We start from the raw sequence: 72,089 nt of genomic DNA on the forward strand, positions 1-72,089 counted from the left end.
GGTGGTCATACGTTCAGTATTTTCTGCTGAACTGAGTGTTGGATTTATTCATTTTAAATGTACTTTTTGCTTGGTTACATTTTGCTCAGGTAACAGCTCGCATTTGCGGTAATTGGTGCCATAAATCAATGTCTTGTCTGGCATTAGACACGTCTGTACGAACAGTGTTTTCATTAGCCTCCATTTATCAGTTAGGGGAACAACTAAGCTCGAAGGGGCAGTACGTGTCGTTCTGGTCACTCAACACGACGTGTACTGTTCACGGACCACTGAGAAAACGCGTTGCAACAACAACATGCATAAATACAAACTGACAATTTCAGCCAGTGCAGCAGCTTTATATAGCATGACCACATCGATTCAAGTTTCACAAACCTCTTATTCGTATGTGCAGACGTGTAGCAACTACAATAATGTTTATTTGAGGTGGTAGAGCCGGATGACTGCGTCAGCTGTAGCAGATTGTATCACTGTAATGCCTCCATTATGTTTGTGAATCGGGCATTGAATTGTTATATGTTCCATGGTTCTGGGTGAGCCCAGTCGCACACTGGAGAGTTTTTTCTGTTTTCCTTTTTTGTGCATCGACCGGATGTTGTTTAGGGTAGCCCGTAAGCTTTACGGAAGATCGAAGCCAGGTACCTTTTACATCGGGTCTTTCATGAGGTGTTTGTGTCTTGTGGACTTCATTCGGATTTCCAAGAATCACGTTTGAATGTTGACTTAAAGCTTTCGTGACTGCAGGAATTCACATTCTTGGGTCTTTCGGTAAAGTCACGTAGATAGGTTCAAAGAAAATAACAAAAAAACTACGACGTTTCGATCACAGCACAAGCAATCGTCATCAGGAGAGCAATCTTATTATCCCTGAGATCAGGGCTAGGCCAGCCCTGAACAAGATCCGTTTACCATTGGGAGAAGTGACAACAGCAGATGTCAGTGTGAAGGCGATCGGTATTACCTTAGTGTCGCGGCATCTCTTCAGAAATGTGAGTGACTTGATCGAGTCGACGGATCTTGTTCAGGGCTGGCCTAGCCCTGATCTCAGAGATAATAAGATTGCTCTCCTGATGACGATTGCTTGTGTTGTGATCGAAACGTTGCAGTTTTTTTTGTTATTTTTGTTATTTTCTTTGAACCTATCTACGTGACTTTACCGAAAGACCCAAGAATATCACGTTTGAAGTTACATTGTTGAAGGTTAAGCGCGTGGGTCCAAAAAGGCTTGCGCGACTCGAGTGCTGGCGAGGGACTGTATTGAGATCCGAATGGATGGGGAGACGTTCGTTTTTCCACGATTTGCTGTGCTTCCCGGACAGTTGCAGTATTGAGGCAAATGGATGGGGAAGTGATGCGTGGCAACTCGAGAAGCCAGGATTTTGGATCCTGCTTTAAGGTTCCAGTGCCACCGCATTGCATCGTTCAATTGGACATCAACAAGCCGGGTGTGTGCCGAGCTATTTATGGTCCATGCCGTTGCACAGAATACACAAGCACCATGGCTTATACCATAGCACCGGTGATAAATAAGAATTATCAAACAAGAACATGGAACAAAAGCTGAAAAGTATTTAGGAAAAAAGCGTGGAGCGGTGCATGCTGAGAGTTACTCTGGGATGGAAAGAGGAATGCAGATGTACTGACGTCGCAGACGTCGCTGTGTAATGCCGGCACTAGAGGGGCACGGTGTGCGATGTACTCACATCGTGGACACCACTTGTATGCGGGTGTCGTGCTGGCCCTAGAGGGGCTCTGTGAGCGCTGAGTCATAGCGCTGAGTGACACCACGCTCAGGTGTGCATTGCCGACCCCTACAGGATGGGGTGTGAGAGTGTCAGCCATGGAATCGGGTTACTTTAGGCCATGGCACTCGGATTGACCCCGGAGAACACGTGACTGGTAAAGTCTACACAGGGTCCCCAAGTGGGGGGGCTAGGGGTGGTCACGTGTCGGGGCGAGATCCTGCTCGTGGATTCTAGAAGGTGGTCGTGGCCAAGGGTGGGGCCAGCCACGGCCACGGAGGATATAAGCTGGGTTCCCCAGAGTTGCTGTTGTCATCCTGAAGATCTACATTCGACGTCCGTGAAGAGTCACCAACACGTGGACTTGGACCCAAGCTGGGGTCCTGTCCGTTGTAGCTACTCCCAGTGTAGTTAGTGTAGTTAGCCTGGTGGTCACGTAGCTAGTTACAGTGTAATTAGTGTAGTTAGCCTGGTGGTTACGTAGCTAGTTACGGTGTAATTAGTGTAGTTAGCCTGGTGGTTACGCAGCTAGTTACGGTGTAATTAGTGTAGTTAGCCTGGTGGTGACATAGCTAGTTATGGTGTAATTAGTGTAGTTAGCCTGGGGGTTACGTAGCTGGTTACGGTGTAATTAGTGTAGTTAGCCTGGTGGTTACGTAGCTAGTTACGGTGTAATTCGTGTAGTTAGCCTGGTGGTTACGGAGCTAGTTACGGTGTAATTAGTGTAGTTAGCCTGGTGGTGACGTAGCTAGTTACGGTGTAATTAGTGTAGTTAGCCTGGTGGTGACGTAGCCAGTTAGGGTGTAATTAGTGTAGTTAGCCTGGTGGTTACGTAGCTAGTTACGGTGTAATTTGTGTAGTTAGCCTGTTGGTTACGGAGCTAGTTACGGTGTAATTAGTGTAGTTAGCCTGGTGGTGACGTAGCTAGTTACGGTGTAATTAGTGTAGTTAACCTGGTGGTGACATAGCTAGTTATGGTGTAATTAGTGTAGTTAGCCTGGTGGTTACGTAGCTAGTTACGGTGTAATTGGTGTAGTTAGCCTGGTGGTTACGGAGCTAGTTACGGTGTAATTAGTGTAGTTAGCCTGGTGGTGACGTAGCTAGTTACGGTGTAATTAGTGTAGTTAGCCTGGTGGTGACGTAGCTAGTTAGGGTGTAATTAGTGTAGTTAGCCTGGTGGTTACGTAGCTAGTTACGGTGTAATTTGTGTAGTTAGCCTGTTGGTTACGGAGCTAGTTACGGTGTAATTAGTGTAGTTAGCCTGGTGGTGACGTAGCTAGTTACGGTGTAATTAGTGTAGTTAGCCTGGTGGTCACGTAGCTAGTTACGGTGTAATTAGTGTAGTTAGCCTGGCGGTCACGTAGCTAGTTACGGTGTAATTAGCGTAGTTAGCCTGGTGGTTACGTAGCTAGTTACGGTGTAGTTAGTGTAGTTAGCCTGGTGGTCACGTAGCTAGTTACGGTGTAATTAGTGTAGTTAGCCTGGTGGTTATGTAGCTAGTTATGGTGTAATTAGTGTCATTAGCCTGGTGGTCACGTAGCTAGTTACGGTGTAATTAGTGTAGTTAGCCTGGTGGTTACGTAGCTAGTTACGGTGTAATTAGTGTAGTTAGCCTGGTGGTCACGTAGCTAGTTACGGTGTAATTATTGTAGTTAGCCTGGTGGTTCCGTAGCTAGGTACGGTGTAATTAGTGTAGTTAGCCTGGTGGTTATGTAGCTAATTACGGTGTAATTAGTGTAGTTAGCCTGGTGGACACGTAGCTAGTTATGGTGTAATTAGTGTCGTGATTCATAATAAAGGTTTTTGGGTTAGATCGCGTTATTTATAAATGTGTCGTAACCCTCCACCACCCGACACGGCCAATCAGCAAAAAAAGTGTCACGTTGACAAAAGACAAAAGAGTTCACTACATCAGCCCACCACTGTGTTGAAGGGTGAATCAACAACATTTACAGTTTGAATACGACGTTTCGCTGGTAATTACATACAGCATCATCGGGCAATTCGCCAGAATGGTAAAGCCCTCACTTGCTCCCGGTCTTAAATAGAGCAGCAGCAGGGTGACGTCTTCATTTAACTCATTCAGGTGCAGTAATTATATAATCGATTGGTGATCAGTGACAGCGCCGTGACTACACGGGATGTCGCGCTTGGCCTGAGCAAAAGGCAGACGGCACAAAGAATGAAGACGCACAATGTGACACTGTGAACTTGCGAGACGATTTCGTTTTGCGCGTGCGATAATCACCGCCATTCTGCTGGGTAAAATGTGTAGTACTCTTTGGTTCTATTGGGTAAAGTCACGTAGGTGAAAATAACATAACAAAAAATCACTACGTTTCGGCCACAACACAAGCGGCCTTCATCAGGTGAAGGGACAAGACTGTCTGGAGGACAGCGCTGACTTTACCCAATAGAACCAAAGAGTATGGATCCTAGCAGTCACGAAAGCTTTAAATCTAGAATTAAAATGTGTAGTCCAATCGCTTGGCACTAAACATTTTATTTAAATGTGAAGACCTTTGTCGATCCACTGCTGGATAAATTCCTCCACCACGATGTTTCTGCCATGGGGGTTGTTTGACCATCATTCACCACATTGGTCAGTGTGGATTGGTGAAGGACAGGTAGGTGCCCAGAATTAGTTCAGATATCACTCGCTACTGATGTCATCCGTGATCAGTAACTTGAGTCGCTGCTGGGTTCATAGTGCATTGCGCTAACAATTGCACCGCTACTACACCTTAAACATTGAATGTCATCATTGACCACGATCAATCCACAGCTGGATGAAGACCTCCCGGTGCTATCCGTGTACCTGCTTGAGTCCCGAGTGGTTGGGGTCATCTGAGTGCAAGTGGTGTGTGGTTATCCACGTCGGGTGAGTTTCCTCACCAACCTGCATTGACCAGGGTATAATGACTAACGGTCACATATCTTCCCCACAATTTTAACGCATCTTGATACATTAACCTGAATCTGAAAATTTGAAATATTCATCATTACGAGGAAATAAAACAGGAAGGAGACAGACTTCTAAACATGGATTTCTCTGTTAGATGCAGTCATTTGATGCCACTATTTGTGATATCTCAGGGAACACGATGTGACAAATCAAGCATACCAGCTTATATGGAAGAATGTCTCGATTCCAGCTCTCAAATCAACAGATAGACACGATGCTTATATAAATAACCACATTGTACAGCTTACCGACCTACCAAGGAGTTGACCCGTTCTTTCGATGTCCTCTAGTACACAGGTAACTATAGGCTACAACAGGTGTTTCGTAAAGCCAGTAGATACACCTTTCTGCGGCCCACTTTTCACTTCCCACAAAATCAGCAGCCTGCAATACAATGCAGCGATACGGTCCAATTTACACTTCAATGGCGACTAATGGGAGATGCGAATGGACCGTGGAAGACTGGCCCACAAACTTCAGTTTGAGAATGCAGAGGACTGGATGGAAAAATGCCAAGGAAATCCCGATCGGATACCCCCCCCCCCCCCCCAATCTCTCTCTACGAAGAGTTGACGGCGGGGATTTGAGAGGCGGCAGCAGCAGCAGCAGATGGTGGCCGTACGCTTGTGGCAACGAAGCCCCGAGTAGCCGTCCCTGCAGGTGCACACGCCAGGGAGCCGCGCAGCGCCCGCCGTTGACGCAGCCATCTCGGCACAGCGCTGTTCGGGGGGCATCGCCAGAGGCGCACGGGAGGAGGAGCCTTTAGCCGTCGGCAGAATCCTTGCATCGGGTAGAGCGGCCCCAGACATCGTCGTCGTCGTTGTCGTCGGCCGCTAAGTGATCGGAGTGGCGATGATGACGCATTGGCGAATGTTCGTGCGTGTGTATGTGGTCACAACGGTGACTTCCTGGGCCTCAATTATGTCGGCTCAGACTTAAATGAGTACCTGGTGTGCTGTGGATTACGTCAGCATTGGGGCGACAAAAGCGGCTTTGGGGCCGTCCATAAATGACGTCACGCGATTTTGGACGATTTTTGACCCACCCCTCGTCATTGTCACAAATGTCTGACCCCCCCCAAAAAAAAAGATAAAACATGCTTCAAATCGCTTTAAACTATTGTCATTGTAGTGCGTATTTATTGTGCCGCTGCACTCTGATGTTGTAGGAGAAAACATTTATTAACAAGTCTATTTAATTAAGTGGAGCGTGTTGTCTATATTTATTTAAAGTTGCGCATTTTGATGTGACGTCACATTTCTCACCCCCCCCCCCTCGTCACGCATCGTCACAAATGTCTGACCCCCCCCCCCCCCAGGTGCGTGACGTCATTTATGGACGACCCCTTTGGCGTGGTGTTGGCCACACCACCTACTCGATACAAGACGTACACAAGCTGAAGAATCAGACTGGCGAACGAGAGGCACAATTGAAATAAATATATCGTGACACGGTTGGCATAGATGAGGTGAGAAGGAAAGGAGAGCACCCCATACCTCTGAAGAGTGGCATAACCTTTCCTATCATAGGGGCACAGCTGACAGTAATTCTAGAGGAATGGGATTATATTATTGCTGTCTCTGAGAATCGCACATTGTGTTTGATCGCTCTCATCGGATAGGGCGACCTGAAAAACTGGCGGTGTACTTTCTCACTCTCGCTTGTGTACAATTACGGGTTACCAGAGCACAGAATGCAAGCTCACATTCACTCGGGTAAGATGGGCTGCAAGCACAGTGGCCAGATGTTAACTACCTCGCCTGGTATACAGGAGGTCATTGGTTCGATCTCGACTGATGCCTGCTGCTGTATATTTGGATGTTCTCCCCTTGATCGTGTGGCTTTTTCTCCGAGTCCTCCGGTTTTTCCCTCCCAATTCAGAAGCATGTGTTTGGAGTATTTGGCTGCTAGAAATTTTCACACGATAAGCCACTTCGTTGAGCTATCATTTGTGGCCAGGTCGCTTCTAAAAAAAAGAGCTTTACAGCTCAGTGGGCCCTGGTAAAATAAAAAAGTTTTAATTTAGTATGAGAGGGCAACATTCTCGTCGGTAATGGCATAAGACAGGAGGCGGCAGTGTATACGTGGTGCATCTGCGTTCGAGGCTTAGCCAATTTTCACAGCCTCAGATCAATCCACTGCTGGATGATGCCTTTCCCCATATTATATGGGTTACTTGACCATACTGCACCACACTGGTCAATGCGGTTTGTTTGAAGGGGTCCAGATATCACTTTCAATTCATGTTATAGTCATTCCCTGTAATCGAACTTACAGTGAGGGAAAAAAGTATTTGATCCCCTGCTGATTTTGTACGTTTGCCCACTGACAAAGAAATGATCAGTCTATAATTTTCATGGTAGGTTTATTTGAACAGTGAGAGACAGAATAACAACAACAAAAATCCAGAAAAACGCATGTCAAAAATTTCATAAATTGATTTGCATTTTAATGAGGGAAATAAGTATTTGACCCCTCTGCAAAACATGACTTAGTACTTGGTGGCAAAACCCAGGAGTGTCCCACTTTTGTAGAGGAAACCTTTACAGCAAAATCATCAAACACCCACCACCCCCACCCCACTACCGTTCCCAAAGTCCGCCGAGTGGAAGGTCATGGCAACGCAAGAAAGTCGACTGATCTTTCACGAGGCCAGGACTCCCCACGCCCATGTCTGAGGGTTCTAAGGTCAACTGTAGTTTAGATAAAAAAAATATCTGAATGCAACTGCAACTCACAAAATAACAAAATTAACCCAGAATGCACCAAATCTCGTCAGATCTTTGAAGCTCAACCGGGGAAGAGCCTGGGTTGAGTGCTTAATTTGAAGACTGTCTGGGAAAAGCAGACGTTTTAGGCCTTGCGCTGCAAGTTGGCCAACAGATGTCGGTGTACGGTGACGCTTTTTATATTCTTGGTTCTTTCGGTAAAGTCACGTAGCAGGGAAACAATAAAATAATAAAAATATAAAACATCTATGCAGTTGTCGAGTGTTACCCCCCCCCACCACCTTTCGTATGCACAGGTAATCTCCGAGTTACTCCGGTTTCCTCTCACGAGCCAAACAAGCTACAAAGGAATTGGTCGAACATCTGAACGCTGGAACTTCATGAATACAAAATCTCAGAAACAGTCAGGATTTCCTGAGTAAATGAACGGGAAACAAATATTCTGACAGTACTATTATTATTATTATCACCCACGGATGCGCATGTGAACGCCGTTTTGTCAACAGCGCTGGATGCAGCAACAATACGTTCCTAACCTGAAGCCACGAAAAACCTCCCCTATGCATTAAGTGCCTGGCATGAGCAATTCACATTTTTCAGATTCCGTATTCAAAGATCGCACGTGTCCAAAACCAACGGCGCCACGTTCAATTTGAAACCGGTTCCTTGCGAAGCCTCGGGAGGTACCGGTGGGGCGAGTGGGAGGACGTGTCTCACGGTGGGCCCCCCCCCACCCCAAACTCCCCCTTCTCTCTCCTCGCCGTCCGTCTCGATCTCCACCGCGGTTCTAGTTTCTGTACCGTGCCGCAACATCGGACCACAGCCTCTGCATGTCCTCCAGGCCCCTGGTCCAGAGCTCGCGTAGCTTCACCCAGCCGGTGCGCGCCGTTATCAGCAGGTAGTCGGCGTTCTGCGGGTATCGCAGGATCGTGTAGCGGGCCATGACCAGCGACTGGCAGAACCTGCGGGGAAAAGTAGACCATGTTGTTGTTGTCGCCGTTGCTGTCGTGACGGTTAATATCGTTTGTTATTCAAGAGGGTTTTTGCTGCCGACTTGTTGATCGGCTGGGATTTTAGCGTCCAGGAATCGCAGCCATAGTTGGATCAAGTCTCGTGGTCAGCAGCAGAAGTGCCAGCAGAAGGAAAGTCGCCGTCTTCATCTTCCTCGTCTCCAGCAGCAGCAGCAGCAGCGTGATCAGCAACATGATCGTAAACAACATTGCTATGAGTGTCTTTTCTATAATCATCATCACCGTCATCAGCAGCATCCGTAGAAGTGCTGTTAGCAACATCATGGTAATCAGCATTATTATGTCTAAACTGTTACTGATCCCCCCCGTTCATCAATACACATTAACCAGCATGGTGAAGTATGGTCAACCACCGCGACGATCGACATGGCATTGGCAAGACCTTCATTCATCATTGGTCTGATGAAGAGCTTTAAATAAATAATAAAGCACGTGTTTTTTTTTTTTGCCGCACAATCATCGAGTTTATCGGATTCTCGCCAGACCTGGATTAATTCTCGTTACGCAACCGCCACAGGTTTTTGAAGCCAACGTTTCCCGATGCGGCCAACGGCGATCCGGGCAGACCCGACCCGACCTGCCCCGGCCCCCCTCCCCACCTCCGCTCTCACCTGCACGCCACCAGGAAGTAAACGGCCCTCCTCTCGTCCTCGGTGAGGGCCTGCACGCTCTCGTAGCGGCCAGGACGTGACCCCCGGCCTCCATCGCCTCTCCGCTCTCCACCATCATGTACATGATGGCCATGGCCAGGTCGTACACGTGGTAGCCGAACATCATCGAGTTGAGGTCCACAATGCCGGAGACGCGGTGCCGCGGCGCTCCCTCCGCCGACTTGGGCCCCTGCTGCTGCTGCTCGCTTCCCGCGGCCACCTCCTGCACCAGGATGTTGTCGTCATTGAAGTCACCGTGGATTATGCCTGCGGCGAGGGGGAAACGTCGAATTTGATTTCGTCCGTTGTCTTTTATTGTTGACCGTCCTCCCCTCGTCGCCGTCGTCATCGTTCGTGCCCGTGCCGTTTTTATTCCCTCCGCACGATTGGTGTTGCGCAAGCCGCGTGTGCGAGTCTAAGAACGGCCCCCGCAGAGTCTCAGTGAATCACCGACTTCTTCTCCTGCCTTCAAAGGCACAGAATTACAATAACCCACCAGCGTCGTACAACCCTGCACGGGGGCAAGATATGGAGCGGTGTGTAGTGGTATGCACACCGCATCACGAGCCCTTGATTCCCGGCCATGGAGAACATCACTGATATCTGAACCAGTCCTGGGATCCTACCTACCTCCTCACCGACCAGCATGGTGAAGGAGGCAAAACAACCCCCATGACCCTACACAGCCTGGGAATGCCTTCGTCCAGATAGTGCATTGACAAAGGGCTGTACATTATTATTATGAGGATATGTGTAACAAAAACTGTTGAACACGATTTAGCATCCATTGAAAAATGATTTGGTAGAAATTACAATTATGATTTATATACAGTAGCGTCTGAATGTAATAACCCTGTCATTTGATTTCACCTGTGATCAGTGTCTGTGCGAGTGTCCCCCATTACATGCATGCCTTGTAATGCATCTGTGTATGCTGGGTAAAAGTAATCACGTAAAGCACATTGCAAAGAAAATGCTTGCCACAAATGAATCACAATACCTTGCTGATCTCGTCAAGCAGCATAAACCATCACGCGAATTCGGGTGATCCTCGCAGCGGCTTTTGGCTAACCATCGAACAAACAAAGACGGTCACCGCATCGCGCGCTTTCAGATGCACTTCTGCGGCCGTCTGAAAAGCTCTTCTTTCCGATATTAGGAAGCACTGGAGCTATGCACTTTTAAACCTAGATTGAACACTAATTTATTTTTGAACTGATTTTTTGTGTTTAGTTTGTTGTCCTTCCCCCGCACCTCCGATTAGCACGGTTGGCTATGTACGGTGCGAAAGAAGTTCAACGTACACACGTACGCGGCACCCGTCGTGGCTTCAAGGCCTCGTCGGTGGCCTGAAGCGCCCCTCGCCCCCTGAGGCATGGAGCTACGTCCCGGGTGAAGCTGCGAGGCGAGCGTACATCTGGTAAACTTGTGCAGGTTGGGTTGGATCTCCTCGCGGAACTTGGCGATGACCTCCCTGACCAGACCCTGGTTGGGGTCGCCGTCCAGAGTGAAGAGGTAGGGCTCGAGCAGGTGGGTGTTTGACAGGTTCCAGATGAAATCGTCTAGTTGCAGGGAGTGCAGGAACGGGTGCTCAAACTATGCAGATGTTTAAAAACGAAGGCGGTAAGATGACAAAAAATGCAATACGAGATTAACATCGCATTGGCCAGTTGAGTACACATGTAAGTTAAAGGCAGCAAAACGTCAAGCTAGCAAAGGATAGTCTTCGTTTCAAAAAAGATGTTCTCCTTGACTTATTATTTTCTCTTTGTTTTTTTTTCCGGTAAAGTCACGTAGGTAAAACTATAAAATAAAAGAATAAATGAAAAAACAACTACATTTTTAAAAATTCTATCATTTTATAGTTTTACCTACGTGACTTTACCGAAAAAACCAAAGAGTATGAATCCTTGCAGTCACGAAAGCTAAAAATCTAGACTTATTATGCAGCTGAGGGTGGGGCTGCCCAAGTCCTGCGTGCGGCTGGCAAATGTTTGATTGGTATTTGTGAGTAACAGGACACTTGAATGGATCTGAGAAGTAGTTTTGTGAGATCACCTTCTGCGGGCCATTCTCTAACCAGAGGTGATGCACAGAATGAGATGTTTTTTTCCATCTCATGACATGGCACCAATTAGCACAACTCATACAGCCCTTATCAAGGCACTGCCGTATTCAGTGTTGGTCATGTAGGGTGTTTGACCATACTTCGCCAAACTGGTCAGTGTAGGTTGGTGAAGGATAGAGGACAAGGGGGGGTGGGCAGGACTGGTTCAGATATCACTTGCCACGAATGTTAGGCGTGGCCGGAAATAAAACTCAGGTGGCCGGGTTCGTAGCGCAGTGTGCGCACAACTGCGCCACCGCTCCACCCCGACGCTTGGAATAAAATTTGGGGGGGGGGGAAACAAAAATACGTTGCTTGAAAACCAGCCATTCGATCACTTGAAAGGACTCTCACATTGCTAATTATGAACAGCTGCGTACGTTCTGAGCGAGTGGGCTCGTTACGTCACATTACACTTGCTTACCGAGAGAAAAGGCTCGCCGAGACTCAAGACTTTTTTTTTAAGATTGTCGCAGTAAGGGGTTGGGGAAACTATCGCTCCGCATTTCCCAATGAAGTAATTTGCGAGTTATTTCTTTTTTGCCTCTTTACTTTGTCGAATATTCTCATATTCTTGTTTCTTTCGGTAAAGTCACGTAGAAGGGAAACAATAAAATAATAAAAATATAAAACAATAGAATTTTCACGACGTTTCGACTGCAACACAAGCAATCATCATCAGGTGTGAAAACCACAACAAGATTTTTTTATTTATTTCCTTGTTGTGGTTTTCACACCTCATGACGATTGCTTGTGTTGCAGTCGAAACGTCGTGAGAATGTTATTGTTTTATATTTTTTATTATTTTATTGTTTCCCTTCTACGTGGTGACTTTACCGAAAGCAACAAGAATATGAATCCCTGCAGTCTCACGTCACCTGTCAAGAGGCGCTCGTGCGCTCGTACCTGCTGCAGGGCTTGGTGGATGCTCGCTGCCAGCTTGCCCACCTGGTAGTACAGGCTGCCATCCGCCAGCACCCTGGACAGCGGCACGCCGGGCAGGTACGTGAGCAGCCGCACGTTGAACTCCTTCTCTCCTTCGCCGCAGTCTGAGAATTCACAGCAGGAGTCGCCACCGAGGTCAAGAGGTCACCACGGTTAGTGAAATCTCACCGTCGCTTCCTTTTGCTGGAACATAAAAAGCTGTTTGGAAGCTGATATCGGAACCTCCAAGGTCTGGCCAAAGTGTCAACTCACCACTTTGCGCCCTGTGTTCATTACCCACGTGCTATACTACACAGGGTCTCTGATGAATTGCTCAACTGATAGCCAAGGCTACTATTCTTTTTTTAGGAAATTAAGCGGCAATTTGCTGCTCAGCATTAAATGGTTAATAACAATAATGAACGTGCTAAGTCCCATATATAACGCACATAAAATTCGTGTAGTCTTTAAAACGCCAATCTCTCAAGCAACTTGAATCGAGTATTTCTGTTCCCCCCCCCCAACAATAGTAAATTGGAGTGATTTTTTCCTCATGACTTTCTTTCACGATACTATTAACGCAGAAATTAATAACAAGAACGCATTCCGAAATTTGCATTCCTATATGGCCTTGTTGTCTAAACCGCTGTAGCTAAATAAAGCATTTGAGAGGAATAATACCTCACCACACCCATGCGTAAGGCATCCGCCAAAGTTGCAACGTGGCACGCAACCCTCACGCCTTAGCGCACGCTGGCCGGAACCGGGGGCAATTCGCCCAGGTTCGGGCCAGAATGGATACGTCAGCACCACGAGTCTAGCTGAATTCCCTGGGTTCAGCTTGAGCAAATTACTTAGGAGCAGGGTGAATGGGGGCCCCATCTGCATCAGGAGGCGACTTTTATCGCTCGTTCCATCACGTAAATATAAGGGTCAGCGGCATTCCGTGATCTTCGCATTCCAAACACGGCGTTGGGCGGCGATGTCAGCTCACGCGATGAACCCCGAGCCTGGGTTTAAAGGAGCGCTGCTAGCCCTGGCATTATAATCAGAATATGTACTTTTACTGGAGGAATCCGATGAGCTATGAAGCACTTTGCTTTACAAATGTTTAGCAGCCCAGTGTTGTCCCAACTACAGCCCGTGGGCCAAGCCCGAACCACCAAAATTAATTCATTCTGGTCTACAGGACAACTATCCCGCCACGCCTTACAAGAACTAATTAAGTACATGTCTCAGTCAGCAATACTCACTTGAAATTACACACGACAACCGTCGCCCCCGCGCCCTCCCCCCAACTGAAAAGTTTGACAAGACCCTCCCGATACTCAGTGAGGCTCTGCTGTGAAAACAAGTGTAACGATGATGATTACAATAATAATATTAATAGAAGTGATGCGATGCAGGAGGCCGGAGTGGGTGTGGGGGAGAGATAAGCTCTGTATCGACATGTTTGCATTTCTCTAAATCTCTCCTCTTGCGGATAGATCTTTCTCCTATCTCTTCCATATAAATATCATATTTCTGATTAAATCTCTCTCTGAATGAGTTAAATGATGACATCACCCTGCTGCTCTATTTAAGACGGGGAGCAAGTGAGGGCTTCACCATTCTGGCGAATTGCCCGATGATGCTGGATGTAATTACCAGCGAAACGTCGTATTCAAATATTGTAAATGTTATGGATTCACTCTTCATCACACCGGTGGGCTAAAGTAGTGAACTATTTTATGTGTTGTCAACGTGACACATTTTTTACTGTTTGGCTGTGTCGGGTGGTGGAGGGTTATGACACATTTATAAATAACGTGATCTCACCCAAAAACCTTTATCATGAATAAATCTCTCTCATATCTCTACAATATATCACTTGTGACATATCTTTCCCGTCTATGCTTGTTCATGTAATACATGGTTTTGGTTTGACGTGTTCCCCTTGTCAGCCAATCCGGAACTCGATGCAAAGAGTTTGACGTTTGCTTCTCAGGGTCTCGTGGGAAGATAAGCAGAAACAAAAATTACGATTTAGGTTTTGTAAGTATGTTGAAATTCTTTCGCACCATACGTACGTAGCCAACCGTGCTCATCGGAGGTGTGGGGAGGTGGAACACACTGTGCAGTTGGCGAATGGCGGCGTCGGTGAACTGTACAAACATTATATCTACCAACTTGCAGGTCAGTAGATGAGAAAACAGCAAGTGTGCTTCTGATCTCTCACCACAGATGTTATCGTCTCGTCCGTGTGGCTTTGCTGTGAGCAGTCATTCCAGTTTCATCCCACACACCAAACATTGTTTTTTTTTATATATATATGAAGAATTTACAAAATATCACAATGTGGACCTTGGGCCAGTACCAACAAGCAGTGCGTTACATCCACCAACCTCACAAAAACTAAAAAGTACGATCCTTTTACATCACTTATCGTCAGTGGAGTGAGACCCAGTATTATACCACCGCCTCATGCTCGGATATTGATCGTTGTCTTTGCAAGTATAAACCAATGCTGTGTTCGTATGATTACTATCAGCCTATGACTAAATCACCTGGAATGTGCCCTATCATAAGATCTGAAAGCTAAGCAGGTTGAGCCTGGATTAGGGCTTCTATGGGTTACAATCGTGCATTAAACAGGCATCACAGGCTGCTGCGTGGTGCTATGTTGTGGGGGCCAGAGTTCAGTTGCAGCAAAATCAATTGTACTGCACTGTACATCTATTAAACTTGATTTGTCACTTTCGTGACTGCAGGAATGACTCTTTGGTTTTTTCGGTAAAGTCACGTAGAAATAAGAAATAATAATAATAATAATAATAAAATTACATAATAGCATACGACGTTTCGATTGCAACGCAAGCAATCATCATCAGGCATAGAAGAGCTAAATTTAAGAGAGAGGAAACACAGAACCGCAGATATATATATACAGACACCTAAGTAGAAGGGAGTTCACACAGAGACACAAAGAGAGACACAACGTACGGAGCACAGAGAGATAGGGTCTCTGTGCCGAGGCCTTAGCATGTAGGGGGAGACAAAGGGAGATGGAGACGCACATCAAGTAGAACAAGATTTAGTATTACGTACATCTCTTCTCCAATGTCTCTGCTCCCGGGACCCACGCGGGCGCAGCTCACCGATGTTCTCGAGCGACATGATCTTCCCGCTGACGTTGTCCACCACCTCCTGCATGGGGAAGCCCCTCTCCCGCAGGAAACTCATCATGGCCATCTGCACCTCGAGCATCTGCGGCCGCTGGCTGTCCCGCATGTTGGTGACCTTGAGCACGAACTGGCGACCGTCGCGCGCCAGCACACGGTAGTTCTGGTCGACGTAGCTCGCCAGCGGGCTCACCCCCGCCACGCTCACCCCGTAGAGGCGCTCCACCAGCTCCGCCGCGCGGGACTCGCTGAGGCACGGCTTCTCGTGCTCGCTGCCATCGTCCTGCGGCGCGGCTTGCATCGTCTTCAACGGACAAAACGAGGGCAATCAAAAAGCTTTTGGGTTTTGCAAGTGCACGTTGGCATCCGCTCCATTCGTGCAGCGCAAGGCGCCTCCGATGAGCACGGTTGGCTACGTACGGTGCGAAACAAGCTCAGCGTACACACGAGGCTACACCCTGGAGGCGCTACGCTTCACGGACAGCCCACAGTAGTTGTCGCATTTACAGAATTGTGCCGACACACGTGGCATACTACTGATTTAAATTACATCTCCGAGATCTTTAGCATCCGACTGTGAAGCAGACAGTCCGCAATATTTACAGTTCATACACCCACAGCGTTAACCGGGGTGGTCGTGGGGCTCGTACCACAAACATCTGCAACGCGCTACCGCTCGGCCATGAAGTCAATCGATCGATCAGCGATCAATAAACAAGTCTCTTTGCTCGCATCACATTTAATAGCAACACATTTCACCGAACAGAAAAGCACCACTTAAACATGTCAGATATAAGATTCGTAATAACAGAGAATTATCCTTGTGTATTTCAGTGGAAATACAGCCAGTGCCTGATAAAGTAGCATTACTGTAACTGGAATTATAACAAGAACCGTGGGTTTATGCAGCATTGGGGAGCTGCAGCTATGGCCCACCGAGTAAACACCTTGTCCCGTAAGCACGAAATCACGTGTTCAAATTCCACTGGATGTGTAATTGTGTGAATAATAATCAGGGCTTAATCTGTCACTGAATATTTTCCGGGTCGCTGGTGCGGAGTGGAGTGGGCAGCACAGCCCCGGTAGCCACGGCGATAGCGAAAGGTACACACTGGACGTGGTGTGCCGGGTGTCAGCAGATTTTTCAGAGTCGCTGACACAGAGCAGCCCTGGCCGAAATTATCTCCATACATATGTAAAAGGCAAAGTTGTGATTATGTGTGTCTATTCAAAATGTTTAGCGTACTTCCCGACATGCAACAAACTTGAAATTTGCCATGTGGGTACTTTCCAGACTGTACACCACGCAAAAAATATTAAAATACACTTTTGTGTTTTTTTCTGGGGGGAGGAGGGGGGGAGCTCAATAATGCATTTTTTTTGCACGGCAAGTGAGCTGTGACGTCAAATCTGTCACGTGACCCACGCATGTGGAAGCTTAACGCATTGTAGTGTAGTGGTTAGCGCACTGCGCTACGAACCCGGCAACCCGAGTTCAATTCCCGCTCACGGCCACCACCGGTGACGATTATTTCAACCGCTCCTGGGCCTCCCCTAGATCGACTCAGCCTCAAACGAGTAATTGCTGTGGTGTGTGAACATCGCCACTGGGGACACAAAGGCGGCCGGGCGTGGTGCTGTCACCCACCCCTTCGTCTGTATAGATAAAAGGGAAATTTGTGAATATGTGTGTCTGTTCGAAATGTTTAGCATACTTCCCGACATGCAACAAACTTGAAATTTGCCATGTGGGTAGCTTCCAGAGTGTAAACAATGCAAAAAGTATAAAATATACTCTTTGGTTCTATTGGGTAAAGTCACGTAGGTGAAAATAAAATAACAAAAAATCACGACGTTTCGGCCACAACACAAGCGGCCTTCATCAGGTGAAGGGACGAGACTGTCTGGAGGACAGCGCTGGAGTGAGAGAAGCCACGCTTAGATCACGACCTTTAAGCTGTGTGAGAAGAAAAACACAAAGCGCCTTGACAAAGGAATTATCATATAATTTAGCATTGAAATGGCTCATTTAAATAGCTAAGTTAAAGCATACACATCCGCAGAGGTACCCCTTGACAAAGGAATTAGCATAGAATTTAGCATTGAAATGGCTCATTGAAATAGCTAAGTTAAAGTGTACACATCCGCAGAGGCACCCCTTGACAAAGGAATTAGCATAGAATTTAGCATTGAAATGGCTCATTGAAATAGCTAAGTTAAAGTATACACATCCGCAGAGGTACCCTTTGACAAAGGAATTAGCATAGAATACAATTTTATAAAACAATAAAATTGTATTGTTTTATAAAACTACAATTGTATTGTTTTATATTTTATTATTTTACTAGCGGTAAGTACCCGGCGTTGCCCGGGCGAAAAAGATAGACTCACACATCAACTTACACACAGACATCGACCCACACACGTAGAAACACATCGACTTACACGCGCACACACATACACATATAGACTCACACAGACAGACATCGACTTACACACACACACATATGAACTTACACACACATAGACATCCACTTTAGATACACCCACATGGAGTTACACACATACAGCAACTCACACACACATCGATTCACACACAGACAAAGGTGAACTCACACACACATTGACGTAAAAACACGTCATTACACACACACACATATCGAGTAAGACACACACACACACGGACGTATATATACACACACATGGACCCACGCACACACATTGACTTACACACACACACATAGACTCGCACACACATAAATAGACTGACACACACATTGCCCCACACACATATGGACTCTACTTTAGATACACACACATGGAGTTACACACACATATCAACTCACACACATGGACTTACACACACACACATGTATGGACTTACACACACACATGTGGACTAACATAGAGACATGGACTGACACACATACACATGGACGTACACACACACATCGACTGACACACATAGACACACAAACGCACATTGACTTACACACTGACATGGAGCCATGCACACACATTGACTAACACACACACAAACACATCGACTAACACACACACAGCGACTGACACGCACACATGGACTGACACGCACCCTTGGACTGACACACACACACAAACACATCGACCTACACACACACACAGCGACTGATGCACACACATGGACTGACACGCACCCTTGGACTGACACACACACACACATCGACCTACACACACACACATCGACTGATACACACACATGGACTGACACGCACCCTTGGACTGACACACACACACATCGACCTACACACACACACATCGGGGGTTGTCCGTTAGAAAAAGACAGACACACGTATGGTCCTACACGCACACACGTATGGACTCAAACACACACATCAAATCACAAACAAAGATCCCCCATATAGCCTTAACAGACTGTAGGGGCAAGTGCTGTTAGCGAGCACCTATGAAGGCCGGAACGGTACACCAGGGGGTGAGTGGCCAGCACCACGCCCGACCGCCTTTGTCTCCCTAGTGCCGATGTTTACACACCGCACCAGGTACTCATTTAGAGGCTGAGTCGACCTAGGGGAGGCCCGGGACCGGTTCAGATAATCGTCACTGGTGTTGGCTGTGAGCGGGAATCGAACCCAGGTCGCCAGGTTCATAGCGCAGTGCGCTAACCGCTACACTATCGCTCCCCACATCAAATCACACACACACATCGACGTGCACAGCAATCCCCGATGATGGCACAGCTATGAGCATCGCAGTACTACGTATCAGCAAATAGTGTGACGTGAGCAATCGAAATAGTAGAAATGCATAGAAGAAATCAGCTGAAATAAGTGTACATGAATGAGCATCAGTATGCACAGGTAAGTTGAGAAGCAGGCTACAGTCTAGATTATAGAGTGGCAGTATGTCGACTCAATGACATAAGCATAGCTACAGTCGACATAAAAAGCTGGCAATATGGGCAGCAGCTGAAAAATCAGGATACAGTCGACATGAAAGGCTGGCAGTACACTGAGTGAGGTAAAGAAGCAGGCAACAGATTATAGACTGGCATACACTCATAATGGGCAAAAGCTAAATTAGCAGTGTGTATAATAGCGGCGGTGCACTGGCGTGAATTAATCAGCAGGCAACAAGCCACATCACAGACTGGCAGTGCACGGTCTCAGCGTCATAAAAACACAGCTCAAAAAGGAAACATGTAGCAACCTAAGAATTTAAAAAGTATTTTTCTGCACACAAAGAAAGTGATTGGAATATCTGCCACCTTCTTTGTTTCATAATAGTAAACAATGAACCCGAGTTATTATCTGCACACAAACATTATTATTATTGTAATATCAGACAACTTATTTGTTTGGGAATAGTAAACAATGAACCCGAGTTATTATCTGCGCACGAACATTATCATTGTAATATTTGGCAACTTATTTGTTTGATAATAGTGTAGGGAGGGGCGTGTACATGGGCTATGTGTAGCGACGGTCTGTGTACAACTTACCTGTAAGGACTGACATAGTCCAGTAGGGGCAGTCGCAATATCCCTTGCCCCGTAGCAGGAGGGGGCTGTTGGGTGTCCTGGGATCCGCCGGGGTCCCTCCTGGGGGGAGGCGGCTGCCGGGTGTTCTGTTAAACACGTGAAATAAAATGTCCGGTGTGAGCTCCACTGAACGCACAACACTTGGCGCGGTCCACCGCCCCCTTCCCCCCCCCAAGCAATTGGCGTGAGTTGGTACGGTCAATGTCGCGCAGTAAATAAATTCATATAGCGAAATCCCACGAAATCGCTGTGACTAATTTAAAGGTGACGGACATGAAAAAGGAAGAGCCTATTCCCACCGTGGGGCTTAGGGCGTGCTGGCTGGCACATTTTTTTCGATGTCAACCCCACGGTTCGAGAGGCAAATCCCTCGCAAGCGCACGCGCGCGGAGACGTTTATAGATAAGATATTTACATACAAAAATTATGCCTTTTATTTCATAATACGAACGCCCGCTGGCAGAAGGTCAAGGGACAGACCCAGGTGCCACGGGTCGACTGACTGAGATGACTGGCTGATGCACCACCTGTGCCCCCTCCTGTGCCAACCTGTTGTGCTTTAGCCACCCGGCGTTCCGCTCGTTGTTGTGAGCGTCGCTCCTCCGCCCTCCGTTGTTGTTGGAGGGTGACTGCCTCCAACTGCCCAGTAGCAGCGTCCTTCACGAGCCTCCTCCACAGAGGCCGATCTTGACACCGCTGGTACCAGTCATCGGCAAGTCCACTCAGCTCCACGTCCTCCTGTACCACATCACTCCATCTCTTCTCTAGCCCGTGCCGCGCACAGACAAAGATACCCCGTATAGCCTTAACAGACTGTAGGGGCAAGTGCTGTTAGTGAGCGCCTTTAAAGGCCAGCACGGCACACGAGGGGGTGGGTGGCCAGCACCATGCCCGGCCGCCTTTGTCTCCCTAGCGGCGATGTTTACACATCGCTCCAGGTACTCATTTGAGGCTGAGTCGACCTACACACACACAGACACATATCCTTGTGCGTGGTCTCACCTGGTCGTCGTCCTCACGGTCAGTGAGCAGCGTGAGGAGTGAGCGCAGCGTCCCAGCCGCCCTCACCACCCCAACCGCCCACTTCTCGGGTTACTCGCAACCACCACCAACACCACCAGCACCACCACCAACACCACGGCCACCACCCCCACCAACGCCACCACCACCACCACCGCCACCACCGCAACCACCACCACCAACACCACCACCACCAACACCACCCCCACCAACACCACCAACACCACGGCCACCACCCCCACCAACGCCACCACCACCACCACCGCCACCACCGCAACCACCACCACCAACACCACCACTACCAACACCACCCCCACCACCACCAACAACAACAACAACCGCCATTCGCCACTAAGTGGCGGTGACGTCACCACGACGCTTGTGCCAGGCTATGTGCACCCTGAGGCCACGTGAAGTGTCGAACGCCCGCTGGCAGGAGGTCACGGGGCAGACCCAGGTGCCACGGGTCGACTGACTGAGATGACTGGCTGATGCACCACCTGTGCCCCCTACTGTGCCAACCTGCTGTGCTTTAGCCACCCGGCGCTCCGCTCGCTGTTGTGAGCGTCGCTCCTCCGCCCTCCGTTGTTGTTGGAGGGCGACTGCCTCCAACTGCCCAGTAGCATCCTTCACGAGCCTCCTCCACAGAGGCCGATCTTGACACCGCTGGTACCAGTCATCGGCAAGTCCACTCAGCTCCACGTCCTCCTGTACCACATCACTCCATCTCTTCTCTAGCCCGTGCCGCGCCCGCTTAGCCCCCTCAATCCGGCCAAACAACAACACCACCACCACCAACACCACCGCCACCACCACCACCACCACCGCCACCACCACCAACACCACCCCCACCACCACCAACACTACGGCCACCACCCCCACCAACGCCACCACCACCAACACCACCACTACCCCCACCACCACCAACCACCACCACCAACACCACCACCTCCACCACCACCGACAACACCACCACCACCAACACCACCACCACCCCCACCAACACCACCAACACCACCCCCACCACCACCAACACCACAGCCAGCGGCGGTGGTGTTGGTGGTGCAGCAGCAGCAGCGTCTGAGAGCGCCCAGGAAGCCGAGCCACCAGCGGCACAGCGGGGAGCCAAGCGGCAGTGCGGCAGCAGCAGGAGCAGCAGCAGGGACAGCAGCAGCAGGGACAGCAGGGACAGCAGCAGCAGGGACAGCAGGGGCAGTAGGGACAGCAGCAGGGACAGCAGCAGCAGGGACAGCAGCAGGGACAGCAGCAGGGACAGCAGAGGCAGCAACAGCAGCAGGGGCAGCAGCAGCAGGGACAGCAGCAGGGGCAGCAGGGACAGCAGCAGGGACAGCAGCAGGGGCAGCATCAGGGACAGGGCGCGGAGCGTGAGACAGGAAGGCCGTGTTGGCCATGGTGGTGACAAAGTCCCTCGTCCTGGGGGGGAGGGAGGGGGAGTGGGGGAGTGGTGAGTGTACTAGTGGTGAGTAGTGGTGAGTGTACTAGTGGTGAGTGGTGAGTGTACTAGTGGTGAGTGTACTAGTGGTGAGTGTACTAGTGGTGAGTAGTGGTGAGTAGTGGTGAGTGGTGAGCAGTGGTGAGTGTACCAGTGGTGAGTGTACTAGTGGTGACTGGTGGTGAGTGGTGAGTAGTGGTGAGTGTACTAGTGGTGAGTGGTGAGTAGTGGTGAGTGTACTAGTGGTGAGTAGTGGTGAGTGTACTAGTGGTGAGTGGTGAGTGTACTAGTGGTGAGTAGTGGTGAGTGTACTAGTGGTGAGTAGTGGTGAGTGTACTAGGGGTGAGTAGTGGTGAGTGGTGAGTAGTGGTGAGTGTACTAGTGGTGAGTGTACTAGTGGTGAGTAGTGGTGAGTGTACTAGTGGTGAGTGTACTAGTGGTGAGTAGTGGTGAGTGTACTAGTGGTGAGTGTACTAGTGGTGAGTGGTGAGTGTACTAGTGGTGAGTAGTGGTGAGTGTACTAGTGGTGAGTGTACTAGTGGTGAGTGGTGAGTAGTGGTGAGTAGTGGTGAGTGTACTAGTGGTGAGTAGTGGTGAGTGTTGAGTGTAAACTCACCAGGCAATGCTGAACCCCCCGGACCCGGATCCAACTCCACACGACGAACCGGTTCCAAACACAAGTCGACAAGGAATTGATTCAGACCCTAAGTCGATTCCTCATGCAATTCAATGAGCAATCGATTTCTAACACAACTCTACAATCCGATTCCCCGTGCAAGTCAATGGGAGTCGATTCTTAATGCGATTAAAAAGGAGTCGACTCCTCACGAAACAATGTTGAGAATTTGTACGGTGGAGTCACGGAGGAAAAATAAAATAAAACAAAAGAAAACAATTAAATCACGACGTTTAGGAGGCAACACAAGTCTCCTTCAGGTGGTGTCAAGTGGACAGCTCAGTGACACAGAATTAGTAAAGTTGGACTACATGTTTATTTCTCGAAAGCATTTTGGCTGTAGACCAGTGTAACAAGTCAAAAATTTAACTGGAGGCTTTATTTCTTCCAGCACAAGACGCATGATATGGTAGCTGCAGTAAGCCACCCACCGCCGACACACACACACCCACGTGTATTTGTGGATGCACTAAGTCCGACACACACACCTGTACTTGTGGATGCACTAAGTCCGACACACACACCTGTACTTGTGAATGCACTAAGTCCGACACACACACACACACCTGTACTTGTGGATGCACTAAGTCCGACACACATACACCTGTACTTGTGGATGCACTAAGCCGACACACACACACCTGTACTTGTGGATGCACTAAGCCAACACACACACACCCACCTGTACTTGTGGATGCACTAAGTCCGACACACACACACCTGTACTTGTGGATGCGTTAAGTCCGACACACACACACCGACCCATCTGTACTGGTGGATGAACTAAGTCCGACACACACACACACCGACCCACCTGTACTTGTGGATGCACTAAGTCCGACACACACACACCTGTACTTGTGGATGCACTAAGTCCGACACACACACACCTGTACTTGTGGATGGACTAAGTCCGACACACACACCTGTACTTGTGGATGCACTAAGTCCGACACACACACACACACACCGACCCACTGTACTGGTGGATGCACTAAGTCCGACACACACACACACCTGTACTTGTGGGTGCACTAAGTCCGACACACACACACACCTGTACTTGTGGATGCACTAAGTCCGACACACACACACACCTGTACTTGTGGATGCACTAAGTCCGACACACACACACACCGATCCACCTGTACTTGTGGATACACTAAGTCTGACACACACACACACACCTGTACTTGTGGATGCACTAAGTCCAACACACACACCTGTACTTGTGGATGCACTAAGTCCGACACACTCACACACCGACCCACCTGTACTTGTGGATGCACTAAGTCCGACACACATCCACCTGTACTTGTGGATGCGTTAAGTCCGACACACACACACACCGACCCACCTGTACTGGTGGATGTCCTCGAAGGACTTGGAGTTGTTGATGGCGAAGACGCAGAGGAAGCGCTGGCGGTCGGAGACTGAAATGGTGGCGGCTGAGGAGCTTGTTCACTAGCTCACTCCTTGTTTAAAAAATGTTGCTTTGAAGGTCTCGCTCTCAAAATAACGCTCCCAAATAATCAACAGATATTGGTAGTGTGCTGCTATCGACCGCCTAGTGGGAAGGATGTTGAAGCTGCGTCTGCACTGAGAGAGCTTTTTGGGCACCTCCCTAAAGGTGAAATAGTTTTAGTGGGTGATCTAAATTGGAATTGGCTAAACCCGCCGGCCGTGGCCACACATTTTGCAGATGAATTTAATCTGTTTCAATTAATAAATGTCCCCACAAGACCCAACCTAAAATATTCGGGACAGTCAACTCTGCTTGACGTCCTATTGACATATGCCCCTCACAATTTCACACTGACTGGTGTTCTGGGTAATAACCTTAGTGATCACTCCTTCATTTTTGGAGTGAGATCATCAGCCAGACCCAAAGCCCCCCTAAATTGGTTGAGAAGCACTCTATGAGACACTTCAGCACTCAGGCATTTGCTAATGATGTGCTTCACTCGGATATTGACAAGGTCTGTGATATCCCCAACCTGATTACGGCTTGGGAGACTTTCAGGTACACGTTTCTCCAAATTCTTAACAAACATGCTCCGTTGGTTAGATTTAAAACTAAATGCAACCGCCCACCATGGTTTGATCATTTGATTACAAAGCTAATGAAAACTAGGGACAAGGCTTGGGCATGTGCTGAGAAAAGTAATTTGGTCAATGACTGGCTAGAATACAGGATTTTAAGGAATAGATACGTCAAAAAAATACGGCATGCAAAAAATGCCTACTTTTCCTCCACTCTCCTGGAATCACATGGAAATGCCAGGATTTTCTTGAAAACAAATATATCGAAAAGGCATCCAAAACAGACAATCTGCCCGTTGAGCTTAACCGAAATGGGGAATATTTTTCAGATCCCAAAAAAATAGTTGACAATTTTAACCTTCATTTTTCTGAAGCTGGTAATCTTTTTTTATAATGTATTGGGAGTCACCTCTGCTCATGCAAATTCCTACACCCCTGTCCAAACATTAAACGAATTTAGTTTCCAGACAATCCACGAAAGTAATGTTCTGAAACAACTGTCTTACCTCAAAGGGTCTTCCTCTTCCGGAGCAGATAGTATTCCCGTCTTTGCTCTACTAACTGTTGGTCACCTAATATACAAACATATAGCCCATATTTTCAACCTGTCCATCAAAGAAGCATCAGTTCCTCTAGAATGGAAACATTCCTATGTCCGTCCACTTCACAAAGGGGGCCCTAAAGATGATCCAAATAACTACTGACCTATCTCAATTTTGTCCCCGTTGATGAAAATTTTTGAAAAATTATTGACCTACCAAATTAGCAGTTTCCTGTCCACCAACTATCTACTACATCTGAAACAATCTGGGTTCGGAAAAAAATACAGCACCACATCTGCTGCATTAGACTCTCTGAATCACATTTACAGTAGCCTTGATAATAAGCAGTACTGTACCTGTCTTTTTCTAGACCTGTCCAAAGCTTTTGATACAGTAGACCACAACACCCTGCTTAGTAAATTAAGTTGCCTCGGTTTTTCCGAAAACACAGTAAAATGGTTACAAAATTACCTCTTTTCTCGCACCCAAACTGTATTCACAGATGGTTGGAGGTCAAACAGTGTTAAGATAACAAAAGGGGTTCCACAGGGTTCCATCCTCGGCCCCCTTTTCTTCTCTCTTTATGTCAATGACTTGGGCACTGACCTGGATCATTCCAGGGTAAATCTTTTTGCAGATGACACAATAGTGATTACTGCTGGCCGCTCTCCGGATGACGTGATTGCTAAGCTACAGGGTGATTTCAACAAACTACAACATCAGCTAGTTGCTCTTAAACTAGTCCTGAATACCTACAAAACCAAGGTGCTATGCTTCTCACCAGGACTGAAGCAGGAAGTCATGTTTCCCCAATTACATTCCTTAAATAATTATAAAATAGAGCAAGTCAAGATCTATAAGTATCTTGGGGTCATCCTGGATTCAAAACTGAATTTTGAAGATCACATTGATTATATTGGTAAAAAGACAAAAATAAAAATTGGTTTTCTGTATCGACACAAGCACTGCTTCCCCCCAATGTTCCGTTTGGAATTGATAAAAGCTACCATACTGCCTCTACTTGACTACTGTGACATCGTGTATAAATCAGCCCCAAGTACTGTACTGAAGAAGTTTGATTCCATCTATCACTCGGCCTTAAAATTTACATTGAACTGCACATATAGGACTCACCACTGTGATCTCTACATTGGGTCAAACTTAACGTCTCTTAATGTTCGACGGCTTGTGCACCAGATCTTATTTATTCACGATGTACTTACAAAAAAATCCACAGACTACCTGCAGGATCTCCACTCTATTTCAAATAACAAATTTGACCTCAGGTCTTCGCTCATTTACCAGCTTCACATTCCCTATTGCCGTAGGAAGGGCCTTTGCTATTGATGCCCCCAGCGTCTGGAATGCTATTGCCAATAAACTGCAACTTGAATCGCTACCAATGAGATCTTCTCTCAAAACTGCTCTCGAGGAGTTGTACACCCCTAGCTGCCACTGCTATTCATTGGCGTAACATAAAATAAAATGTTTCGCTCCGGATGACGCTGCAAAGTATTATCTGTATTTTGATTTAGCGTGCTGATCTTAAAGGTACATTGAGTAATTTGATACTCAGACCGATGCATCTGTTGTTGTGGAGTAACTCATGCAGCCAACTATGGCTCTAGGATTTGGTGTTACATGTTATTTATGTAGTTAATTGTAAAAATTCGGTCACAGTCCCTGTGATCACTGTTACGCTGCAATTATGGCTTTATTTTTTGGTGATTTGGAAAACGTTTTTAGGTTTGGACATGTTTGTTTTGTTGTAGTACGGAGTTAAACTGATGGCCTTAATCTAAGTTTTTGTGGTTGTTGTTTGACTTGCATCCCACTGGGATTTTTTGCACACAGCGTTGGTGTACGGCTACTTTTTTCAGGAATATTTTGCTGTTTTTTTCATGGATTTTCTGTTTGCACAGTCACATAGTCACTTTAAGATGTTTTTCTTGTTCGTGTTTTTGTTTTTTTTGTTTGTTGTGGTTGCACCCGATTCAAGAGCCGAATCGCTCACAGGGCTAAAATAAACTGAAAACTGAACTGGGCCTTCAAACCGTCACGGAGAGACGTGGGTGGAGGAGGGGCGGGGTTTGAAGGGGGCGTGGTGGAAGGAGGCGGGGCGGGGTGGAAGAGGGCGGGGCGGTGCAAGGGGGCGGGGTGTAAGGGGGCGGGGTGGGGGTGTAAGGGGCGGGGTGGACGGGGGGCAGGGTGGGTGGGGTGGGGAATTGCCCCTCGGTTTAAAAAAACGCCGCGTATTTCTATTGGTCGAGAGGCATGCACGTGACCCACTTTATATTTCATGCAGTTCACATTCCTGGTTCTTTCGGTAAAGTCACGTAGATAGAAAATAAAAATTAAATAAAAAATGACTAAAATGAAACACAAAGCAAAAAACCCACGACGTTGAGCGGAAGAGAAACAAATCCCCCTCCCCCCACAATCCCGCCCACTTGGCGCTACCCAGAGTGCATTGCAGTGCCAGTGGCGTGTCCGTGAACACGTGGGGGCCACGCGGTGGGTTGTTGCCATCATCATCATCACCACCATCATCATCAACACCATCATCATCAACACCATCATCATCAACACCATCATCATCATCAACACCACCATCATCATCAACACCATCATCATCATAAACACCACCATCATTAACACCATCAACAACACCACCATCATCATCAACACCATCAACATCACCATCAACAACACCATCATCATCATAAACACCACCATCATCAACACCACCATCATCACCATCATCATCAACACCACCACCATCATCAACATCACCATCATCACCATCATCAACACCATCATCATCATCAACACCACCATCATCAACAGCATCATCAACAACACCACCAACACCACCACCATCATCAACACCACCACCATCAACACCACCAACACCACCACCATCATCATCGTCGTCGTCTCACGATCCGGGCCAAGTTCCCCCCTCCCCCCCCTCCTCCTGCCCGGCCCCACCAAGGCGGCCCCACCAGCCCCTCTCGTCGCCCGTAGCCAGAGCCGGCGACCATGGCCACTTGGGCGGCCTGCATGGGCGTCAGGATGAGCTTGCTCTCCATGGCGGGCATCCGCTACGAGGGCATCCTCTGTGACATCAACACGGACGACTCCACCGTCGTCTTGGCGAAAGGTTACGCACTGGGGGGTGGGTGGTTCACGGGATGACTGTGGACACCCCGAAGCTGCGGGTTAAGGGTTTAATGAAGCCGCTTGAGTCGTCCTAACAGGCGACTCGCTCGGGCAGCAGCAGCAGCAGCAGGAGGAGGCCTTGGGGCTGGGGAAAGTTTGCCAGGAGGAGGTGAACGTGTCGGCGACGTTGTCGCCTTCTGGACAGATTGGTGTGGGTGTCGTGGGGTCAATGTGTGGGGGGGTATTAAGGAGGGGTTTGACCCTTTTCAGGGCAATCAAACAGGAGGTGTTAAGATGCTCAAACGACAAGATAGTCTTTGGTTTTTTTCGGTAACGTCACGTAGGTTAAAAAAAATGAAAACAACTAAATTAAATCATGATTGTATTGGATTGCTGTATGTACTTTTGTGTTTTCAATTAACCTGGATTTGTAAGAGAGTCCTTAATCTCAGTGGGAATTGCCCAGAAATGTTTAAAATGACAGCCATTGATGCGTCACGTGGGGGTCAGACATTTGTGACGATGTGTGACGAGGGGCGGTGGGGAGTTGAGAAATGTGACGTCACATGAAAATTCACAACTTTAAATATAGAGAACACGTTCTACTTATCTTCTTGGTTCTTTCGGTAAAGTCACATAGAATGGAAATAAAATAATAAAAATAAAGCAATAACATTTTATTGTTAAGAAAATTGTATAATGTTTTATTATTTTTTTTTTATAAAATAAAATGTTATTTTATTATGTTTTATTTTTATTATTTTATTTCCATTCTACGTGACTTTACCAAAAGAGCCAATAAGATGAATCCCTGCAGTCACGAAAGCTTTAAATCGAAACGTTCTACTTAATCAAATAGACTTGTTAATAAATGTTTTCACCTTCAACATCGGAGTGCAGCGCCACATTAAATACGCACTACAATGATAATAGTTTAAAGAGATTTGAAGCGTGTTTTATATATTTTTTTTGGGGGGGGGGGGGGGGTGGCAAAAATCGTCCAAAATCGCGCGACGTCATTTATGGCCGGCGCCTCTAGCTGTGCTGGGGCAAAGTTCTTCAACTCGTCACCCGCTTAATCACGAATGTTCTGAGGTTGTTCTTGCTGATTCTGGGTCGCAGTGGTTTCAAGTATTTTTCAACGAAGGTTATTGGGTGCACAGCCGTTTCAATACGGGCACACATTGTTTCGTCCGTCTGTTTGCGTTTCTCCCTTGCGACGGGACCTCGTTGTCTAAACGTTGATATTTATAAGGGCAGGGGGTGACCAATAAGGGTTTGAATCGATCTGTAACAATCTAGGGGCACTGATAAGGGGTTGACAGCTATGCCAACACGCGCGATTAACCCCGTTGACCTGAACAAGTTCGTGGTTTCGGTGCGTGCGCGTGTTCAAGTTTCATTTATTAGGTATAGTCCTGTGAGCCATGCGAGCATCTTAAGTCGGGGTGCAACCGCAACAAACAAAATTTGAACACAGAACATCTTAAAGCGACGACGCGTAACAGAAACATTCTGGAATAAACCAGCAAATAATTCCACACAAAAACAACGTATTAAAACGCTGCGCGCAAAAATCAAGTGTTGAAGCCGGGTCGGTAGTCACAGGGCAATGAGATGCGGCTGGTCATAGACGGCGCGTGACCCCGGCCAAAAAGCCCGGCAGGGTGCCGCTTAAGGGGCCGTCCATAAATGACGTCACGCGATTCTGAACGATTTTTTTGACCCCCCCCCCGCCCTCAAATATGACGTCACAAAGCTCTGCCCCCTCCCCCCCGCCAAAATAAAACACACTTCAAATCGCTTTAAACTATTGTTGTCATTGTAGTGCGTATTTAATGTGCCGCTGCACTCTGATCTTGTAGGAGAAAACATTAAAAAGTCTAATTAAGTGGAACGTGTTGTCTATATTTAAAGTTGCGCATTTTGATGTGACGTCACATTTATCAAACTCCCCCCCCCCCCAGTCGTCACACGTCGTCACAAATGTCTGACCCCCCCCCCCCCAGGTGCGTGACGTCATTTCTGGACGGCCCCAAAACACTCCAGCGCTGTCCTACCAGACAGTCTCGACCCCTTCACCTGATGAAGGCCACTTGTGTTGTGGCCGAAACGTCGTGAGAATATTATTGTGTTATTTTATTTTATCAATTTATTATTTTATTCTCATTCTACGTGGTGACTTTACCGAAAGAACCAAAGAAGAGGCCCCAAAACAGTTAATTTGGAAATGTTCCAGATTCATTTTTGCCTTCGTTCACAGATCTGGGCCAACGGCACCTGTCTGGATTAAATTGGCACAATGGAGAACTTCTTTGCGACGGTGATGATAGGGATTTGTGATGTTGATACCCATAAACATTCAATACCTGCAGGCATATGGCTTATAGATGACAGGCTATTGGTTGGTTTTAATACAGCTAAGACATAATAAAATAAAATACATATAAAATAAATTTCATTTATATTTTATTTAAATAAAAATAAAATAAATTTCATTTTTATTTTATGTTTTATTTTTATTATTTCCGTTCTACGTGACTTTACCGAAAGAAACAAGAATATTTAATACAGCTTCTGGCAGGAAATAAATGAATCTCAATTTTTGGCTTGCAGAGTTGAGAAATGTGTGCAGCTCGGAACCCCGCGAGCTAGATTTGATTCCTGGCTACAGACAACGTCGTCGGTGGTGGCCTTGTATCCCAACTCATTCTGGTTTTCGTGTAGGTAGACTGCCTTCAAGTGAAGTTACCTGGTGCGGTGTGTTAGTAAAAAAGATGATTAAATCAGCACTGGGGAGGATGAAGGTAGCTGAACCAGCTAGAAACTATTTTAAACAATTGTTTAGGTTGCGGGTAAGGCCCACTTACTATACTGCTCTTTCAGAAGCGACCTCCCCACAAATGGTAGGTAACGCAACGAAGTGGCTTATCGAAGGACCTGGAGGGGGGGGGGGGAAATCCACTCGACCCATGGGAAGAGAAAACCTCGCTGACTCCAAATATACAGCAGGTGTTGTCAGGGTTGGGATGAAACGCATGACCTTCGATATATACCAGGCGAGGTAGTTAACTTCTCACCACAGTGGCGCCCAAAACCCACAACCACGCACCTGCTCCGACCTGCATAGGTGCTCTCGACCGTAACAACGCTTGACCAAACGGGTACGTGGAGGTCTGTACCAGCGGCGGGCGTCTTTGTGTGCGCGCAGTGCGCTTGCGCGGGACGGAGGGGCGCCCCGCCGACCGTCCCATCGCCCCTCGTGAGGAGGTCTTCGAATACATCGTCTTTCGCGTCAGCGAGATCAAGGACTTGACCCCGTGCGAGTACATGCTGTCCGCTCTGCACCACGACGTGGCCATGGTGCAGGTGAGAGGTGCAGCCGCTCTTTACCATTAAACTATTTATTGTACCATGTGAGGCCCACCGAGCTACTTGACTCTCTTTTCAGAAGCGACCTGGCCACAAATGATTTGCTCAACGAAGCGGCTTATCGCGTGGACATTTCCAGCAGCCAAATACTCCAAATGCACGTCGGTTCTAAAACGTGGAGGTAGAAACTGGATGACCCAGAGAAATCCACGTGACCACGGGGGAGGACGTTGAAAACTCCAAAAATATGCAGGCGTCGGGGGTCTGGATCAAACCCCACGACCTATTGTACTCCAGGCGAGGTAGTTAACATCTTGCCACTGCAGCAGTGCCATGGTTTAGGGGAGCGGTGGCACAGTGGTTGATGCGCTGCACCACAAACCCGCCTACGACCCACCGGGGTTTGATTCCCACTTACGGCCAACGCCAGGTGACGATTATCTGAAACGGTCCCGGGCTTTTCCTGAGGTCTATCCAATGAGCACCTGGTGCGATGTATAAACATCGCCACTGGGGAGAAGGCGGTCGGGCGTGGGTCTGGCTTCCCCACCTCCTCCGTGTGCTTTGCCGGCCTCGTAGTTGCTCGCACTGCACTTGCCCCGAACGTCCGTTAAGCCTTTAAGGGACATCTTTGGCAACATGTTGACAAAATGTGGAAAAAAAAGTCAACGCTGATCGGCCGCATTTCGGGCAAATTTTCCCTTCACGGCACTGGAATCGAGGAAGCCAGAGATGGTGGAGAATACGAGGTTGGAGACTGCACTTCACACTTGGGGGGCTTGATGAAAGTTGCATTTGAGAGTTACAATAGTTAGCTAACAGTGGTAGCTGTGGAGGGTTTTTACAGGTTGAGGAGGAGGAGATGGAAGAGGCTACCAAGATCCGAGCCCGGGTGCCAGCGTGCCAGTGGCTGAATTGCGCAACCCTTGGCACCTGATTGGCTCTCGGGTGATGACATCGCAATTATCCCTCCTCCTAAGACCGAAACGGGAGAATCTCTCATGGTAGCCTGATGGCTTGCAGAGGTTCTCTGTAAGCCATCTGGCTACCATGAGAGATTCGTTTATGAGGCTATCCACATATACAAACACAGAGACAATTTCAACCGAGAGGAAGGAATTCTGGCTTAGCAATCATTGGAAGGATTTGATAAACCATTCCGGGTCTTAATTGATTGTTCACGCTTACGGTGGCTTTCAGACCGCATCCATCATTTTCGTCTCCCCCCTCTTTTCCGAACATAGATGGACTTGTCCATCTGAATAACTGCCAAATCGCTCTCCGTGGTGCTAACGTTAAAAAAAACCCGCCACTTTTTAAAAAAAAATGTCTTGCTGTGGTTTTTACACCTGATGATGATTGCTTGTCTTGCAGTCGAAACGTCGTGAGAATTTTAAAGTTTTATATTTTTATTATTTTATTGTTTCCCTTCTACGTGGTGGTGACTTTACCGAAAGAACCAAGAAGGTGCATAAGAAGTTTGACATGCGTACGTCGTCCGTCGTGATTTGTTCTAATCGCTGCCTAACCCACCCTCACCCCCCGTCCAGTCCTCGCCGGGCACCCCGGGGGGGGCCGCCGCTCGCTGCCACACGTGCGGTATCGGAGCGGCGGCGAGCTGCCACTCCGCGCCGGGCACGCCGACCGGACCCCCCCGCGGTGCCACGGGCGGCCACCCGGGCCACGCGCGGCACGACGCCTGGGCCACAGCGGTCGGGCACCGTCCCTTCGTGCAGCCTGCGTACGGAGGAGCTGCGGGTACGGGAGGGGGGGGGTGCGGTGTGCGGTAAACATCGGCACTGCAGGGCTGCACCTTTGCCCTCTTAATGCCACGTGGTTTCCGTTGCCCAGTGGCCTTGCCTCGGGTCGTTTTCGCCTTTTGCTCGTTTAGAGGCAACTGCGTGATTTCAATGCGATCTTAATTGAACGCAGTTGAGTTGCAGCTATCTTCATGGAATTATTTCCGTAAGCGCATGCTACTGCTGCTGCCCTCTGTGCTGCTGCTGCCGCCGGTGCCCGCGGGTTGCATTGAGCTTCGCGTGCGAGCCGAAGGGCGACGCGAAGTGGCGCTTCTACGGAGAGGAACAGCAGCAGCAGGAGCACAGCGCCCTCGACTGGCAGGTGCGGTGGTGGCGGCCTGGGGTCGTGTTAGTGGTGGCTATGGTGGTGGTTGTGGTGGTGGTTGTAGTGGTTGTGGTGGTGGTGTTTGTGGTTGTGGTAGTGGTGGTTGTGGTGGTGCTTGTAGTGGTGGTGGTTGTGGTGGCTATGGTGGTGGTTGTGGTAGTGGTGGTTGTAGTGGTTGTGGTGGCTATGGTGGTGGTTGTGGTGGCTGTGGTGGTGGCTGTGGTTGTGGTGGTTGTAGTGGTGGTGGTTGTGGAGGCTATGGTGGTGGTTGTGGTGGTTGTGGTGGTGGTGGCTGTGGTGGTGGTGGTTGTGGCTCTGGTGGTGGCTGTGGTGGTGGTTGTGGTGGCTGTGGTGGTGGCTGTGGTGGTGGTTGTGGTGGCTGTGGTGGTGGTGGTTGTGGCTCTGGTTGTGGTGGTGGTAGCTGTGGTGGTGGTGGCTGTGTTGGTGGCTGTGGTGGTGGCTGTGGTGGTGGTTGTGGTGGTGGCTGTGGTGGTGGTTGTGGTGGTGGCTGTGGTGGTGGCTGTGGTAGTGGTGGTTGTGGTGGCTGTGGTGGTGGCTGTGGTGGTGGTGGTTGTGGTGGTGGCTGTGGTGGTGGCTGTGGTGGTGGTGGCTCTGGTTGTGGTGGTTGTGGTGGTGGTGGCTGTGGTGGTGGTGGTTGCGGCTCTGGTTGTGGTGGTGGCTGTGTAATTGGTTGACAATATTTTGTATTTCTCTCAATTTCAATAGATTTTATCATTAGTATTGGCCAGTATTAAGACTAAAATAACACCAAAGAAATATGTTGATGTTTGTGTAAAACGAATTATTATTGACCACGACTATTTAGATCATCTGTTGAAATTGAGAGAAATAAAAAAAACTATTTCACCGTTCTGACAGCTGCAGGCTCAGTGCTGCTGGGAGCGTATTGTTTAGTAATACATTTAACGCATGCTTATATCCAGGTTATCCAGGTTAACTCGTCCGTCTTCAGGCCAAAGCCGGGGTCTGCTTCTGATAAGATCGACCGCGTGACGCTGTGCGGGCAACGGGGAGCGCTGCAGAACACGTCGATGATGCGCGTGCGCGACACCAAGATATTCTTGGTGTCGGCGTACCACGACCAGCGCGAGGCCGGTCAGAGCACACGCATCATCGGCATCGCCAACCGGTATGAGCCGGACGTGCTCTCCTGCCACTTCTGCTGCCGAGGGCACTCGGAGATCCTGACGGTCACCGCCAGCGCCTACGTCCACTCGGATCACTTTGACTTCCCGTACAGCACGGCCGACTTCCTGTGCACGGAGCCGCTGGACTGCGAGCCGGGACACGTGTCCGTCCAGCGCATGCGCACAATACCGGACGAGGAGGAGGCCGAGTGGGTCTTCATGCCCGTGCGAAATCGGCTCTACATGCCCCCCACCTTCACACAGGAATTCAGCGTCTGCATCTCCACGCTCTTCGGGAACTACGGCAACGTCCTGCAGTTCGTGCAGGCGATCGAAATGTACCGCATCTTGGGTGCGGGCCGCGTGACGGTATACAACACAAGCTGCAGCTCTGAGCTGAACAAAGTGCTCCTCTACTACATCAAGACCGGCCTCGTCGAGGTCGTTCAGTGGCCCATCACGGACTACGTGCGGGTGTCCAGAGGGTGGCACTACCCCGAGCACCCAGGCGAGCTGCACTACTATGGCCAGATAGCGGCGCTGAACGACTGCGTGTCTCGGCACATGTACAGCACGCGCTACCTGGTCCTCACGGACATCGACGAAGTGATCATCCCTTTGAAGCACACAAAATGGAAGGACCTCATGCGGTACTTGAACGACAAGTACGGCGCCGACATTTACACATTCGAAAACCACGTGTTTCCCTACACGGTATCGGAAGAGTTTCGGTCGAAGTTCCAGGCGTGGAACGCCATCCCGGGCGTCAACATCATGCGCCACATTAGACGGGAGCCAAACCTGCCGGAGGTCTTCAACCCGACCAAGATGATCCTGAACCCACGCGCGGTGCTGCAGACGTCGGTGCACAGTACGCTCAACGCGCTGGGCATCTCGCAGACGGTGCCAGGAGACATCGCGATCATGCACCACTACCGATCGCCCAAGCAGCCCGACCTGCCGCTCGACTCGCTGGTCGTGGACCTCACGCTGTGGAGATACAATGCCACTCTGATCAGAAATGTCAACAAGGTCCTCAACAGGGTCTTCTGGAATGAGTAGGCACAACGGGCGGCGGTGGCGGCGGTGGCGTTGATTGTCATCTTGCGTTTTTTGCGGTCTTGCAATTTGAGTTAAACACCGGTGTTTGTGAGTTTTCCGTTTGCGAATGTGGTCAATGTATGGGACATATTTATTTGCTAATCTTATGATTGCGTTTACAGTTAAAATTTGTTATCTTCATGTTTTTCTGCATTTGAATCCACCAGGGCACAATAGGGGTTGTATTGGTATGTCTTATGGAAGCTAGGGAAGTTAACATTGGTTTATTTTAAACCAATCCTAATTATTTCTATTGCTTTTGGGAGTACCACTCGAAATGTTTTCAGGTTAAAACATTTAAAATGTGGCACAAATTGATTTAAATAAATGTTCAGTGTGCATGTTCTACCAGTCTCTAATGAGCTTATTGTTTTCATGACTCGTGTCCACGGAGGATAGTCAAATCCCAGAGGATGGTGGCAGGATTTTAAAAAGTAAATCCTGTGGTGATAAAAAAAATGTACATACGATATTAAACTTTTAATTTGAGTGATAATTTGAATGACAGGTGTGTTTTGGGCCAAATGAGCTAGTAAAGACTCACATTAAACATAATAGATTCAGTAGGAATATATTTATACATCCAAATGTATATAGTTGTGTATTTGAATATGTATCAACACCAGCTGTTGATACATACAACTCATTTTAAATTATAAAGCCATGTTAATGTATTCCTAAACAATACATGGAGTTGACATTTCTGAATTGTTGCATTAGATAGTTTCGCGATGGATTATTCAGCAGAAATCATCATTATCACGTATTATCAATCTTGCAAACCAGTTTTAAACATATACAGCAAAATGCTATTACCATTCTTTATCTACATATATAATATCACAGATCTGTCCTGTCATTCTGTGACTGTGATTAACGCCCCCGGATTGGTTTAAGTGCGTCACGTGATCCCGAGCAAGCAGCCAACCAGAGGTGCGCCCCCCCCCCCAAACATGTACGCCCCCGGATTGGTTTAAGTGTGTCACGTGACCGCGAGCAACCATCCAAGCAGAGATGAGCCCCTCCCAAACATGTACGCCCCCCGATGCTGCCCTGAGGCAGAGCCGTGCTCGGGCCGCTGCTGCCCTGAGGGAGATGGGTGAGGAGACAGGTAACAGGAGAAGGGTGAGTGAGAGTGAGGAGAAGGGTGAGAGTGAGTGAGGAGAAGGGTGATTGAGAATGGTGAGAGTGAGGAGAAGGGTGAGTGAGAGTGAGAAGGGTGAGTGAGAGTGAGAAGGGTGACAGTGAGAATGGTGAGAGTGAGGAGAAGGGTGAGTGACAGGAGAAAAGTGACAGGAGAAGGGTGAGTGAGCGTGAGAAGGGTGAGTGACAGGAGGATGGTGAGGAGAAGAGTGAGTGAGAGTGGAGAATATATGTAATTTGTACGTGTTTATCTTAGGGATGATTCTTTGGTAGAATACGTCAATACAAAACTTCCATAAATCGTTAACAAGTTTATATGCTTAACCCAGATATCATGGCACTTATGTATTTGTAATGAGAGTGCGCCACCTACAGGACGACCGGGGGGTTATTGCAGACACGTGCTATGTTGTCTCACATCCAATCAGTAAGGGGGATCCCATCTGGGTGAAAGGTAAATGGGTAGAGCTAGCGGGAAGCCTCGAGAGCCCTCTAAAATGTTCCGAGAGGGGCGTGGCTAGAGGCGGAGCTTAGCACCGCCGAGAGGGATATAAGCAGAAGCAGCAGAGGACTCTGGGTCGTCGGTGTGAAGAGCCTGGGTCCGAACGTCGTCACCACCTGCGCTACCACCCATCGGCCACGTGGCGGGCTCCACCAGCTGAGCCTCCCCTCTCTCCGACACGCCGTCAGCCAGCGGCGAGGCGGAGAAGGAGTGAGTGCCACGGCGGCGGGAGGCAAAGCGTGCGCCGCTGTCCCGGGAGCAAGAGAGAAGCCAGCCGCGCAGGGAGACACGTGCTGTACTGCAACTTGAGAATAAATACAACTGAAGTTTAACCCATGTCGGAGACGCTGATTACATATTGATAAGTGGATGTTAATAAAACATGCAACTAGTCGTAGTCAAAACCTTCTGTATTGTCATGTAACAATGTATCCGTTCACAAAAGTTAACATTTAAAATCGTGACGTTTAACAATATTCACATGCAGCGGTTGGCAATTTTACGTTTCAACTTTCCAGGCACTCGGGTTTGTTAATTCAGAGAGTGAAACAGCAAGGGACATTCTCGTCTCTTTGTCCTGTGTTTGCCCTCGGGTGCAGTGAGTTTATGGTGTTTTGCCATGGGTCCTCCCTTGCTCTCTCAGAAATTCCCTGAGTCACTCCTTGGAAGAGTTATTCCTTTATGGCCTTTCATTAACGTTTCACCTTTTGCTACATGAGTTAGGTTTATTCCTGAGAAGCGAAATATTCGACGGCTTTAAGGCCCTCCTCAGCTCTGGTTATTCTCATCATGCCCATCTGATCAATGTCTCTTGTATTATGTTTACCCGTTTCTCATAGTGCTGTTTTGGCTTTGTCATCTGGTTTTCCCAAGCTTCAGCATGCAGGGAACGTATATTTGTGTCCAAGGAGCCATGATATAAAAAATAGACAATATTACACTAACAGTTTTTTGGAAGAGGCATATATACAACAGGTGTGGGAGCATGGCGCTGAGGTTTAGCAAACTGTAAGTCCCAGGCTTCTATGGTCTGGCCTTCCCATAAACAAAACACGAGGAATGGTAATGGTGGTTGCTTACGCCTCCACCGACTATTAACACCAGTGGAGGGATGGAGGCAAGGCCGGTGAGTCAGATGCCTTCTATGACCTGTCACAAGTACTAGCTAAAGTCGCCCCTTGGGATGGAGTCATCCTGTCGGGTGACTTTAATGCCTGAGTGGGTCATGACACTGGCACCTGGGCCAGAGTGATTGGAAGGCATCGGCCAGAACAGCTCAATAACAATGGTAGGAGGCTGCTAGACTTCTATGCAGCACATTGGGCTTACCAACACGCTGTTCCGGCATCGGCGCATCCACACAGCATCATGGATGCACACTGGGTCCAAGCAGGGACATCTGCTGGACTATATAGTAACAGAACACCGAATGCAAGCCCATGTCCTTGACACCAGGACCTACCGTTGAGGTGATCTGCCCGTTGACCATATGCTTGACATCTGTAAGATTTTCCACTCCGGTGGTGGGTGTCCATCTAGGACACCATTCAAAGCCACATTGGCCTGGTGTCAGCTAGCTGATGAACGTTGCAAGTTAGAATGTCATCATCTCTTGCAGGAGAATACAAGTTAGGAAGCATTAAAGTCAGAACACAGATCAGAACATTTAATTAAATGACTGCGTGTTGTCTTGGTGTGGTCTGGGACTGTTTTGTTGGTGTTTTACTGCCTTGCCCTAGCTTGCGTTCGGTATTGATACATCGGCAGGCATGTATGTACTCATTTAATTTGTACTTAGATACTATATTTATAGTCGTACATTTTTAGTGACTTGCATTACTTTTTTCTATTTTGTACTCCTAACAAAATTGTATTGCTTGTTGTAACTTGATCCGCCCCTGCTGGACATTTGTGAAAAAGACCAGAAACCTTCACATTACAGGCATTGCAGAGTCCAATTCCAGTTGTTTCCAGACACTCACACCGCCACACGCAAGCCCGCACTTTGTTGAAGGAACTGGTTCCCAGAGAGTTGGCTGCAACAATCCAATGCAACCAATTTAACGGGGTTCAGGAGTTACATGAGGTGCATCCGAAAACGCTACATATTGACAGAAATAATTGAATCACGCTCTATTGGGGGCAGAGTGGTGCACCAGAATGTGTCTGGGATCGATTCCAGACTCGTGTGCTTTTTTGGGTGGGGTTGGCGTGTACTCCCCTTGTTCTGCATGAGGGTGAGTGAGCGTGTGAGTGAGTGGAGTTGGAATGTACTCCCCTTGTTCTGCATGAGGGTGAGTGAGCATGAGTGAGTGGAGTAGGAATGTACTCCCCTTGCTCTGCATGAGGGTGAGTGAGCATGTGAGTGGAGTTGGAATGTACTCCCCTTGTTCTGCATGAGGGTGAGTGAGCGTGTGAGTGAGTGGAGTTGGAATGTACTCCCCTTGTTCTGCATGAGGGTGAGTGAGCGTGTGAGTGAGTGGAGTTGGAATGTACTCCCCTTGTTCTGCATGAGGGTGAGTGAGCATGTGAGTGGAGTTGGAATGTACTCCCCTTGTTCTGCATGAGGGTGAGTGAGCGTGTGAGTGAGTGGAGTTGGAATGTACTCCCCTTGTTCTGCATGAGGGTGAGTGAGCGTGTGAGTGGAGTTGGAATGTACTCCCCTTGTTCTGCATGAGGGTGAGTGAGCGTGTGAGTGAGTGGAGTTGGAATGTACTCCCCTTGTTCTGCATGAGGGTGAGTGAGCGTGTGAGTGGAGTTGGAATGTACTCCCCTTGTTCTACATGAGGGTGAGTGAGCATGTGAGTGAGTGGATTTGAAATGTACCGTGGCGAGGCCCTAATCCGCTGTGTACCAATGCTAATGATAACGAAAACGGGATGGCTGCGGCAGGACTCTGGGTGCACGCCTCGCCGCTAAGGCTGTTTTTACTATGCACACGCTGTGTAAGTGCGCGCGAGTGCCAGCAAGTGGGCCCCACGCTGAAACCCTGCAGCCCCGCGCACACCCTCTCATGCACACCGTCTCCCCACAAAAATCACAGACTCCACGCCGAGGCTCTACCCACACACACAGAAATGAACTAAAGTTTATTAACGGCACAAAAACCCGCTACCTGGAGGGGGAATATTTCGTGAGGAGAGCCTAGCCTAACTCTGCCTATGACCCCAGTTACACAAACGTCCTACCATGTACCTCGTAGCTGTTCTCACGGCTTCGCACAGACGCTATGAGAGTCAGAGGGAGAAGGACGAGCGAAACCCTTGCCTATCGCTGCCTCATAGCAGCACTCGCTGGCATCACATGGACGCTGCGAGCAGCTCGAGGAGGCAGGACGGCAGGCAGTGGGTCTGGATTGCCCGGAGGTTGAAGACAACTGCCCTAATCGTCCCGGGGCTCCCACCTTCATTCTCTAAACTTAAAAGGCCCAGGGTGGAATTGTACCGCGCGGCCAATCGCGCGCTTAACCTGCGCTGTCTAAATGGAGGGCCACGGGGTCTGCTGCCGCTCACCCATTGTCCTCCCGTGCTCATTAATTCTAACTCACTGGTCTGCTCTTCTGGCCAATTACTCCACACTCCGCCTATCCCAAGGGCGTGAGTAACTCATCGCGGTTGGTCCAGTGAACCTTTCTCTTCTGCGCCCATAAAATCTTCAGCCAATTTAGGGGCACCGCAGTGTAACCTGTCCTGTGGGGGGTCGGCCAATCTCCTGGCACCGGGAAACCGTGGGACTCTCCCTCTAGGCGCCCTTTAGATTAAAACCCGATGTGCCAGGAAACCCCCCGTCAAGACACTACTAGGGGGGTGCGCTGTGTGCGGGTTGCGCGCTTAGTCGGGGGCCGGGAGGGGATTGTGGTGTTTGCGGAGTTGCTCCGTGGTCGTGGCACCACAACTGAGATGACTGGCCAATGCACCACCTGTGCCCCCACACAGTTTGTACACACACAGTGTGTACACACACACAGTTGTACACACACACAGTTTGTACACACACACACAGTGTACACACACACAGTTTGTACACACACACACAGTGTACACACACAGTTTGTACACACACACACAGTGTACACACACACAGTTTGCACACACACACAGTGTGTACACACACACAGTTGTACACACACACAGAGTGTACACACACAGTTTGTACACACACACACACAGTGTACACACAGTTTGTACACACACACAGTGTACACACACACAGTTTGTACACACATAGTGTGTACACACACAGTTTGTACACACACACAGTGTACACACACACAGTTTGTACACACACACAGAGTGTACACACAGTTTGTACACACACACAGTGTACACACACAGTTTGTACACACACACAGTGTACACACACACATACAGTTTGTACACACACACAGTGTACACACACAGTTTGTACACACACACATACAGTGTACACACACAGTTTGTACACACACACAGTTTGTGCACACACACAGTTTGTACATACAGTGTACACACACACAGTGTACACACACACAGTTTGTACACAGTTTGAACACAGTTTGTACACATACACAGTTTGTACACACAGTGTACACACACACAGTTTGTACACAGTGTACACACACAGTTTGAACACACAGTGTACACACACAGTTTGTACACACACAGTGTATACACACACACAGTTTGTACACACACAGTTTGTACACACACACAGTGTACACACATACAGTTTGTACACATACAGTGTACACACACAGTTTGTACACACACACAGTGTACACACACACAGTTTGTACACACACAGTGTACACACATACAGTTTGTACACACACAGTGCACACACACACAGTTTGTACACACACACAGTTTGTACACACACACAGTTTGTACACACACAGTTTGTACACACGCACACAGTGTACACACAGTTTGTACACACACACACACACAGTGTACACACAGTTTGTACACACACAGTGCACACATACACAGTTTGTACACACACAGTGTACACACACATTGTACACACACACACAGTGTACACACACACACAGTTTGTACACACAGTTTGTACACACACACACACAGTTTGTACACACACACAGTGTACACACACAGTGTATACACAGTTTGTACACCCATAAACAGTGTACACACACACAGTGCACACATACACAGTTTCTACACACACTGTACACACGACACACACAGTTTGTACACACACACAGTTTGTACACATACACAGTGTACACACACAGTTTGTACACACACACAGTTTGTACACACACACAGTGTACACACAATAATATCCACGTTTTTGTTGAGCTTACGCACCCAAGGGGTCTCTGTTGAAGAGAAGGAGCAATGGAAAATTAATCTAAATCAACTTAAACTCGAACTCCGCTCTGTGACGTCACCACTCAGCAATATCTCATCGGCGTGAAACGCCAGGCGGCGGTGTCCTTCGCTAGTGACTTCATGTCACCGAGGTATTCGGTGCGCTCTTGAGCGTGACGTCACCTCCGCTTGGTCACTGCAGAAATCTGTTCCGGTACAATCCTTATTTAGGTAAAGCTACGCCCAGTGACTGGCGGAACATTAACATCCTCGACAAATGGACCAAACTAATTAACATAATTTATTCATATTCTTAGTTTTTTCGGTAAAGTCACGTTGAAGAGAAACAACAAAATAACAAAATATATAAAACAATAAAAAATTCTCACGACGTTTCGACCATAACTCAAACGGTCATCATCAGGTCTGTCGGTTTGCATAAATTTATTTTTAAAACGGTACATTTATTTATTTATAAAAAAAACGTTGGCGTCACGCGCAGCGATTTGGCAGTTTGCCCAGGACTAGTCCATCTATTTTTTTTTAAAAGAGGAGGGGGGAGACGAAATTTTTTATAATGTATGCTGTCTGAAAGCCACTGTAAGCGTGAACAATCAATCAAGAACTGAAATGATTTATCAAATCTTTCCAATGATTGCTAAGATAGAATCCATCTTCTCGGTTGAAATTGTCTCTGTGCTTGTATATGTGGATAGCCTCATGAACGAATCTCTCATGGAAGCCAGATGGCTTACAAAGAACCTCCGTCTTGGAAAAGTCAATGGCATGTGAGCCTACTGAATTAGAACAATGATCTGCTACGGCCGAGGTGTTAGTCCTACCGTGTTTAAGGTCTGCTTTATGTTCACGAATGCGGTCCGAGACATGGCGTTTGGTTTCTCCAATGTAACTACTACCACAGAGGCAACTTAGTTTGTAGACACCAGGGTATTGTATGTCCGGAATCACATCTTTTACAGACGGAACCAGATCACGGATTTTATGTAATGTGTTGAAACGGACCTGGATCTTGTGTTTATTCAAGATTTTGGAGATCTTTTTTGTGATCCCAGCAATGTAGGGTAAAGTGATGGTTTTGAAAGGCTCCTCAAGAGGGTTCTTCTTCATGGTTTGAGTGATAGCTTTGCGGATTGTATAGTCGGAGTAACCATTAGCCCTAAGAGCTTGGTGTACGTGCTTGAGTTCACTGCTTATGTGTTCCTGGTCGGATATGCATTGGGCTCTATGATACAGAGTCTTGATGAGAGAATTCTTCTGTGATGGATGGTGGTGGGAATCCGGTTTCAGATAAGCATCCGTATGGGTAGCTTTCCTGTAGACAGAGTGGCTCATTGAACCATCAGATCTCTTTTTAATTAGGACATCCAAAAAAGGTATCTTGCCATCTATTTCGACTTCCATGGTAAATCTGATGGCTGGGTGTATGGAATTGATGTGGTCGAAGAATTGGTCTAGAGCAGGCCGGCCATGTGGCCAGATGACAAAAGTGTCATCCATGTACCTCTTCCATAAGGTTGGGCGCAGAGTGGCAGTCTGGATGGCGTCAGTCTCAAATTTCTCCATGAAAATGTTAGCTATAACTGGAGAAAGGGGGGAGCCCATTGGGGTGCCCTCAGTTTGTTTGTAGAAAGTTCCATTCCAAGTGAAGTATGTATTGGTTAAACAGTGTCTCACCAGGGGGGGTACCTCAGTATTTAGTCCTTGATGAACCAAGTCTTCAATGATTGCAATGGTGTCAGGTACAGGAACCTTGGTGAATAAGGAAACTACATCAAAACTGACAAGCAGGTCGTCTGGGGACAGGGAAATACCCTTGATTGTTGATACCAGGTGAGTAGAATTTTGTACCGCAGAGGTGGTCTTTCCAGTGAAAGGACGCAGGATTTCAGACAAAAAACGAGCTAGTTTGTAGGTGGGGGAGCTGATAGTAGAGACTATGGGACGAAGAGGTGTATCAACTTTATGTATTTTTGGTCAGCCGTATAATCTTGGTGGCCTGGCAGCAGAAGGTTTCAACGAAAACTGTTTAGATTGATCAATTAATGCGGTTGAATCAGAAATTATTTTGTTGGTTTGTGTGACGAGGCTGTTGGTGGGATCTCTTTTTATTTTTGTATAACTACCATCGTCGAGTAATTCTTTAATTTTGTTGTTGTATTCTATTTTATCCATGATGACAGTAGCATTGCCTTTGTCAGCTGAGAGAACAACAATATCATTCCTCTTTTTTAATTTATATAATTAAAAACGCTCATCTTTGCTGAGGTTGCTAGCTGGCATCTTAGCGTTTTTGAGGATTGTAGCGATTTCAGATCTTGCTACGTCTGCAGCGATGTGACCCAGAGAGCAATACGCACAGAACTAGATCAGTTAGACAAGACACTCTACAAATCACACTTATCATTGACGGCAATAATGTCCACATCGGATTGGGAACATGTAGACAATATGACTGCCTCTTCAGCTGCTACTATGTCGACCAAATGTAAGGAAAACCTGATTTCCAAATTTATCCTCCTCTTCAACAAAAGACCGGACCCACACACCAAAAAGTTAGACGTTAATAAAGTCGTAATTAATCGCAGTAACAGTTCTATTTCCGATGGTCTGAAATCCGTTTTAGCTAAAGGTCTAAACTTTGCAGTCACACCTAAACACATACCAGTTAATGATATAATTGCCCAAGTAGACGTTGCTCTCAGGGGCCTGGGTCACATCGCTGCAGACGTAGCAAGATCTGAAATCGCTGCAACCCTCAAAAACGCTAAGATGCCAGCTAGCAACCTCAGCAAAGATGAGCGTTTTGAATTATATAAATTAAAAAAGAGGAATGATATTGTAGTTCTCTCACCGTTAACACCGCGGTGCACGCACAGACACTAGTGACACTCGCTCGTGTCTCACCGTTAACACTGCGGTGCACGCACAGACACTAGTGACACTCGCTCGTGTCTCACCGTTAACACTGCGGTGCATGCACAGACACTAGTGACACTCGCTCGTGTCTCACCGTTAACACTGCGGTGCAGACACAGACACTAGTGACACTCGCTCGTGTCTCACCGTTAACACTGCGGTGCAGACACAGACACTAGTGACACTCGTGTGTCTCACCGTTAACACCGCGGTGCACACACAGACACTAGTGACACTCGCGCGTGTCTCACCATTAACACCGCGGTGCACGCACAGACACTAGTGACACTCGTGCGTGTCTCACCGTTAACACTGTGGTGCAGACACAGACACTAGTGACACTCGTGTGTGTCTCACCGTTAACACCGCGGTGCACACACAGACACTAGTGACACTCACGTGTGTCTCACCGTTAACACCGCGGTGCACACAGACACTAGTGACACTCGTGTGTGTCTCACCGTTAACACCGTTGGTGCACGCACAGACACTAGTGACACTCGTGTGTGTCTCACCGTTAACACCGTGGTGCACGCACAGACACGCGCCGGCGCGGGCCACCGTTGGTATTTTAATATGCGCGTGCGACACACCCACACTGAATTTTGATTTAAAGCTTTCGTGACTGCAGTAATTCATATTCTTAGTTCTTTCGGTAAAGTCACGTGACTTTACCGAAAGAACTAAGATTATACACCCACACTGATTTATAGTCACCCACACACCGTCGTACGCCGATCGCTGTCCCACCGCTCTTCACACGCACACATGCACCACGCGTCACAACGTCAGTCTGTGCTAAGATTTATTTCCGAATAGGGACACCCGTTTATGGCCCCCTCCAGCCAGCACCCTTCGGACAGCGCCTAACCTCCTGTCACCTGGCCGTCGCAGAGTGCGTCTATCCCCCAAGCTCGAGCTGACTGAATTGGCCCCCCTCCCCGTACCCACTCACCTCTTCGGCTGCCCCATGGGGGCTGGGGAAGATGCTCACCTTGGGGACTTTTTCTGTCCGACCGTTTCCAGCTCCACCCTGCATTGGTCGAACAGACGCTGAGGACGGCTGGTCTCCTCCGCCGCTCCAAAAGGACTCTGATTCAGTCCGCCCCTCCGGCCCCCTTATGTCTCCAAAGCCCCCCTTAACCCCTGGGTCACATGACGTCATCCTGCGCATCCAATCGAATCCTCTTTACGGACGTTTTGAGCGCTCTGGCCGTTGGGAGGGTGGGGGGGTCGCGTCATTCCCCCCCTTCCCATTGTCTCTGTGCCTGCGTTCCTCGCCGTTGACTCATCGATAATCCCCTTGCTCCCTCCAACTTGAGTCAACTCTTATCTGCCTAGGGGCTTTTCCCTCCCACCCCACTGTTTACCCTGCCACTGGGTGCTGGCCTTGAGGTCCCCCCCCCCGTGTTGTGTATGCTTCATCAACACCCTTTGCTATGTCAGCTGAATTTAGCTTTTATAAATATTCCTTTTGTAGCCAGACAGCTGAAATTGTGTGCTCGGAGTTTTGGGTGAACATTCATTTTGAAGATAAGAGGGCTTCCAGGCATGTTTATAACCATTTGCCCTCTCATTGAGTGCCACAACAGCCCGTGTGATGAATTTTTGAAATTTTTTCACGATATCATGAATATATGAATAATAAACACGTGTAAGTCGCGTGTGACTGTATATTTGCATTCCTCTGTGCCTCGATACTGACGTGTAGATGGTGTGGATATTCTTTTTTTCTGTCTGCAGCTGATGCTGGTCTGATGGAGCAAAGGCAGTCAGCACAGCAGCTTGGTACAACAAGCCAACAATGCAACCAGCGTGCATACAGCACGGATCGGACTGTAAATTTTACACAGCACCAGATAACTCGCACAGGAGAGAAACCCTTCAAGTGCAGTGTGTGTGGGAAGGCATTTTCATGCTCATCTGCTCTTGTAACACACCAGAGAACACACACAGGAGAGAAACCCTTCAAGTGCAGTGTGTGTGTGAAGGCATTTTCAGATTCGTCTAATCTTAAAACACACCAGAGAACACACACGGGAGAGAAACCCTTCAAGTGCAGTGTGTGTGGGAAGGCATTTTCACGGTCATCTGCTCTTAAAACACACCAGAGAACACACACGGGAGAGAAACCCCTCAAGTGCACTGTGTGTGGGAAGGCATTTTCACGGTCATCTGCTCTTAAAATACACCAGAGAACACACACGGGAGAGAAACCCTTCAAGTGCACTGTGTGTGGGAAGGCATTTTCAGATTCATCTGATCTTATAAAACACCAGCGAACACACACAGGAGAGAAGCCCTTCAAGTGCACTCTGTGTGAGAAGGCATTTGCACAGTCAGCAGTTCTTCAAAGACACCAGAGAACACACACAGGAGAGAAACCCTTCAAGTGCAGTGTGTGTGTGAAGGCATTTTCAGATTCGTCTAATCTTAAAACACACCAGAGAACACACACAGGAGAGAAACCCTTCAAGTGCAGTGTATGTGGGAAGGCATTTTCACGGTCATCTGCTCTTAAAACACACCAGAGAAGTCACACAGGCATCAGAAAATCCACAAGGAGCGGAGTCGGAGTCTGAAATCATCTTGTGAAAGTCAAAGTGCTGTAATGAGCCCATCCCTCATGAAACAAAAACCAGAATAAAATCCCAGCTTGGACACTTTTAAAGGTATCGAGGTGAAATATGAAGGGGTGAAGGTGAAATGTGGTGAAGTGATGGGGAAGAGCGAAAAAGTGACGTAAAATGTGAAGATGAAGATTCACCGCCAAAATGGGACCTTCACATCGATGGAGGCAACGTAAAGCAGGAGGAGAATTCTGACCGTGAGAGCGAGGCAACTCCCAGCAGTTTGTGGAAGTGGAGGTGTGGGTGGACTTCTTCGACAATATGAAGTCAAATGGAGACCAGTTAGTCGATGTGTAAGCTTGAGACAATGAAGCTCCAATAGATTCACCTTTGTCAACCTGCAGAGTAAGAGCGGCCAGTATTTGTGGACCTGTGGGTTGGCTAGATCTCTAACCCGGAGAGAGAGTCAATAAGCTCCCAAGCATTCACGATGTTATAATATTTGCATTTATACGGTGCTTGCTTAATTGCCTCAGCAATTCGGAGTTTTGTATCATATCGCATCTCAAACACTCGAAGAGCATCCCCAAGTAGCAGCTGCCCCTGTGTGGCACAATGTGGTGGCCCTGCACCAGCCTGCATGTGGACAAGAGCCTGTCAGTAGGGGGCGATGATTGATGTGTCATCTCAGTTGTGTAGTTTGTAGGTAATGTTTTGAATTTGCAAAATTTTGACTCAGACGCCAGCATGCAATGGCCTACTCGTTTTGAATGACACAATAGTATGTTTTACATACACTGTGAAGCAGATGGTGTATTTTTTTTTAAAATAGCTTCTTGTTAATATGATGTATCGTGATGCAGTATATTTCGCTGCAGTAATTCAATGTTAATATTCCCGTCAATAATTTAGAATGAATACTTGTCTGGTTTTGTGCATACTTGTAACATTTGATCTGTAAGGGTCAAACATTGAATAAGTGATGTTAGGACAAAGTGTGTGTGTGTTTTGGAAGTAACCTGTACAGAGAACTCAGGTGAGACCCGTTGTTCTTGTGATACAGGTCAAAGGGCACTTTTGTGTTTCACGAAGTGTCTGCCTCTGGAGCAACTCATTGTCTTTGAAATAGGGAGCACGCTCGGATCATTCATCAGTTACAAGGCATACCACTTGAAAGTTACACGTATAGGAGGAGGTACATTCTCTACAACACGAATTGTAGTTTTGTCTTATGTGTTGACGTAGATTTTGTCTAACTGGGACTAGAAGTGCTCCTTGCTGATTGACGTCTGGATGTTCGTTACCTATCGGTTGAAGCAAACCCCACTGCTGTTGTTGAGACGCTGTCACAACATTTGCACACGAAGGACACATTCACGCAAGTACCCCATGCTCCGTTTTGAAGTTTTAAAATGAAACATCTTTGAATTGTGTTGTGTTTTGAATTAGATGATTTTATTTCTTCATTAAAAGTTAATTTTACATCTGGAAGACTTAGTTGAAAAGGACATTTCGTGTGAATTTTCTCTCGTCGTTAAGTAGACAATGGCCTTGCCGGGGGTTCGGTTCGATGCGGACTTTCACCTGGTAGGGGATTGCGGGATCGAGATAAGGCGACACGGAGCTGCTGGCCGTCTGCAGATCGATTCCAACGTAATGGAGCGTCTGTCCCTGCGCCTCTGTCGTTCGCATGCAGGGGGCGCGTGTAGGTTTACAGCGCCCCCTGCATGAAAACGACAAAGTGCAGCATTCATCACAAAGTTGTGCGTTTGTATTTTAAATGTTATTCTTTTATAAGGTGATGTTAATATCGAAAACTGACACATAGCTGGCATGCCATAAATAGGAAATTAACTCTGCTTATTCGTATCAATGTATTCATATATGTTGATGAACTGTTTTCAAGCAGATTTTGTGTCTCTAACAGCGACTACAGGGACCACGTGATTGTTTAAAAATGTCTTTGATTATAACTATAATTGCCTACAATTCGTCATGTGTAGCTTATTTAGACTATAATTTATTCACTACTCAAAATGTATTTACTTGAAAACATGGAGCTGATATTTATTCTTAGTTCTTTCGGTAAAGTCACGTAGAAGGGAAACAATAACAAAAATATAAAACAATTAAATTCTCACGACGTTTCGACTGCAACACAAGCAATCATCATCAGGTGTCACACAGGCACACACACAGAGACACAGGCACACACAGATACAGGCACACAGTGTGTACACACACTGTACACACACACACTGTACACACACACTGTACACAGTCTGTACACACAGTGTACACACGTACAGTGTGAACACAGAAACAGTGTGTACGTACACACACAGTGTGTACACACACACAGTCTGTACACACAGTGTACACACAGAAACAGTGTGTACACACAGAAACAGTGTATACACACAGAAAGTGTGTACACACTACAGAAAGTGTGTACACACTGTTTCTGTGTGTACACACACACACACGGTGTATACACAATAATGTCCACGTTGTTGCTGAGTTCACGCACCCAAGGGGTCTCTGTTGAAGAGATGGAGCAATGGAAAATTAATCTAAATCAACTTAAACTCCATCCCCGCTCTGTGACGTCACCACTCAGCATGACCTCGTCGGTGTGAAACGCCAGGGGGAGGTGTGCCTCGTTAGTGACGTCATGTCACCAAGGTATTCACCCCACCCCCGTCCACCGCGCCCTTGAGCGTGACGTCACCTCTGCCTGGTCACTGCCGATATCTGTTCCGGTACAATCCTTATTTGGGCAAAGCTACGCCCAGTGACTGGCGGCTCATTAACATAATTTGTCCGTTAAAGCCGTCGCGAGTTTATTGGGACGGGTTCAGCACACACAACCCCATCTCTCGACATATGGCCCGGGCTCATTAACATAATTTTATTCATAGAAATAGGTTTTACCCTTTTAACTGGCACAAAAAACTGACACCTTTATTCAAGGCATCATGTTTGCCAGTTAAAAGGGTAAAACCTATTTCTATATCTTGTTTCTGGCAAAAGAGGTCTCATAATATAATTTTATTCAGTTACGGAGCCGCTCGTGGGAGGGGAGTGTCTTGTACCCAGACGTGACGTCATGTCACCTGCTGCTGCCGCGTGACGTCTTGAGGTAACAGGAAGCGATCGCTTCGCTCTTGCACTGAAATCCGAGGTGAGAAATTATTATCGTGTTGGTGTTCGTGGTTGTTGTGGTGGTGGTGGTTGTTGTTGTTGTTTACCAAGGTAGAGCCTCTCTCTCGTAGGGATGTCAGTTGAGTAGCAGCGAGCATGGGAATCGATGTCCAGGTTGGAACTTTACAATGCGGGGCCTAGCCACGCGGGGCCTTGCCTCCTGCCCTCGCCTGATTGCATTTACTTTAATTATCTCTCTTAAGTTTAATTTGTCTTCACCCGGCTCGCCACTTTGTAACTTTGTTTTATTGTCAATATTCACGCAGTTTTTATTTTCTTTTGTTAGCAGGCCAAGCCCGCTTGAGCTGCTATACCGCTCTTGTTATCAGAAGCGACCTGCCCACAACAACACAAGGTGAGGCTTTGTCAACGTGTGTGAATGTTTTGACTTAAAACTTTGGTGACTGCAGGAATTAATATTCTTGGTTCTTTCGGTAAAGTCACGTACATAGAATATAAAATAACAGATAATAAATTTAATGAAAACTAAAATTTTTTAAAATGAAGCAAAAAACCCACGACGTTTCGATCGCAACACAAGTGGTCTTTATCTTATTAAATTTAATCTGTTATTTTTATTTTCTATCTACGTGACTTTACTGAAAGAACCAACAATACGTGCGTCCATGTCTATCGGTCAAAGACGCTAAGCGCGTGCCGCTGTTGACTCTGAATGTGTGGAGGGGAACACCTTCACCACGGGGAGAGAGAGACAGAGACACGGATAGCCTCGGCTATGTTGATTGATCCTTGATTCATTACTTGGTGGAGTGAGGAAGAATTAATGCTGAGCAGATGAAGGTGGCCAGGCATGGTGCTGGTCATACCGCCACCTGTTTACTCATGGCAGTGTGTGACAGTGTCAAGTTTGTTTGCAGTAAAGTCTATTAACTCTGTTGAACACGGAAGTTATATCAAGACAATAGTTTATTTTTGTTTTCCTCTGGAATGCTTTGTAAGAATGGAAACAGGAGGTGAACACAGCACACACATGCAGCTGAATTCGGAACTGTTCATCCCAGCATTCAAGGACATCTGAGCCTGGATTCACACCTCTAAGTTGCGATTGAACATTAAGTCATGCATTTCTGCAAAACACAAATAGTATTGTTTTCAACACCCTTTGCTATGTCAGCTGAATTTAGCTTTCATAAATATTCCTTTTGTAGTCAGACAGCCAAATTTGTGTGCTTAGAGTTTTGGGTTAACATTCATCTTGGAAGATATGAAGGCTTCCAGGCATATTAATGACATCTGCCCTCTCATTGTGTGCCCTAACAGCCCGTGGAGAGAAACCCTTCAGGTGCACTCTGTGCGTGAAGGCGTTTGCACGTTCATCAAATCTGATGAATTTGAGAAACTTTTCACTACATCATGAATATATTAATAAGTATAGACGTGTAAGTCACGTGTGCATTCCTCTGTGCCTGACGTGTAGATGGTGTGGATATTCTTTTTTTATGTCTGCAGCTGACGCTTCCTCTGCAGAATTGGTCTGATGGAGCAAAGGCACTCAGCGCAGCTCGGTACGACAAGTCAACAATGCGACCAGCGTGCATACAGCACGGACCGGACTGGAAATCTGACACGGCACCAGAGGAGTCACACAGGAGAGAAACCCTTCAAATGTACTGTGTGTAACAAGGCATTTGCATGGCCATCAGTTCTTCAGACCCACCAGAGAACACACACGGGAGAGAAACCCTTCAGGTGCAGTGTGTGTGGCAAGGCGTTTGCACAGTCATGTAATCTTGTAAAACACCAAAGAACACACACGGGAGAGAAACCCTTCAAGGGCAGTGTTTGTGGGAAGGCATTTGCACAGTCATCTGATCTTGTAAAACACCAGAGAACACACACAGGAGAGAAACCCTTCAAGTGTGCTCTGTGCGGGAAGCCATTTGCAGATTCATCAACTCTTCGAAGACACCAGAGAACAAAAAGGCATCACAAGGAGCGGAGTCGGAGTCTGAAATCAGCTTGTGAAAGTCAAAGTGCCGCAATGAGCCCATCCCTCATGAAACAAGAACCAGACGAAAATCCCAGCTTGGACACTTTTAAAGGTATCAAGGTCAAATATTAAGAGGTGATGGTGAAATGTGAAGAAGTGATAAGCGAAGAAGTGAAGGTAAAATGTGAAGATGAAGATTCATCTCCAGAATGGGACCTTTACATTGATGAAGGCAACGTGAAGCAGGAGGAGAATTCTGACTGAGGCAGAGTGAGGCAACTCCCAGCAGTTTGTGGAAATGGAGGTGTGGGTGGACTTGCTCCTAGACAATACAAAGTCAAGTGGAGACCCGGTAGATGTGTAAGCCAGAGACGATGTCGCTACAATAGATGCACCTTTGTCACAGGCCTTTAATGACAGTAATGTGAAGGCTTATTAAATAGGCTTATTAATTAGGCTTATTAAATAGGTTTATTAAATAGACGTATTAAATAGGCTTATTAAATAGGCTCAATAAATAGGCTCAATAAATAGGCTTATTAAATAGGCTCAATAAATAGGTTTATTAAATAGGCTCATTAAATACTTATTAAATAGGCTTATTAAATAGACTTATTAAATAGACTTATTAAATAGGCTTATTAAATAGGCTTATTAAATAGGCTTATTAAAAAGGCTTATTAAATAGGCTTATTAAATAGGCTCATTAAATACGTATTAAATAGGCTCAATAAATAGGCTTATTAAATAGGCTCAATAAATAGGCTTATTAAATAGGCTCATTAAATACTTATTAAATAGGCTTATTAAATAGACTTATTAAATAGACTTATTAAAAAGGCTTATTAAATAGACTTATTAAATAGGCTTATTAAAAAGGCTTATTAAATAGCCTTATTTCAGCAACTTAGACTTATTAAATAGGCTTATTTCAGCAACTTAGGCTTATTAAATAGGCTTATTCAGCAACTTAGGCTTATCAAATAGGCTTATTAAATAGGCTTATTTCAGCAACTTAGGCTTATTAAATAGGCTTATTCAGCAACTTAGGCTTATTATATAGGCTCATTCAATACTTATTAAATAGGCTTATTAAACAGGCTTATTAAATAGACTCATTAAATAGGCTCAATAAATAGGCTTATTAAATAGGCTTATTAATTAGGCTTATTAAATAGGTTTATTAAATAGACTTATTAAATAGGCTTATTAAATAGGCTCAATAAATAGGCTCATTAAATAGGCTCAATAAATAGGCTTATTAAATAGGCTCAATAAATAGGCTTATTAAATAGGCTCATTAAATACGTATTAAATAGGCTTATTAAATAGACTTATTAAATAGACTTATTAAATAGGCTTATTAAATAGGCTTATTAAATAGGCTTATTAAAAAGGCTTATTAAATAGGCTTATTAAATAGGCTCATTAAATACTTATTAAATAGGTTTATTAAATAGGCGTATTAAATAGGCTTATTTAAAAGGCTTATTAAATAGGCTTATTAAATAGACTTATTAAATTGCCTCATTAAATAGGCTTATTTTAGCAACTTAGGCTTATTAAATAGGCTTATTTCAGCAACTTAGGCTTATTAAATAGCGTTATTTCAGCAACTTAGACTTATTAAATAGGCTTATTCAGCAACTTAGGCTTATTAAATAGCCTTATTAAATAGGCTTATTTCAGCAACTTAGGCTTATTAAATAGGCTTATTTCAGCAACTTAAACTTATTAAAAAGGCTTATTTCAGCAACTTAGGCTTATTAAATAGGCTTATTCAGCAACTTAGGCTTATTAAATAGGCTTATTTCAGCAACTTAGACTTATTAAATAGGCCTATTAAATAGGCTTATTAAATAGACTTATTAAATAGGCTCATTAAATACTTATTAAGTAGGCTTATTAACTAGACTTATTAAATAGACCTATTAAATAGGCTTATTAAATAGACTTATTAAATAGGCTTATTAAAAATGCTCATTAAATACTTATTAAATGTGTTTATTAAATAGGTGTATTAAATAGGTATATTAAATAGGCTTATTAAATAGGCGTATTAAATAGGCTCAATAAATAGGCTTATTAAATAGGCTCAATAAATAGGCTTATTAAATAGGCTCAATAAATAGGCTTATTAAATAGGCTCAATAAATAGGCTTATTAAATAGGCTCATTAAAAACTTATTAAATAGGCTTATCAAATAGACTTATTAAATAGCCTTATTAAATAGGCTTATTAAATAGACTTATTAAATAGGCTTATTAAAAAGGCTTATTAAATAGACTTATTAAAAAGGCTCATTAAATACTTATTAAATATGTTTATTAAATAGGCGTATTAAATAGGCTTATTAAATAGGCTTATTAAATAGGCTTATTAAATAGACTTATTAAATAGCCTCATTAAATAGGCTTATTTTAGCAACTTAGGCTTATTAAATAGGTTTATTTCAGCAACTTAGACTTATTAAATAGCCTTATTAAATAGGCTTATTAAACAGGCTTATTAAATAGACTCATTAAATAGGCTCAATAAATAGGCTTATTAAATAGGCTTATTAATTAGGCTTATTAAATAGGTTTATTAAATAGACTTATTAAATAGGCTTATTAAATAGGCTCAATAAATAGGCTCATTAAATAGGCTCAATAAATAGGCTTATGAAATAGGCTCAATAAATAGGTTTATTAAATAGGCTCATTAAATACTTATTAAATAGGCTTATTAAATAGACTTATTAAATAGACTTATTAAATAGGCTTATTAAATAGGCTTATTAAATAGGCTTATTAAAAAGGCTTATTAAATAGGCTTATTAAATAGGCTCATTAAATACGTATTAAATAGGCTCAATAAATAGGCTTATTAAATAGGCTCAATAAATAGGCTTATTAAATAGGCTCATTAAATACTTATTAAATAGGCTTATTAAATAGACTTATTAAATAGACTTATTAAAAAGGCTTATTAAATAGACTTATTAAATAGGCTTATTAAAAAGGCTTATTAAATAGCCTTATTTCAGCAACTTAGACTTATTAAATAGGCTTATTTCAGCAACTTAGGCTTATTAAATAGGCTTATTCAGCAACTTAGGCTTATCAAATAGGCTTATTAAATAGGCTTATTTCAGCAACTTAGGCTTATTAAATAGGCTTATTCAGCAACTTAGGCTTATTAAATAGGCTCATTCAATACTTATTAAATAGGCTTATTAAACAGGCTTATTAAATAGACTCATTAAATAGGCTCAATAAATAGGCTTATTAAATAGGCTTATTAATTAGGCTTATTAAATAGGTTTATTAAATAGACTTATTAAATAGGCTTATTAAATAGGCTTAATAAATAGGCTAATTAAATAGGCTCAATAAATAGGCTTATTAAATAGGCTAAATAAATAGGCTTATTAAATAGGCTCATTAAATACGTATTAAATAGGCTTATTAAATAGACTTATTAAATAGACTTATTAAATAGGCTTATTAAATAGGCTTATTAAATAGGCTTATTAAAAAGGCTTATTAAATAGGCTTATTAAATAGGCTCATTAAATACTTATTAAATAGGTTTATTAAATAGGCGTATTAAATAGGCTTATTAAAAAGGCTTATTAAATAGGCTTATTAAATAGACTTATTAAATTGCCTCATTAAATAGGCTTATTTTAGCAACTTAGGCTTATTAAATAGGCTTATTTCAGCAACTTAGGCTTATTAAATAGCGTTATTTCAGCAACTTAGACTTATTAAATAGGCTTATTCAGCAACTTAGGCTTATTAAATAGCCTTATTAAATATGCTTATTTCAGCAACTTAGGCTTATTAAATAGGCTTATTTCAGCAACTTAGACTTATTAAAAAGGCTTATTTCAGCAACTTAGGCTTATTAAATAGGCTTATTCAGCAACTTAGGCTTATTAAATAGGCTTATTTCAGCAACTTAGACTTATTAAGTAGGCTTATTAACTAGACTTATTAAATAGACCTATTAAATAGGCTTATTAAATAGACTTATTAAATAGGCTTATTAAAAATGCTCATTAAATACTTATTAAATGTGTTTATTAAATAGGCGTATTAAATAGGCTTATTAAATAGGCTTATTACATAGGATTATTAAATAGGCTTATTAAATAGGCTCAATAAATAGGCTTATTAAATAGGCTCAATAAATAGGCTTATTAAATAGGCTCAATAAATAGGCTTATTAAATAGGCTCAATAAATAGGCTTATTAAATAGGCTCATTAAATACTTATTAAATAGGCTTATCAAATAGACTTATTAAATAGCCTTATTAAATAGGCTTATTAAATAGACTTATTAAATAGGCTTATTAAAAAGGCTTATTAAATAGACTTATTAAAAAGGCTCATTAAATACTTATTAAATATGTTTATTAAATAGGCGTATTAAATAGGCTTATTAAATAGGCTTATTAAATAGGCTTATTAAATAGACTTATTAAATAGCCTCATTAAATAGGCTTATTTTAGCAACTTAGGCTTATTAAATAGGTTTATTTCAGCAACTTAGACTTATTAAATAGCCTTATTAAATAGGCTTATTTCAGCAACTTAGGCTTATTAAATAAGCTTATTTCAGCAACTTATGCTTATTAAATAGCCTTATTAAACAGGTTTATTTCAGCAACTTAGGCTTATTAAATAGCATTTTTAAATCAGCAACTTAGGCTCATTATATAGCCTTATTAAATAGGCTTATTTCAGCAACTTAGGCTTATTAAATAGGCTTATTTCAGCAACTTAAACTTATTAAATAGCCTTATTTAAGCAACTTAGGCTTATTAAATAGCCTTATTTCAGCAACTTAGACTTATTAAATAGGCTTATTCAGCAACTTAGGCTTATTAAATAGCCTTATTAAATAGGCTTATTTCAGCAACTTAGACTTATTAAATAGGTTTATTCAGCAACTTAGGCTTATTAAATAGGCTTATTCAGCAACTTAGGCTTATTAAATAGGCTTATTTCAGCAACTTAGGCTTATTAAATAGGCTCATTCAGCAACTTAGGCTTATTAAATAGGCTTATTTCAGCAACTTAGACTTATTAAATAGGCCTATTATATAGGCTTATTAAATAGGCTTATTTCAGCAACTTAGACTTATTTAATAGGCCTATTAAATAGGCTTATTAAATAGGCTTATTAAATAGGCTTATTTCAGCAACTTAGGCTTATTAAACAGGCTTATTAAATAGGCTTATTTCGGCAACTTAGGCTTATTAAATAGGCTTATTTCAGCAACTTAGACTTATTAAATAGCCTTATTTCAGCAACTTACACTTATTAAATAGGCTTATTTCAGCAACTTAGGCTTATTAAATAGCCTAATTAAGTAGGCTTATTTCAGCAACTTGGGCTTATTAAATAGGCTTATTTCAGCAACTTACGCTGATTAAAAACGCTTATTTCAGCAACTTAGACTTATTAAATAGCCTTATTTCAGCAACTTAGACTTATTAAATAGGCTTATTTCAGCAACTTATTCTTATTAAATATACTTATTTCAGCAACTTAGGCTTATTAAATAGGCTTATTTCAGCAACTTAGGCTTATTAAATAGCGTTATTTCAGCAACTTAGACTTATTAAATAGGCTTATTTCAGTAACTTAGGCTTATTAAATAGGCTTATTCAGCAACTTAGGCTTATCAAATAAGCTTATTAAATAGGCTTATTTCAGCAACTTAGGCTTATTAAATAGGCATATTCAGCAACTTAGGCTTATTAAATAGGCTCATTCAATACTTATTAAATAGGCTTATTAAACAGGCTTATTAAATAGACTCATTAAATAGGCTCAATAAATAGGCTTATTAAATAGGCTTATTAATTCGGCTTATTAAATAGGTTTATTAAATAGACTTATTAAATAGGCTTATTAAATAGGCTCAATAAATAGGCTCATTAAATAGGCTCAATAAATAGGCTTATTAAATAGGCTCAATAAATAGATTTATTAAATAGGCTCATTAAATACTTATTAAATAGGCTTATTAAATAGACTTATTAAATAGACTTATTAAATAGGCTTATTAAATAGGCTTATTAAAAATGCTTATTAAATAGGCTTATTAAATAGGCTCATTAAATACTTATTAAATAGGTTTATTAAATAGGCGTATTAAATAGGCTTATTAAATAGGCTTATTAAATAGGCTTATTAAATAGACTTATTAAATAGCCTCATTAAATAGGCTTATTTTAGCAACTTAGGCTTATTAAATAGGCTTATTTCAGCAACTTAGGCTTATTAAATAGCGTTATTTCAGCAACTTAGACTTATTAAATAGGCTTATTCAGCAACTTAGGCTTATTAAACAGCCTTATTAAATAGGCTTATTTCAGCAACTTAGGCTTATTAAATAGGCTTATTTCAGCAACTTAGACTTATTAAATAGGCCTATTAAATAGGCTTATTAAATAGACTTATTAAATAGGCTCATTAAATACTTATTAAGTAGGCTTATTAACTAGACTTATTAAATAGACTTATTAAATAGGCTTATTAAATAGACTTATTAAATAGGCTTATTTCAGCAACTTAGGCTTATTAAATAAGCTTATTTCAGCAACTTATGCTTATTAAATAGCCTTATTAAACAGGTTTATTTCAGCAACTTAGGCTTATTAAATAGCATTTTTAAATAGGTTTATTCAGCAACTTAGGCTTATTAAATAGGCTTATTCAGCAACTTAGGCTTATTAAATAAGCTTATTTCAGGAACTTAGGCTTATTAAATAGGCTCATTCAGAAACTTAGGCTTATTAAATAGGCTTATTTCAGCAACTTAGACTTATTAAATAGGCCTATTAAATAGGCTTATTAAATAGGCTTATTTCAGCAACTTAGGCTCATTAAATAGCCTTATTAAATAGGCTTATTAAATAGACTTATTAAATAGGCTCATTAAATACTTATTAAATAGGCTTATTCAGCAACTTAGGCTTATTAAATAAGCTTATTTCAGCAACTTAGGCTTATTAAATAGGCTCATTCAGAAACTTAGGCTTATTAAATAGGCTTATTTCAGCAACTTAGACTTATTAAATAGGCCTATTAAATAGGCTTATTAAATAGGCGTATTTCAGCAACTTAGGCTCATTAAATAGCCTTATTAAATAGGCTTATTAAATAGACTTATTAAATAGGCTCATTAAATACTTATTAAATAGGCTTATTAAATAGGCTTATTAAATAGACTTATTAAATAGGCTCAATAAATAGGCTTATTAAATAGGCTTATTAAATAGGCTCAATAAATAGGCTTATTAAATAGGCTTATTAAATAGGCTTATTAAATAGACTTATTAAATAGACTTATTAAATACGCTTATTAAATAGACTTATTAAATAGGCTTATTAAAAGGCTTATTAAATAGACTTATTAAATAGGCTCATTAAATACGTATTAAATATGTTTATTAAATAGGCGTATTAAATAGGCTTATTAAATAGGCTTATAAAATAGGCTTATTAAATAGGCTTATTAAATAGACTCATTAAATAGGCTAATTTTAGCAACTTAGGCTTATTAAATAGGTTTATTTCAGCAACTTAGACTTATTAAATAGCCTCATTGAATAGGCTTATTTTAGCAACTTAGGCTTATTAAATAGGTTTATTTCAGCAACTTATGCTTATTAAATAGCCTTATTAAACAGGTTTATTTCAGCAACTTAGGCTTATTAAATAGCATTTTTAAATAGGTTTATTCAGCAACTTAGGCTTATTAAATAGGCTTATTCAGCAACTTAGGCTTATTAAATAAGCTTATTTCAGGAACTTAGGCTTATTAAATAGGCTCATTCAGAAACTTAGGCTTATTAAATAGGCTTATTTCAGCAACTTAGACTTATTAAATATGCCTATTAAATATGCTTATTAAATAGGCTTATTTCAGCAACTTAGGCTCATTAAATAGCCTTATTAAATAGGCTTATTAAATAGACTTATTAAATAGGCTCATTAAATACTTATTAAATAGGCTTATTAAATAGGCTTATTAAATAGACTTATTAAATAGGCTCAATAAATAGGCTTATTAAATAGGCTTATTAAATAGGCTCAATAAATAGGCTTATTAAATAGACTTATTAAATAGGCTTATTAAATAGACTTATTAAATAGGCTTATTAAATAGGCTCAATAAATAGGCTTATTAAATAGGCTCAATAAATAGGCTTATAAAATAGGCTCAATAAATAGGCTTATTAAATAGGCTCAATAAATAGGCTTATTAAATAGGCTCATTAAATACTTATTAAATAGGCTTATTAAATAGACTTATTAAATAGACTTATTAAATAGACTTATTAAATACGCTTATTAAATAGACTTATTAAATAGGCTTATTAAAAGGCTTATTAAATAGACTTATTAAATAGGCTCATTAAATACGTATTAAATATGTTTATTAAATATGTTTATTAAATAGGCGTATTAAATAGGCTTATTAAATAGGCTTATTAAATAGACGTATTAAATAGGCTCAATAAATAGGCTTATTAAATAGGCTTATTAAATAGGCTCAATAAATAGGCTTATTAAATAGGCTTATTAAATAGGCTTATTAAATAGGCCTATTAAATAGGCTTATTAAATAGGCTTATTTCAGCAACTTAGACTTATTAAATAGGCCTATTAAATAGGCTTATTAAATAGACTTATTAAATAGGCTCAATAAATAGGCTTATTAAATAGGCTTATAAAATAGGCTCAATAAATAGGCTTATTAAATAGGCTTATTAAATAGGCTTATTAAATAGACGTATTAAATAGGCTTATTAAATAGGCTCAATAAATAGGCTTATTAAATAGGCTCAATAAATAGGCTTATTAAATAGGCTCATTAAATAGACTTATTAAATAGGCCTATTAAAAAGGCTTATTAAATAGACTTATTAAATAGGCTCATTAAATACTTATTAAATATGTTTATTAAATAGGCATATTAAATAGGCTTATTAAATAGGCTTAATAAATAGGCTTATTAAATAGCCTCATTAAATACTTATTAAATAGGCTTATTAAATAGGCTTATTAAATAGACTTATTTCAGCAACTTAGGCTTATTAAATAGCCTTATTGAATAGGCTTATTTCAGCAACTTAGACTTATTAAATAGGTTTATTCAGCAACTTAGGCTTATTAAATAGGCTTATTCAGCAACTTAGGCTTATTAAATAAGCTTATTTCAGCAACTTAGGCTTATTAAATAGGCTCATTCAGAAACTTAGGCTTATTAAATAGGCTTATTTCAGCAACTTAGACTTATTAAATAGGCCTATTAAATAGGCTTATTAAATAGGCTTATTTCAGCAACTTAGGCTCATTAAATAGCCTTATTAAATAGGCTTATTAAATAGACTTATTAAATAGGCTCATTAAATACTTATTAAATAGGCTTATTAAATAGGCTTATTAAATAGACTTATTAAATAGGCTCAATAAATAGGCTTATTAAATAGGCTTATTAAATAGGCTCAATAAATAGGCTTATTAAATAGGCTTATTAAATAGGCTTATTAAATAGACTTATTAAATAGGCTTATTCAATAGGCTCAATAAATAGGCTTATTAAATAGGCTCAATAAATAGGCTTATAAAATGGGCTCAATAAATAGGCTTATTAAATAGGCTCAATAAATAGGCATATTAAATAGGCTCATTAAATACTTATTAAATAGGCTTATTAAATAGACTTATTAAATAGACTTATTAAATACGCTTATTAAATAGACTTATTAAATAGGCTTATTAAAAGGCTTATTAAATAGACTTATTAAATAGGCTAATTAAATACGTATTAAATATGTTTTTTAAATAGGCGTATTAAATAGGCTTATTAAATAGGCTTATTAAATAGGCTTATTAAATAGACTCATTAAATAGGCTAATTTTAGCAACTTAGGCTTATTAAATAGGTTTATTTCAGCAACTTAGACTTATTAAATAGCCTCATTGAATAGGCTTATTTTAGCAACTTAGGCTTATTAAATAGGTTTATTTCAGCAACTTAGACTTATTAAATAGCCTTATTAAATAGGCTTATTTCAACAACTTAGGCTTATTAAATAAGCTTATTTCAGCAACTTATGCTTATTAAATAGCCTTATTAAACAGGTTTATTTCAGCAACTTAGGCTTATTAAATAGCATTTTTAAATAGGTTTATTCAGCAACTTAGGCTTATTAAATAGGCTTATTCAGCAACTTAGGCTTATTAAATAAGCTTATTTCAGGAACTTAGGCTTATTAAATAGGCTCATTCAGAAACTTAGGCTTATTAAATAGGCTTATTTCAGCAACTTAGACTTATTAAATAGGCCTATTAAATATGCTTATTAAATAGGCTTATTTCAGCAACTTAGGCTCATTAAATAGCCTTATTAAATAGGCTTATTAAATAGGCTTATTAAATAGACTTATTAAATAGGCTCAATAAATAGGCTTATTAAATAGGCTTATTAAATAGGCTCAATAAATAGGCTTATTAAATAGGCTTATTAAATAGGAGTATTAAATAGACTTATTAAATAGGCTTATTAAATAGGCTCAATAAATAGGCTTATTAAATAGGCTCAATAAATAGGCTTATAAAATAGGCTCAATAAATAGGCTTATTAAATAGGCTCAATAAATAGGCTTATTAAATAGGCTCATTAAATACTTATTAAATAGGCTTATTAAATAGACTTATTAAATAGACTTATTAAATACGCTTATTAAATAGACTTATTAAATAGGCTTATTAAAAGGCTTATTAAATAGACTTATTAAATAGGCTCATTAAATACGTATTAAATATGTTTATTAAATAGGCGTATTAAATAGGCTTATTAAATAGGCTTATTAAATAGGCTTATTAAATAGGCTTATTAAATAGACTCATTAAATAGGCTAATTTTAGCAACTTAGGCTTATTAAATAGGTTCATTTCAGCAACTTAGACTTATTAAATAGCCTCATTGAATAGGCTTATTTTAGCAACTTAGGCTTATTAAATAGGTTTATTTCAGCAACTTAGACTTATTAAATAGCCTTATTAAATAGGCTTATTTCAGCAACTTAGGCTTATTAAATAAGCTTATTTCAGCAACGTATGCTTATTAAATAGCCTTATTAAACAGGTTTATTTCAGCAACTTAGGCTTATTAAATAGCATTTTTAAATAGGTTTATTTCAGCAACTTAGACTTATTAAATAGGCCTATTAAATAGGCTTATTAAATAGGCTTATTTCAGCAACTTAGGCTCATTAAATAGCCTTATTTCAGCAACTTAGACTTATTAAATAGGCTTATTCAGCAACTTAGGCTTATTAAATAGCCTTATTAAATAGGCTTATTTCAGCAACTTAGACTTATTAAATAGGTTTATTCAGCAACTTAGGCTTATTAAATAGGCTTATTCAGCAATTTAGGCTTATTAAATAGGCTTATTTCAGCAACGTAGGCTTATTAAATAGGCTCATTCAGCAACTTAGGCTTATTAAATAGGCTATTTTCAGCAACTTAGACTTATTAAACAGGCCTATTAAATAGGCTTATTAAATAGGCTTATTAAATAGGCTTATTTCAGCAACTTAGGCTTATTAAATAGGCTTATTAAATGGGCTTATTTCAGCAACTTACGCTTATTAAATAGGCTTATTTCAGCAACTTAGACTTATTAAATAGCCTTTTTTCAGCAACTTACGCTTATTAAATAGGCTTATTTCATCACCTTAGGCTTAATAAATAGCCTAATTAAGTAGGCTTATTTCAGCAACTTGAGCTTATTAAATAGGCTTATTTCAGCAACTTATGCTGATTAAAAAGGCTTATTTCAGCAACTTAGACTTATTAAATAGCCTTATTTCAGCAACTTAGACTCATTAAATAGGCTTATTTCAGCAACTTATGCTTATTAAAAATACTTATTTCAGCAACTTAGGCTTATTAAATAGGCTTATTTCAGCAACTTAGACTTATTAAATAGCCTTATTTCAGCAACTTAGGCTTATTAAATAGGCTTATTTCAGCAACTTAGGCTTATTAAATAGCCTTATTTCAGCAACTTATACTTCTTAAATAGGCTTATTTCAGCAACTTAGGCTTATTAAATAGGCTTATTCAGCAACTTAGGCTTATTAAATAGGCTTATTTCAGCAACTTAGGCTTATTAAATAGGCTCATTCAGAAACTTAGGCTTATTAAATAGGCTTATTTCAGCAACTTAGACTTATTAAATAGGCCTGTTAAATAGGCTTATTAAATAGGTTTATTTCAGCAACTTAGACTTATTAAATAGGCCTATTAAATAGGCTTATTAAATAGACTTATTAAATAGGCACATTAAATACTTATTAAATAGGCTTATTAAATAGGCTTATTAAATAGGCTTATTTCAGCAACTTAGGCTTATTAAATAGGCTTATTAAATGGGCTTATTTCAGCAACTTAGGCTTATTAAATAGGCTTATTTCAGCAACTTAGACTTATTAAATAGCCTTATTTCAGCAACTTACGCTTACTAAATAGGCTTATTTCAGCAACTTAGGCTTATTAAATAGCATAATTAAGTAGGCTTATTTCAGCAACTTGAGCTTATTAAATAGGCTTATTTCAGCAACTTATGCTGATTAAAAAGGCTTATTTCAGCAACTTAGACTTATTAAATAGCCTTATTTCAGCAACTTAGACTCATTAAATAGGCTTATTTCAGCAACTTATGCTTATTAAAAATACTTATTTCAGCAACTTAGGCTTATTAAATAGGCTTATTTCAGCAACTTAGACTTATTAAATAGCCTTACTTCAGCAACTTAGGCTTATTAAATAGGCTTATTTCAGCAACTTAGGCTTATTAAATAGCCTTATTTCAGCAACTTAGACTTATTAAATAGGCTTATTTCAGCAACTTAGGCTTATTAAATAGGCTTATTCAGCAACTTAGGCTTATTAAATAGGCTTATTTCAGCAACTTAGGCTTATTAAATAGGCTCATTCAGAAACTTAGGCTTATTACATAGGCTTATTTCAGCAACTTAGACTTATTAAATAGGCCTGTTAAATAGGCTTATTAAATAGGTTTATTTCAGCAACTTAGACTTATTAAATAGGCCTATTAAATAGGCTTATTAAATAGACTTATTAAATAGGCACATTAAATACTTATTAAATAGGCTTATTAAATAGGCGTATTAAATAGGCTTATTAAATAGACTTATTAAATAGGCTCAATAAATAGGCTTATTAAATAGGCTTATTAAATAGGCTTATTAAATAGACTTATTAAATAGGCTTATTAAATAGGCTCAATAAATAGGCTTATTAAATAGGCTCAATAAATAGGCTTATTAAATAGGCTCAATAAATAGGCATATTAAATAGGCTCATTAAATACTTATTAAATAGACTTATTAAATAGACTTATTAAATAGGCTTATTAAATAGGCTTATTAAATAGGCTTATTAAATAGGCTTATTAAATAGACTTATTAAATAGCCTCATTGAATAGGCTTATTTTAGCAACTTAGGCTTATTAAATAGGTTTATTTCAGCAACTTAGACTTATTAAATAGCCTTATTAAATAGGCTTATTTCAGCAACTTAGGCTTATTAAATAAGCTTATTTCAGCAACTTATGCTTATTAAATAGCCTTATTAAACAGGTTTATTTCAGCAACTTAGGCTTATTAAATAGCATTTTTAAATAGGTTTATTCAGCAACTTAGGCTTATTAAATAGGCTTATTCAGCAACTTAGGCTTATTAAATAAGCTTATTTCAGCAACTTAGGCTTATTAAATAGGCTCATTCAGAAACTTAGGCTTATTAAATAGGCTTATTTCAGCAACTTAGACTTATTAAATAGGCCTATCAAATAGGCTTATTAAATAGGCTTATTTCAGCAACTTAGGCTCATTAAATAGCCTTATTAAATAGGCTTATTAAATACACTTATTAAATAGGCTCATTAAATACTTATTAAATAGGCGTATTAAATAGGCTTATTAAATAGACTTATTAAATAGGCTCAATAAATAGGCTTATTAAATAGGCTTATTAAATAGGCTCAATAAATAGGCTTATTAAATAGGCTTATTAAATAGGCTTATTAAATAGACTTATTAAATAGGCTTATTAAATAGGCTCAATAAATAGGCTTATTAAATAGGCTCAATAAATAGGCTGATAAAATAGGCTCAATAAATAGGTTTATTAAATAGGCTCAATAAATAGGCTTATTAAATAGGCTCATTAAATACTTATTAAATAGGCTTATTAAATAGACTTATTAAATAGACTTATTAAATACGCTTATTAAATAGACTTATTAAATAGGCTTATTAAAAGGCTTATTAAATAGACTTATTAAATAGGCTCATTAAATACGTATTAAATATGTTTATTAAATAGGCGTAGTAAATAGGCTTATTAAATAGGCTTATTAAATAGGCTTTTTAAATAGGCTTATTAAATAGACTCATTAAATAGGCTAATTTTAGCAACATAGGCTTATTAAATAGGTTCATTTCAGCAACTTAGACTTATTAAATAGCCTCATTGAATAGGCTTATTTTAGCAACTTAGGCTTATTAAATAGGTTTATTTCAGCAACTTAGACTTATTAAATAGCCTTATTAAATAGGCTTATTTCAGCAACTTAGGCTTATTAAATAAGCTTATTTCAGCAACGTATGCTTATTAAATAGCCTTATTAAACAGGTTTATTTCAGCAACTTAGGCTTATTAAATAGCATTTTTAAATAGGTTTATTTCAGCAACTTAGACTTATTAAATATACCTTTTTAAATAGGCTTATTTCAGCAACTTAAACTTATTAAATAGCCTTATTTCAGCAACTTAGGCTCATTAAATAGCCTTATTTCAGCAACTTAGACTTATTAAATAGGCTTATTCAGCAACTTAGGCTTATTAAATAGCCTTATTAAATAGGCTTATTTCAGCAACTTAGACTTATTAAATAGGTTTATTCAGCAACTTAGGCTTATTAAATAGGCTTATTCAGCAATTTAGGCTTATTAAATAGGCTTATTTCAGCAACGTAGGCTTATTAAATAGGCTCATTCAGCAACTTAGGCTTATTAAATAGGCTATTTTCAGCAACTTAGACTTATTAAACAGGCCTATTAAATAGGCTTATTAAATAGGCTTATTAAATAGGCTTATTTCAGCAACTTAGGCTTATTAAATAGGCTTATTAAATGGGCTTATTTCAGCAACTTACGCTTATTAAATAGGCTTATTTCAGCAACTTAGACTTATTAAATAGCCTTATTTCAGCAACTTACGCTTATTAAATAGGCTTATTTCATCAACTTAGGCTTATTAAATAGCCTAATTAAGTAGGCTTATTTCAGCAACTTGAGCTTATTAAATAGGCTTATTTCAGCAACTTATGCTGATTAAAAAGGCTTATTTCAGCAACTTAGACTTATTAAATAGCCTTATTTCAGCAACTTAGACTCATTAAATAGGCTTATTTCAGCAACTTATGCTTATTAAAAATACTTATTTCAGCAACTTAGGCTTATTAAATAGGCTTATTTCAGCAACTTAGACTTATTAAATAGCCTTATTTCAGCAACTTAGGCTTATTAAATAGGCTTATTTCAGCAACTTAGGCTTATTAAATAGCCTTATTTCAGCAACTTATACTTCTTAAATAGGCTTATTTCAGCAACTTAGGCTTATTAAATAGGCTTATTCAGCAACTTAGGCTTATTAAATAGGCTTATTTCAGCAACTTAGGCTTATTAAATAGGCTCATTCAGAAACTTAGGCTTATTAAATAGGCTTATTTCAGCAACTTAGACTTATTAAATAGGCCTGTTAAATAGGCTTATTAAATAGGTTTATTTCAGCAACTTAGACTTATTAAATAGGCCTATTAAATAGGCTTATTAAATAGACTTATTAAATAGGCACATTAAATACTTATTAAATAGGCTTATTAAATAGGCTTATTAAATAGGCTTATTTCAGCAACTTAGGCTTATTAAATAGGCTTATTAAATGGGCTTATTTCAGCAACTTAGGCTTATTAAATAGGCTTATTTCAGCAACTTAGACTTATTAAATAGCCTTATTTCAGCAACTTACGCTTACTAAATAGGCTTATTTCAGCAACTTAGGCTTATTAAATAGCATAATTAAGTAGGCATATTTCAGCAACTTGAGCTTATTAAATAGGCTTATTTCAGCAACTTATGCTGATTAAAAAGGCTTATTTCAGCAACTTAGACTTATTAAATAACCTTATTTCAGCAACTTAGACTCATTAAATAGGCTTATTTCAGCAACTTATGCTTATTAAAAATACTTATTTCAGCAACTTAGGCTTATTAAATAGGCTTATTTCAGCAACTTAGACTTATTAAATAGCCTTACTTCAGCAACTTAGGCTTATTAAATAGGCTTATTTCAGCAACTTAGGCTTATTAAATAGCCTTATTTCAGCAACTTAGACTTATTAAATAGGCTTATTTCAGCAACTTAGGCTTATTAAATAGGCTTATTCAGCAACTTAGGCTTATTAAATAGGCTTATTTCAGCAACTTAGGCTTATTAAATAGGCTCATTCAGAAACTTAGGCTTATTACATAGGCTTATTTCAGCAACTTAGACTTATTAAATAGGCCTGTTAAATAGGCTTATTAAATAGGTTTATTTCAGCAACTTAGACTTATTAAATAGGCCTATTAAATAGGCTTATTAAATAGACTTATTAAATAGGCACATTAAATACTTATTAAATAGGCTTATTAAATAGGCGTATTAAATAGGCTTATTAAATAGACTTATTAAATAGGCTCAATAAATAGGCTTATTAAATAGGCTTATTAAATAGGCTTATTAAATAGACTTATTAAATAGGCTTATTAAATAGGCTCAATAAATAGGCTTATTAAATAGGCTCAATAAATAGGCTTATTAAATAGGCTCAATAAATAGGCATATTAAATAGGCTCATTAAATACTTATTAAATAGACTTATTAAATAGACTTATTAAATAGGCTTATTAAATAGGCGTATTAAATAGGCTTATTAAATAGGCTTATTAAATAGACGTATTAAATAGCCTCATTGAATAGGCTTATTTTAGCAACTTAGGCTTATTAAATAGGTTTATTTCAGCAACTTAGACTTATTAAATAGCCTTATTAAATAGGCTTATTTCAGCAACTTAGGCTTATTAAATAAGCTTATTTCAGCAACTTATGCTTATTAAATAGCCTTATTAAACAGGTTTATTTCAGCAACTTAGGCTTATTAAATAGCATTTTTAAATAGGTTTATTCAGCAACTTAGGCTTATTAAATAGGCTTATTCAGCAACTTAGGCTTATTAAATAAGCTTATTTCAGCAACTTAGGCTTATTAAATAGGCTCATTCAGAAACTTAGGCTTATTAAATAGGCTTATTTCAGCAACTTAGACTTATTAAATAGGCCTATCAAATAGGCTTATTAAATAGGCTTATTTCAGCAACTTAGGCTCATTAAATAGCCTTATTAAATAGGCTTATTAAATACACTTATTAAATAGGCTCATTAAATACTTATTAAATAGGCTTATTAAATAGGCTTATTAAATAGACTTATTAAATAGGCTCAATAAATAGGCTTATTAAATAGGCTTATTAAATAGGCTCAATAAATAGGCTTATTAAATAGGCTTATTAAATAGGCTTATTAAATAGACTTATTAAATAGGCTTATTAAATAGGCTCAATAAATAGGCTTATTAAATAGGCTCAATAAATAGGCTGATAAAATAGGCTCAATAAATAGGTTTATTAAATAGGCTCAATAAATAGGCTTATTAAATAGGCTCATTAAATACTTATTAAATAGGCTTATTAAATAGACTTATTAAATAGACTTATTAAATACGCTTATTAAATAGACTTATTAAATAGGCTTATTAAAAGGCTTATTAAA

At 42.4% G+C, this 72,089-nt stretch overlaps 2 protein-coding genes across 4 annotated transcripts; one reads left to right on the forward strand and one right to left on the reverse strand.

Annotated features, from left to right (window-relative positions):
• Nucleotides 1-7,055: 7,055 nt before the first annotated feature.
• LOC142913291 (hydroxylysine kinase-like) lies at nucleotides 7,056-20,979 on the reverse strand. The gene is made up of 8 exons (XM_076060830.1): nucleotides 20,849-20,979; nucleotides 20,396-20,542; nucleotides 19,808-19,932; nucleotides 15,286-15,613; nucleotides 12,131-12,273; nucleotides 10,533-10,713; nucleotides 9,079-9,384; nucleotides 7,056-8,398 (listed from the first exon to the last, which is right to left on the reverse strand). The coding sequence occupies exons 4-8, from the start codon at nucleotides 15,608-15,610 to the stop codon at nucleotides 8,328-8,330; spliced, it is 1,026 nt and encodes a 341-aa protein (XP_075916945.1). The 5' UTR covers nucleotides 15,611-15,613; nucleotides 19,808-19,932; nucleotides 20,396-20,542; nucleotides 20,849-20,979; the 3' UTR covers nucleotides 7,056-8,327.
• Nucleotides 20,980-28,036: 7,057 nt separating this feature from the next.
• On the forward strand, nucleotides 28,037-36,833 carry LOC142913292 (beta-1,4-galactosyltransferase galt-1-like). Of its 3 annotated transcripts, XM_076060832.1 has the most exons (5): nucleotides 28,037-28,743; nucleotides 31,954-32,111; nucleotides 33,665-33,872; nucleotides 34,148-34,235; nucleotides 35,183-36,833. In XM_076060832.1, exon 5 carries the CDS (start codon nucleotides 35,291-35,293, stop codon nucleotides 36,446-36,448), a length of 1,158 nt encoding a protein of 385 aa, XP_075916947.1. In that variant the 5' UTR covers nucleotides 28,037-28,743; nucleotides 31,954-32,111; nucleotides 33,665-33,872; nucleotides 34,148-34,235; nucleotides 35,183-35,290; the 3' UTR covers nucleotides 36,449-36,833. The 3 variants fall into 3 exon arrangements, with proteins under 3 accessions (XP_075916947.1, XP_075916948.1, XP_075916946.1); XM_076060833.1 differs by lacking the exon at nucleotides 34,148-34,235 and having other exon boundaries at nucleotides 28,037-28,758; XM_076060831.1 differs by lacking the exon at nucleotides 34,148-34,235.
• Nucleotides 36,834-72,089: the final 35,256 nt, after the last annotated feature.

Source organism: Petromyzon marinus, unplaced genomic scaffold, assembly GCF_048934315.1.
Source record: "Petromyzon marinus isolate PM22_M1 ecotype Great Lakes invasive population unplaced genomic scaffold, UKy_Petmar_22M1.pri1.0 PM_G_Scaffold_24, whole genome shotgun sequence".
NCBI classification, from domain to species: domain Eukaryota; kingdom Metazoa; phylum Chordata; class Hyperoartia; order Petromyzontiformes; family Petromyzontidae; genus Petromyzon; species Petromyzon marinus.

Excerpts from the sequence above, each read along its gene's own strand:
- LOC142913292 (XM_076060833.1), top strand. The coding sequence starts at position 35,291 with ATGATGCGCGTGCGCGACACCAAGATATTCTTGGTGTCGGCGTACCAC.
- LOC142913291 (XM_076060830.1), bottom strand. The coding sequence starts at position 15,610 with ATGCAAGCCGCGCCGCAGGACGATGGCAGCGAGCACGAGAAGCCGTGC. Across the intron at positions 10,714-12,130 it reads TCCACCAAGCCCTGCAGCAG|TTTGAGCACCCGTTCCTGCA; the intron begins GTACGAGCGCAC and ends ACATCTGCATAG. Across the intron at positions 8,399-9,078 it reads TACTTCCTGGTGGCGTGCAG|GTTCTGCCAGTCGCTGGTCA; the intron begins GTGAGAGCGGAG and ends TTTTCCCCGCAG.